The 69396-nt window shown below is 55.3% G+C and overlaps 1 protein-coding gene and 1 long non-coding RNA gene across 10 annotated transcripts; one reads left to right on the top strand and one right to left on the bottom strand.

Annotated features, from left to right (window-relative positions):
* Nucleotides 1-11697: 11697 nt before the first annotated feature.
* CMKLR1 (chemerin chemokine-like receptor 1) lies at nt 11698-58980 on the top strand. 9 transcript variants are annotated; one of them, XM_047828345.1, is made up of 4 exons: nt 11698-12005; nt 12262-12316; nt 55235-55371; nt 55847-58980. In XM_047828345.1, exons 3-4 carry the CDS (start codon nt 55336-55338, stop codon nt 56945-56947), a joined length of 1137 nt encoding a protein of 378 aa, XP_047684301.1. In that variant the 5' UTR covers nt 11698-12005; nt 12262-12316; nt 55235-55335; the 3' UTR covers nt 56948-58980. The 9 variants fall into 9 exon arrangements, with proteins under 9 accessions (XP_047684301.1, XP_047684305.1, XP_047684304.1 ...); XM_047828349.1 differs by having other exon boundaries at nt 11699-12005; nt 55235-55309; XM_047828348.1 differs by lacking the exons at nt 11698-12005; nt 12262-12316 and adding an exon at nt 12357-12544.
* On the bottom strand, nt 25729-35974 carry LOC125149421 (uncharacterized). The gene is made up of 3 exons (XR_007145910.1): nt 35771-35974; nt 26706-27052; nt 25729-25803 (listed from the first exon to the last, which is right to left on the bottom strand). It is a non-coding gene; the product is annotated as an uncharacterized LOC125149421 (long non-coding RNA).
* Nucleotides 58981-69396: the final 10416 nt, after the last annotated feature.

Below are 69396 nucleotides of genomic sequence, written 5' to 3'. Positions count from 1 at the left end.
CACACGACAAAGACCCCATCAGGCCGACCAGGAAGGGCCGACTGTCACGCCTGCCTCCCGAAGGAAGGAATGGACCAGACAGGAAGCCATCTTTCTGGGGTGAATAATTCACAGGTTTCCTTTGCTGAATTCCGGATCAGCTCTTGCCGAGTCCCCCACCCCCCACCGTGTCCCTTCTCTCGCCCCAACATCACACAAAAGGAATGTGAAGCGTACTGAACCAGGAGGCAGCCAGCTGCTTTCCAGTGGATGTTAAAGCAGCACAAAGAGAAAGCTCACCAACGAACCCTCAATATCGTGGTGGCTGCCCTGGAGTGGGACTGTCCCAGAGTGGGCAAGCCCGGGAAACGGAGTACGGCGTGGATTTGGACACGGGCCAGCTCCTCCGATGTTTACATTCCTGTGCTCATGGGTCGTGGGCACCTCTGGGAAGCCAAAGAAAGCTACAGACCCCTCTTCTGCACGCTACGTTTGCAAATCGTTTGAGGAAGGTTTTGGACCATTGGGGCTCAACTGTGGGTTGCTAGAGGTTCCTGGAAAGCAAATGTTAACTTGTGTGGTCTACTGAGGGAGCTGAAATGTCTGCGTGCCGCGATTATTGCCATTAAAGGTCATCATGATACAAATCAGGCAAACTTTTTCTTAAAAGACCAGACAGTGGATGTTTTAGGCTTTGTGAGCCATACAGTGACTCGTCAAAACGACTCAGCCCTGGGGCGCCTGGGTGGCTCAGTCGGTTAAGCGTCCGACTTCAGCCAGGTCACGATCTCGCGGTCCGGGAGTTCACGATCTCGCGAGATCTCGAGTGATCTCGCGTGAGTTCGAGCCCCCCGTCGGCTCTGGGCTGATGGCTCAGAGCCTGGAGCCCGCTTCCGATTCTGTGTCTCCCTCTCTCTCTGCCCCTCCCCTGTTCACACTCTGTCTCTCTCTGTCTCAAAAATAAATAAAAATAAACGTTAAAAAAACACAAAACGACTCAGCCCTGCCGTTGTAGCAAGAAAGCTACATAGGTATGGCCGTGTTCCAATAAAACTTTATTTACAAAAACAGACAGTGGGCCAAATTTGGCTCGTGGGCTCTAGCTTTCTGACCCCTGATGATAATAACAGCCAGTGTTTAGGAACACTTACCGTGAGCCAGGAGGCGAGCTATGTGTTTATAGTTTTATCCCCCTTTTATAGATGAGAAATCGGCATTAGGCACATTTTGTTACTGGCCCAGGGTCACTCAGCTGGTAACTGCCGAAGCTTGGATTCTGATTTCGTTGCTTTGATTGTACAGGATGGTCACGAAAAGTGTTAAAAAGGAGAGGGGATAGGAGATGATAAAGATCTCTTGAGGTTCTGCTCTGTGCCAGGTGCTATGCTAAGTGAACGATACGGGTTAACACACATCATCTCTGCCACAGCGCACTGGTACTGATATTATCTATGAGACAGAACTGAGATACAGAGAGGTTAAGGCACTTGCCTTAGGTAACACAGCTGGTGAGTGGTGGTGATGTGGTTTGAAGTGTTGGGGTTCAGAGCCAATGGCCAAGAAAGAATTCTTGAGACGTTTTTTGGTGCAAGAGGGTGTTTTTATTATAGCACAGGGACAGGACCCATGGGCAGAAAGAGCTGCACTGGGGTTGTGAGGAGTGGCTAGATTACAGAAGATTTTCTTTTTTTTTTTTTTAATTTTTTTTTTAACGTTTTATTTATTTTTGAGACAGAGAGAGACAGAGCATGAATGGGGGAGGGGCAGAGAGAGAGGGAGACACAGAATCGGAAGCAGGCTCCAGGCTCCGAGCCATCAGCCCAGAGCCCGACGCGGGGCTCGAACTCACGGACCGCGAGATCGTGACCTGGCTGAAGTCGGACGCTTAACCTACTGCGCCACCCAGGCGCCCCAAGATTTTCTATCCTATAGAGGGGAGGGTGATGTTAGGGCTGCGGGGAGTTGAGTCTATAGGTTTCCGGAGATTGCTTTTTTTCTTGTAAATCATTAAGACAGTTGCAAACTGATGGAGACGAATGTCCTGCAGGACTGTGATCTCTATCAGTCAACCATTGGTGTTTCCCTTTCCTTTGTTCTTGGGCAGCCAGGAGTGCCTGAGGAATGTCACACATGACCCACGGAGGGGGCAGGCACACTGGGGGTGGAGGGAGGTGGTGGGAAGGGGGGGCGGGTGTTAACCTTGGGCTTTACCCTCAGCTTGCCTTTTGCTCCCTGATCGGTGGGGCAGGATTCAAACCCACACTGTGCTCTCAAAACCACCGGCACCGCAGCCACCTCCGGTCGCTCTGTTGAAGCCCTCAGGCCATGGCAGTGTCCCCCTTATCATCTGATGGGACAGCCCCAGCTAGAGAGCGGTCCTGAGTCAGACTCCTGAGCGCCCTACTTGTCAGTTGGTACCCCTGTAGCCCCTGGATCATGGCGTGGTCCTAGCAGAGTCTTGTTTGGCTAGGGTTTACCAGCTGGCCGGATATTTACAGAGCTGGAGCCCTACACACGGGGCTGTTCTGAAGGGCCACGTTAGGGAGAAGGACGCGGATGCGTGCGGAGTGATGCTCCCGCGTGGTGACCAGAAATGCCAGGGCACCGGGCTGCCTCGAGGACATGTCAGTTGAGGGGAACCTGAGACCTGGGACCCTCGGGCGTCCCCCACCCGCGCCCGGGTCCACGACACCCCCGCGCCTCCTGTCTCTCCTCGGAGGCGGCTGAGTTCTGGGCTTGCGTCTGAGTCAGAGGCCCCAGCAGGAAAATAAACTTTCTGTACTAAGGGGAGGAGGGAGAAGCTCACTTTTCAAAAATAGGAGAGGCAGGCCTGTTGCTATGACGAATTCCTTGTGTTGCTTCCATGTTTTTGAGATTTTTACATTTTTTTTGTGTGTGACCCACATAAAAAGGTACATACAGCCTCCTTGTAAAAATACACGGAAAAATCTCCATCCTGTGCCCCGGTCTGAGTGCAATTCAAGGAGCTTTGGGGCCGGGAGAGCTTGTCGTAAAGGCTTTGAAGGCTCCAGGATCTCTGACATTTGGGGGACCCCACCCCACGTCATGGCAAACCTCAAAATGTCCCTACAGATCCCATTACACATCTGCATTTCTTATAAAAATATCTGACAAGGTTTGAAAAGAAGCCATACAGTAAGGGCCTTTTTGAAGCCTGAATTATTCAAAGTGTTCTTGTGACTTGGGCTTTTCTATTTCGAAAGACAGGAGCCCTGAGAAATGGCAGTTGACTCGCGAACGTACCGTAGACATTTCATCAGACATTCATTCATTCTGAGTTTTCAGCTGCCCTTCGGTGTTCTGGGGTCGGTTGGCTTGTGAGTTCAGGTTCCGAATATCTCTGGAGGCCCTCGACGAGCCTGTCGGCTTGGGGTTCAGGGCCTCAGTGTTCCCATATGCAACATGGGAGCGGTTTAGGAAGAGAGAGAAAGAGAGAAGGGGGAGGGAGGGGACAGAGCACATGGGACCTAAGAGCAATCATCAGTGACTTTGGGAGAAGGTAGAAAGGAGTTCCTGGTAGGACCGTTGCTGCCTTTCTGTGAGTTTAAAACGATATTGTGAAAAAGTCACCCCGCCGAAGGTGGTGGTGGTGAGAGGGGTCAGTGGATTAATGGGAACCTGGTGGGGGGGGAAGCAGGGGCAGCAAGGGCTCGAAGGCTGTGGCTCCATGTTCCCAGTCTCCTCTAGCCAAACAGGTGCTTTTCCATATGCTCTCATATGTTGAGGGATCCCTACAGATCCTTCTGGAAGAAAGGGGTCTTCTCAAAAGGAAGCTAAAGACTTGTGTCCCTGCAAGTGCTTGAGGGCAAAGGCAGGTCGAAGGAAGGATCTCATTCCATTGATCCCAGAGGCCTTGGGTTTTTCTAACCGCGAAGGCAGAAGAGGCCAAGTCCTCGCTTGTAGATTGGTGTGGGGGGCAGGGGTCAGAGGTGGGCGGTGGGAGGGAAACAGGCGGAGGAAGAAGGGGCCCAGATGGTGAATTCGAGTCTCATTACTACTGCCTTGCTGGCTTGCCAGCTGCCGCTCTGGGAGCTTCACGAGTGCCAACTCTAATTCTGCGATGCCCCGCCCGGCACGTACTATTACTATCCGCATGTTCCAGAGGAGGAAACCGAGACTCAGAGAGGGGGAGTCACTTTGTCAAGGTCACACAGCCAGGGAGTGGCAGAGCTGGGATGCAAGTCTGGGCACCTGGTAGCGTGGCTTTACTTCCTCCGTGTGTTAAGAACACAGCTTAGGGGCCTCCCGGGTGGTTCAGTCAGTTAAGCGACCTACTCTTGATTTCGGCTCAGGTCGCCATCTCACGGTTCCCGGGTTCAAGTCCCGCGTCTGGCCCGGCACTGACAGCCCGGAGCCTGCTTGGGATTCTGTCTCCCTCTCTCTCTTCCCCTCCCCTACTCGCTCTCTCTCTCTCTCTCAAAATAAGTAAACAAACATTCAAAGAAATATATAAAAAAAAGAACACAGCTTAGAACAGGGACTTTGGTACATGATGCCGGGGCAGAGCCAGGAGGGAGGGTGGCGGGGGAGACAGGCTTTCAGAAATGACCCACGGAGTTCCGCCAGCCCCTTTTATGAAGCGCTTACTCTCAGCCTTCTGTCATATGCGCTCCGTGCCTCATCGCAGAGAATCCTCCAGAGTAGCTCTGCGGGGTAGAAATTATCATCGCCATTTAATAGAAAGGGTAAGGGAAGCCCAGAGAGGGCAAGTACCTGACTCAAGCTCACACAGCGACAACAGTGGAAGGGGCTGGGATTCAAACCCAGGTTTTTCTGATCTCAAAAGTCTGTGTTCTTGACCGCCAGGCTGAACTGCCCTAAAATGGAGTGGCTTTGGTGCTTCTGGTCTAGTTCCAGGAGTTCACAGGAACAGCTGGCCCCCGAGAGGGAGGTGCGGGCATGGAGGCTGGCTCGACTCACCAAACATTTCCAGTGCGGGTCAGGTCCAGCGCCAGTCGCCGGGACAACGGCAATCCAGGGGTGGAGACAGATGCATACATGGCAGGCTGGAAAGGCAGTGCGATTTGAGAAAAGATGAACGCGTTGGCCAAGTACTGACCTCCCGGGCAGAAGGGGTGACCAACTTTCCCAGGTAGGTGGGAAGCGGGGGGGGGGGGGGTATTTCTGGCAGAAGGGGCAGCTGGAGCAAAGGTGGGAGATTCGAAAGTACATGATGGGGTCAGAGTAGGAGGGGAAGAGGTAGGCTATGCAGCTGGAGAGATGGGCAGGGCAAGGCCACTGAACCCATCTGTGTGTGTGTGTGTGTGTGTGTGTGTGTGTGTGTAGAAGTGGAGGCGTTCTCTGGGAACTGGGAGAGTTGGCTGCTCAGGACTTGCTGTGTGACTTTGAGCGGCTGCTAACCCTCTCTGGGCCTCTCTGTTCTACTCCCTGGGAAAGGGAAGGTTTCCCAGACCCAAGCAACAGCTGCGAGCAGTCAGGCCTCACTTGAGAACCGGGGAAAGGCCAGCTTGGGTTGGAAAAGGGGTCTCAAGCTGGCTCCGAGCCCTCCCATCCCTGTCCTGGAGACACGGGCTGCAGCACCCCTGCTGGTGCCTCCACCCCTCCCAGGCGTCCAGGGTAGTCTCTGGCTCCTGCAAATCTCTCTGTCTCAGTAGGAGCAGCTGAGCCGGCAGGGTCCAGCTCACAGGGGAGCCTCATCCACCCCCACCAGGAAGCCCCCTCCCCTGGCCTCAGAGTTAGGGCTTCCTCACTCCTTGTCCACACACCCCCCCCCCTTCCTTATCCCCTCCCCGCCCCCACAAGCCACTCCCTTTCAGTGCTGTTAACCCTTCCCAGCCTGGACAGAAGCCCAGGGGGCTGGATACTTGCCAAGCAGGCAAAGTCTCCTGGGCTGCCAGTTCCCCCCTAGCTCCTCCTCCTTCTCGGTTCCCCAAAGTCAACTTCTCACTTCTGTGTTCCTTCCTTCCACCACAGACAAACCCCAGGAGCTCGAGGAACCCTCCTTCCCCCTCCGTCCCTGAGCCTGGTCTACCGGACAGAGGGATTAACTCTTGCCGCTGTTGCTTGAACACCTACCGCACAGACACACATCACGTTTCCGGGACCATTTTTGGCTGAGGGTGTTATAAACGTCTGGTGATCCTTGCACAGTGTTCCCCTCTCCCGTCTTGCTAACCCTGCCCGGAGAAAACAGTATTTCAATCAGCATCTGAAGGGTTGGGGTCTCAAGCTGTCTTTCAGCTTTGCTATCCCTTTAATTTTCTCCTTCCTGGGAGACGAGGTTAGGTACTGGGGAGCCATGAAATGTTGTTGGGGGGGGGGGGTGGGGGGGAATGCCATGGAACAAAAGGGAACATCAGGAAGGTGGCTCCGGTAGTGCCCCAGGGATGATTAGAGGGCCTGCATTTGGGGATGTCGGCCTCTCGGTGCCCAGTAGAAGAGGAAAACGATCCAACATTCGTTGAGTGCTGTGTGCCAGACTCTGTCCTAAGCCTGTCGTGTGCATCCACTCATTTCATTTTTCCAACAGCAGTCTGAGCTAGTAGGTCTTTTATTATTCCCGTGTGCGGAGGAGAGAGCCGAGACTCAGAGAGGTTAGGAAATGGAGCAAGGTCACACAGCTATAGCCAGTGGAGCGGGGACTCAAACCCAGATCTGTCTGCCACCAGGGTCAGCGTTCTGGTCTCTGGAACAGCCCTTGGGTTCATTTCCTACTGCCTCCCTACCAATAATCACGAATTTAGTGGCCCTAAAACAATACAGATTTATACCCCCACCGTTTTGGAGGTCCGAAGTCCAAAATGAGTCTGAAGGGGCTAGGATCAAGACTGCTGGAGGCTTCAGGGAGAATCCGTTCCTTGTGTCTTCCAGGGCGGAGGCTGCTTGTTCTCCTTGGCTTGTGGCCACACACTGAGACGTCTGCTTCCTTCCTCGCCCAGCTCTGATTCCCTGCCTTCCTCCTCTGAAATGCTTGGATTACTCTAGGTCCACCTGGGTAATCCTGGATAATCTCCCCATCTCACGAGTCACAGGAGCAGCGAACCTATCAGAGACGATGAACACCTTGCCCAAGGCCACACGGCTGAAATGGAGCTCTCATTCCGGTATGGTCTGTCTACCTCTTAAAGTCCGAAGTAGGCACAGTTTGGATTTATAGGGAATCCTTTGTGTCACAGAAAGCGTCTTCCCGGGCCTCCTGTGGTCTGAGAGCCTCTCTGGTGAACCTAGTTCTGCAGCTGTTAATCGGAACAAGGAAACCATCTGCTTTAACTAGAGCGTTGAGAACCTGTGAACACTAAAAATCAACCCGAAACATACCAAGGGCTGTGGGAATTAAGATAGAAGTTTATCGAGGGCTGCCTGGGTGGCTCAGTCGGTCAAGCGTCCAACATTGGCTTGGGTCACGATCTCATGGTTCGTGGGTTCAAGCCCCGCCTTGGGCTCTGTGCTGACCGCTTGGAGCCCGGAGCCCGCTTACGATTCTTGTGTCTCTCTCTCTCTCTCTCTCTGCCCTTCTCCTGCTTGCAATCAGTCTGTGTCTCAAAAAAAAAAAGCCCCCCAAAAACCCAAAAGACATTAAAAAATAAATTTAAAAGATATGTTTATCTATACTAGGGTCAGCCAACACGTGGGATAAGATAAGGCAGAGCTGGCACCAGCCCCCCAGCCTCCGCGGCCAGTGGGATGGGCTTTCGTTGGAGGACAGAGTGGGATGAGAAAGTGGGACCCTTCCTTTAGGTCCACGGTAGGCGCTGTCAGTGGGTGACGGTGCTCTTTCCAGCCAGTCCTAGATGCGGCCTCACATTTCCTTTAACGCAGAGCTCCAGGACTCCAGGGTCAACCAACTGGGTTTGGGTAGAAGATGAAGCTTGATCCGCCATCTTGGAAACACACAGTTTCCAAGGGGATAAACAGAGGCTTCTTTGCCAACCACCTCTCTCGCAGGTCCCAGGATCCCGATGCTAGGCCTTAGATTTCAGAATCCTATTTAAAAGCAACAACAACAAACAACTCCCCCCCCCCCCCCCCACCCGCAACGCTTTTTACTCCGAGGAAGAAATGGCCAAACTCCTCAGCCATGTTCAGAATGGTGGCCACAGACCTGTGGCTTCTGATTGGCCGGGGTCAGCCGGACTCCTCCGACTTCTCACTGGGGGTCCGCGTGGGGCTGTGTGCTCTGACCTCTACCTTGGGCTTGGGGTGGGGGGCTCCGCTGGTCTGAAACCCGGAGTCCTCACTCTGTCGGATCTCCCAGCCGACAAAACCCAAACCTCATCACAGCCTGGGGTCGGCTTGGGAGGTGAGAGGCGTCCAGGGGACGTGCATTAAGGGCGTCCAACATCCAGTGAAGGAGGAAGAGGCAATTTCCATAAATCCATCCAGAGGCTGGATTCACCGGGCTCCGCTCCCCCTCCGGGATATCCTGGATATCCTGAGTGTTCCAGATCTTCCTCAGAGGTTGCCTCCCTGTCTCCTCTCCCTCCTCCCCCTCCTTCTCCTTCTCTGCCCCGCCCCCTCCATCTCTCTCTCCTCTCCCTGTCTCCTTCCCCTGTCCCCTCTCCCTTCTCCACTGCCTCCTCCTCTCCCTCCCCCCCTTCCTCCTCCCCCCTGTCTCCTCTCCCTCCTGCACTTCCTCCTCCCCTCCCCCTCCTCCCCTCCCCCCTCCCAGTCCCCCTCAGTCCCCAGCAGATGAGGAAACTATGGCTCTGAGAGGAGAGAGGACATGCCTCAGCCACACAGCTCACGGTAGGAGAGAGGGATTCGGCCCAATCCGCTCTGTCTGATTTCAGGGCCCCTGCTCTTAACCACCATTCCGGAGACTGACAAGGTGACTCGTTCCGGGATCCAGGATTTATTCCTACTGGAAATGTCCGTATCGGTGGTTTTCAAACTTGAGCAAGCATCAGTATCCCCTGGCGCCTTTCGAACACACAGCTCACGGGGCCCAGCCTGCCGAGGTTCTGCTTCCCCAGGGCTGCGGACGGGCCTGGCTTGTGAGCTTGCGTTTCTAACAAGCTCCGCGGCAAGGCAGCAGCGGCTGGTCCAGAACCCGTACTTTGAGAACCACCGGTCTCTGTTAATGACAGACCTTTAGGTGGTGACGTACGGGACACACAGCATCTGTACCGCGTTGTGGGAATATCCTCACCTTTGGACCAGGATGCTCTGGGGCTGCTGCTCTGCTGGTAACTGCTGGGTGACCTTGGAGGCATCCCTTGCCTTCTCTGGGCCCAATGTTCCCATCTGTACAGTAAAGGCGCGGATGAGACGCTCTAAGTCCTCTGGGCAAGACTGGCAGAGCGGGGAGGAGAGAGGTTTGGAGTCAGGCTGGGTCTGACTTCTGACTCTAGGATGCTGTGTGACTTTGGACAGTGACTGAACGTCTCTGTGCTTCCAGTTTGTATCTAGGGAATGAAAGAGACGGTCGTTTCCAAGTGTCAACCTCACCGAACTAACAGTCGAGGATCGTAGGGAGAGGAAGGAGAGGTTCTACGGATGGTCAGATGGTGAAAGACGTGTTCCCACACCTGCCCAAGCCTCTGCCCCTCCCTCCCTCTCTCCTTCTCTCTCTCCCCTTTCTCCTCCCCTTCTCTTTTCCTTTCTACACAAGTTATTTTTGGTAGCCTTAGCTATGGGATCACACAGATCTGGGTTCGAGCAGGCCTCCGTCGGCCCCATCTGGGTGCTCTTAGCGGAATAACTCCTCCCCGGGGCCCCGGCATTCTCACCTGTAACGTGAGATGTCACACGCGTTGCTGGAAGTTTGCGTGCCTTGCTCCAGAGAAAGCACCTGACACAGGGCCCAAAGTGGCCACTTCTGTTAGCTCTTCAGTCTGGGGCCAGGAGTCCGGGCTGTGGAGCCAGTCTGGTTGGGTTCCCAGCTCTCCCACCTATCCGCTGTGTGGCCTAGGGCAAGTGACCTAACCTTTCTGTGTCCCAGTTTCCTCATGGTTAGGAGGAGGGCAGGAACAGTACCTACTTGGCAGGGTTGTCCCGAGAATTAAGTAGCCAGAGACTAGCACGCTGCCTGGTTGTCTGCTCATCTTGTTTATTCTGCTAATGATGCAGACAAGGAGTCAGGCACTTAGCTCTGGGGACAGAGCAGGGGACAAAAATGTAGTTCCTCCCCCAAATGAGTTTCCAGTGTAAGGGAGAGAGACCCCCTAACAGGAAAGGGCAACAGACGCCACTGTGGATAGAAAGGGAGCCCAGGGGGCTGAGAGCAGTCCCCCCAGGGGCAGGGAAGGCTTCTGGGAAGCTGGTCCCCAAGCCGAGACCTGAAAAGGGACCAGGAGACCCTCTGAATAATAAGTGTGTTCGCAGGAATTCGGCTCAAGAAGACAATTGGACAAGTGTGATTGGTGTATTTATTATAGTCAACCAGTTGGAAATGACCTGACCAATCACCAAGAAAGTATTGATGAAAGGAGCCAGTGCATCAATTGATCAAAACAATGAACAGCTATTGAAACAGGGTAAGATGTCCACACACACACACACACACACACTCACACACCTATCAGGGAATGAAAAAGCAGGTTACGCTATGGTACACGGAATGTGACCGAGCCATTTGACATTTATATATAGAATGTATATGTGTGTGTTCATACCAAAATGGTAGTGATATTTATCTCTGGGGAGCAGGGTTTGGGGATGAAAGCAGGATTTACGCTTATTTATTTATTTATTAGTGTTTATTCATTTTTTTTATTTTAAATTTTTTTTTTCAATGTTTATTTATTTTTGGGACAGAGAGAGACAGAGCATGAACGGGGGAGGGGCAGAGAGAGAGGGAGACACAGAATCGGAAACAGGCTCCAGGCTCTGAGCCATCAGCCCAGAGCCTGACGCGGGGCTCGAACTCACGGACTGCGAGATCGTGACCTGGCTGAAGTCGGACGCTTAACTGACTGCGCCACCCAGGCGCCCCAGTGTTTATTCATTTTTGAGAGAGAGCGTGAGCAGGGGAGCGGCAGAGGGAGGGGGACGGAGGATCTGAAGCGGGGCCGGCGCTGACAGCAGAGAGCCCAACGTGGGGCCGTGAGATCATGACCTGAGATCACCCAGGCGCCCCCGAGCAGGATGTACATTCAAACAACGCAGGCTCGGAACTTAGTGACAAAAGTTCTGCTGCATCTCGGGCAGACGGCTCTCCAGAAACGGCCCATCGATGCCTATGCCAACCACGTGGAAGATTTTTGCTGGCCCTGTAACATTTGCTAAAACTGAACAGAAAACATTTTAACCTGTGTTCATTTGATACTTAAAAAAAAACAAAACCAAACCTCATTGCTGCTTTCATTTCCCAAAAAAAAAAAAAAAAAAAAAAAAAAGGAAAGAAAGGAAAAAGGTTGTTGAAGGTCATCAAGCCTCAGCTCAGGCCAGGAAGGGCATCCCGGTGGGCGGAGGGAGGTGGTGGCCCAGCGCGGTAGGGCATCCGGCAGGCAGCTCAGCTCCGAGGCCCTTTGTAGGGAGCAGCCGGGCTGCCTGGGGCTTCCATATGCTCCTGGTTTGTGCTCGGATGGTGGGCACCACTCCCGGCAGCGGGTCGTCCCCAGCAGGCCTCGCCACCAGCCACCACCCACAAGCCCGGTCCCCTGCTGGCAGGCAGGGGCAGCCTCCCCTGGCGGTCCCCGGTCCCCGCTCCCCGCAGCTGGCCGCCCCCGCCCTCGGCCAGCCCAGTTTCCTGCCCCTCCCTCTCCTCTCTCCTCCCTCCAGCTGTTTCTCTGGCAGAGCTCTGTCCCATTCAGGACAGCAGCCCCAGCGAGAGGGAGCCAGCCAGGAGCTGGGGACTGAATGAGGTCTCCCGGAGGGCCTCCTGAGGGATGAGGGGGTTCCAGAGGAGGCTGTGATCTGGGCGGGGGGAGGGTTCCAGGAGATCTTGAACGAACGGACGGACGGCTTTCTGGGCTGACAGCCACAGCCAGAGAACGAGGTGACTGAGAGAAAGAAGTCCGGCAACACGGGTCCCCTGCCCAGCGTTCAGTGCCCCGAAGTCCAGGGGGACCCTTGGGAGGACCTGGCCGGAGACCAGCCACAAGGTATCACGCTTGGCTTTGACATCCTCTGGAGGGCTCAGGAAAGGGGGCTCCTAGGAGAGAGAGGAGGCCCGTGGCTCGGCGTGAAATTTCACTTTTGTCAAAATGCAAACAGTCCTGTGATGATTTTCAGGTTTTCACGCGCGCTCGTTGTGAAACATAGCGGGGTCAGTGTCTCTCCTTCCTGACTCTGCTAACGCTCACGGCAAGGCCACGCTGCGGCGGGAGCTTCCATTTGACAGGTGTCTTTGTTTTCCAGGTGAAGACACCGAGGCTCAGAGAGGGCAAGCCACTGGCTCAGGGCTGCAGAGACGGTAAGCCGGCGCTGGCGGGGGGGGGGGGGGGGGGAGGGACAGAGATCGGAACCGAACGAGCGTCTGCACGGCTCTCCTCCCTCGCGCCCGGGCTGGACTCTTGGTATAGACTCAGGAGGAGGGCCTCACCCAGGGGTGGCCTTCTCGGTGGTTCTATCACTCACACCCTCGCTCGCTCACTAATTTACCTCTGCTGTTTGTCGAGCGCCTACGATGTAGCAGACGCAGGTAAGTATACACCCGACGTCTCGTGGGGTAACCTACCTCGTCCTTGACCCCGGACTGTGAGCTTCCCACCACAGTCCTTCAGTGCGCCTCCCGAGGACGGCACGGAAAACGTGTCTCGGGCTTTATGTGACCATTCCTCGCAGTGGTTGCTTCTTTCTTCTTTCTTCCTCCTCCTCTTTTTCTGTCCTCACAAACAGGGCTGCGAGGGCCACTCCTGCGCGACACCTTTGGGTGTGGGTCCTGTGGATACTTTTCTCAAAGGCAAAATCGCCGAGTCTGCCGGGTTTTGAGGTTTGTGAGGCTTCTGGTGAGAATTCTATCTGGCCGCCTTCCCCCTTACTTTGCCCTAGCGAGGCCGATTATTCCTGACAGTCTCACTGTTCACTTTTTATGATGGTGTGCTCCCACTTGTTTCCTGCTGGCACGCTTCCCTTTTGTTGGTATTTGAGAGTTCTTCGTATACGAAGGATACGGACCCTTTGGCCGTGCTGTGGAACATGCCCCACGCCCCCCTCTGCTTCCAGACTAGCCCATGGGTGGTGCTACCATTTACGTATTTATTTTCTAAGCTTCACTTATTTCTTTTGAGAGAGAGAGAGAGGGCATGAGTGGAAGAGAGGCAGAGAAAGAGACAGACAGAGAGGGAGAGAGAGAATCCCACGCAGGTTCTGCACTGTCAGCACAGAGCCTGACGTGGGGGATCGAACTCACGAACCGTGAGATCGTGACCTGGGCCGAGATCGAGAGCGGGACCCTTAACCCGACCGAGCCACCCAGGTGCCCCAGTGTGCTACCGTTCACGTGAGTTCGCTCTAAAGGCTAGCTTCGGGCGCAATGACAAACCACACGTTATAATCACGGAACTGCTGTTTGATGTAAGTCTGATCCCTCAGACCGGCCTGTGGTTCAGATAGGCCAGCGAGGAAGTGGCCAGCCGGGCGTCGGGTCTGTCTTCTTTTTTCCATCAAGAGGTCTGGCCCCCAACTTCCTACTCGGCGGCCCCTACCTCCTTTTGAAGACCGATCTTACCTGCGGTTCTTGCTGTCTCTCCCACTTCCTCCACACTCACTCAAAGGAGAGGCTCGTCCAGATGCCTCATTTGCTGAGGTGAATGTGATCGGCTAATCCAGCCCTCTGGGGTTGGGAGGAGGGCCACCTGGCACTTTCTCCATAAAAGAAGGCTTACCTGTCACCAGGGGTGCTTAGGTGGTGGGGTGCCAAGCACAAGAAGCCTGTGGGTAGAGTTCTCTCTTGGTACCTGGGAACCTTCTCTGCCACAACTTCGGGGACTAGGTGAACTCGACTTTGGCAAAGTCACTCCTCTCTCTGGCTTGACCCCTTCGGAGAGGTTCCTCTCTCAGGGCCCAGCTTCCTCTGTCTCCCCTGCTAACCTGGGGGCTCCTTGAGGCCAGACTCGGGGTACTTTTCTCTCTGTACCCTCAGTCCTCTGCACCAGCCCTAGTGCACGGTAGATGCTCAGTAAATGTTCACTGAATAAATAAAGTGACCAGGCCTCGGTTTTACCATCTATAAAATGGGATTGGGAGAGTCAAAGGCTCATCCCTTCGGTGTTTACTTAACTAACTCCTCTCGGTTTGCAAACCACTTTACTGCCATGATTTTCTTTCTTCTCCTTTTCTTTTTCTTTCTTTTTTTTTTTTAGTATTTTTTAATGTTTATTTATTTTGAGAGACAGAGATAGTGTGTGAGTGGGGGAGGGGCAGAGAGAGAGAGAGAGAGAGAGAGAGAGATTGAGAATCCCAAGCAGTCTCCTCACTGTCAGCACAGAGCCCGACACGGGGCTCAAACCCACGAAACTGTGAGATTATGACCTGAGCCGAAATCAAGAGTCCGATGCTCAACTGACTGAGCCACCCAGGCGCCCCACTCCCGTGATTTTCTTGAATCCTCACCGTGGCCGTGTGACAAAGATATTATGAACGTGCCCATTCTACAGATTAGGAAACTGAGGCCTAGAGAGGGGTTCCAGCGGGAGACCTCCATGAGAGGCACCAGCACGTCGTGGCTGTGGAGCTGGTTCTTTTGGGTGAGTTCGAGCCTGGTCTGCCCCCTGCCGGCTGAGCGACGTGGAACAAGTTCCCTGTATGCGCCTCGTTTCCTCGTCTGTGAAATGGGAATATTACAAAGATGAAACGAGATCACACACGTGGAGCACTTAGCAGACGGCTGGTTGTGTCCCAAGGTGCTCTGTAAACATCAGCTATGGTTCTGTTATCACTTCTAGGCCACCGTGACGTCTAGACCTTTGACACCCATCTGAGCCGAACAGAAATGGGTACTGGTGTCTTTACCAGCGGATTAGCGATGCTCAGGTTCCCGTCCGAGTACAAAAATACTAAAAGCCCATGTCGCTCTCTTTGAGCTACACTGCGCGAGCGTGGTTCTTACCGCCAGGAATTACCGCCGGTTTCAGGGCCGCAAAGCAGACTCGGGGCTTCTCAAAGTACCATCGTGGGAATGTTGGCATCAGAAGAATAATATTATTCCTGCAGAATAATCATGAGGATTTCCTGACGCTCCGGTTTTTCGAGTTGGAATCTCTGAGGGTGAGGTGGGGAGGGGGGTTCTTCCTTGCACCAGCCTCCACCCCCCCAGATGATTCTGACGCCTCCCAAAACTTGAGGGCCCCCGAGCTAGAGTGTGTGAACTTTTCTTTTTTGCCTTTTGTCCAGGTTTCTGGGTTGTTGATCGCAGACACTGAGGTTCATGTTTTTCCCTTTCTAAGCAAATATCTGTGTACTTTTGTGTGTTTTCATGTCCTGCGTCAGCTGTTGAGGCCAGGAGGCATGGCGCAGAAGAAGTGAAACTATTTTGTAGCGCCGAGGAAAGTCAGAGCGGGCTAGCAATCACCCAGGGTGTGGGCTTTGGAATTATTTTAAGCCACCGAACTCTCTCCCTCCAATGAAAATGCACGGAGGACTGCAATCTGAAAACAGATAACAGACGTGTTAGGCTAGCCGAAACAGAAGTGGGGGACTCGCCGAAACTCACTCTTAGAGCTTGGTGGGGCGGGTTGAAGCCGGCAAATCTCCTCCAAACTAAGAGACCAACGCTCTTGAACATTGTGGGATTTGCCACGTGGGCTTAAGACAAGGTACTCTCACCCTCTGGCCATAATCGTCTCATTTGTGATCAAGGAGGTTGAGCGTTGCACCCGTCGGGGTAGTAGCTGCTGGAATACATAGACGCAAGCACGTGTAATGGCTCAAACAGAACAGACGTTTACTATGAGGCAGGTGCTTCTGCACGGGGGCGGCCCTCTTCCGTGCACGTCCCTACGGTCCCCTTGGACATCACCACAGATGGAAGAAAGCATGGACGTAGCACGTTTACTTCTTCAGTGTCTGCTGCCACACGAGAGGACTAGTCATGTGGCCGATCTAGTTGCAAAGGAGGCTGGAATATAGAGCTCTTGGCAAGGCGACTCTTTCCCGATGTCAGCTGTATGCTGTGCGGGGGGGGGGGGGGGGGTAGTGGATTTTTGCGGACAGCTAGTTGTCTCTGCACCAAATATGGTGACCTCTGGGGTCTCTTCCACCCTCTGATTTTAAGTCTAAATTCTCACTCCCATGGCGGCAACACGGTGATGTTGCTCCACAAATACTTTCCTGCCCTCAAGATAATCCCCATCAGATATGCTGAGTAAATCCCCACATTCCGGCCCAGTAAAGGCGGGTTTCCCTGGGACTCAGGCGACAGCGATTCTCTCTCCCTTCTGGAGAAAGCAAACGAGAAGGCCAGTTGTCCTGAGCACAGCACCCTTCACTGAGCCAAAGGCTTTCAGATCCAGTATCTCCCTGCATCCCCCTCACAGCCCTACCTGGAAAGGCTTCACCATAATCGTCCCCGTTTTATAGACGAAGAACGAGAAGATCAGAGAGGTAAAGGGTCTTGCCCAAGGTCACACGCGTCGGCTGGGATTTGAACTGAGAAAACCCTACTCCCGTCCTAGGGTCGCGGCGCACGCTGGATGCATGCGCGTGCGAGCACGTATGCGTGCGTGTGCGTGCATGCGTGCGTGTCGTTCGGGCAGAGGCTTTCCTCGGGCTGTGTTCCCCCGGGTCTGGGCATCAGGAAGTGGGAGTACAGAAGTCATTGTCCGTATCCCTAGAATGGTCCGAGCTTGCTGGTCATGAGGCAGCCGGGTGGGTGTCCTGGCCTGGAAAGCCCGGCGTCACTAAATGTCACAGCCACCGACCGACCAGAGAAAAGGGAAGGGGGTAGCGTGTGAGGACACAGACTGAGGCTGTGCGGGTGACACTGAGGCCTCGATTGGGCCAGGCACATAGTGGGTGCTTGGGAACAATTTCCCGCGTGAATCAGCCTAGGGAGAGGTGGCAGCCATAGAATGGGATTAGACCCAGACTCTGTGCTTAAGGCCCTTGGGGGAGGGGAGGCAAGCTCGTAACACGTTCTTTTATTTGTTCCCCCAACAAACTTTTTTTAGCACCTGCTGTGTGTCTGGCACCGTCTTGTAGTGATGGGCACAACGTGATAGAGGAAATAGGATTTCTTGCCCTGCTGGGTAGTAATTCTACACGGTGCTGTCACAGGAAGACAGAATATCTGGTTGGCATCAGTTGATGGAGTAACATGGTCACACAGCCCGTGGCTCTAGAGTTCAGATACCATCTCTGCCCCCCAGCCTCCTGTCACCTCAGCATCCCCATCCGTAAAGCGGGCACCCTCTTCGCGCCTCCTCCACGGCCTTGGCAGGGGATAAAATGGGTTCATATACATAAGGCACAGTACGGTGCACGGTCAGCTCAGGGAAGACATTTCTACTTTTATCCTCCGGAAGGTGGGCATTGGAGTTTGCCCTCGCGTGTCTGGGTTGACGTGGGAGTCTGGTGCCGTGCGATCTTGGGTCCCCGGGCTGGAAAAGATCATGTGGGCCCGTCTCCCGGTTTCATGCCTCGCCCCGTGGAGAAGTCCCGGGCTCGGGTGGGGGGTGGGGGGGAGCTCAGGCCTCGTTCCATCCACCACGGACGCTCTGTAAACTTGGAAGTACCAGCAGCTGACTCAGCAGGGGGGTCAGCTGCAACGTAGGCAGCCTGTGGGAATCGGTTCTGCTTTCTTGAGGTTCACAACTCGGGTCCTCTGATCCCAGCCCTGGGGGAAGCTCTTGTGTAAGGAGACGGCTGGGTAGGGCTGTTGGTGCAAGACCCAATGACTCCTACGTTTTCCTTCTGAGAGTCGGGGGCCAGGAGACAAGAGAGCTCGGTCTGGCACCAGCCACCTGGGCGAGCTCAGCTAAGTCCACCCCTGTCGAGTCTCCGTGTCCCCCTGTCTCAGAGGGTGGAGAGTGTGTCTGCAGTGCTCAGAAGATGATCAGGGGTGGTGTTCAAGGGCAGGGGCCCATTCAGAATGCACCCATCCCTGGTTATCCGAATTTGCTTGAAGGGTCATCAGCATCTGTGAATTCTTGAGTCTGAGAGGAAGAGCTCAAATAACCAGCGTATGAGTCTCTCGTTGCTGCTGTAACAACCGCCACGAACCTAGTGGCCTAGTAACACACGTGTTAACCTTCCGGTTCGGAAGGTCAACAACAGGTTTCACTGTGCTAAAAGCGAGGTGTTGGCGGACCTGTGGTCCGTTCAGAGGCTCCAGGGGAGAATGCAGCCCCTTGTCTTTTTCCAGAGTCCAGAGGCTGTTCACACTGGTGGCTTCATGGTCCCTTTCTCCTTCTCCAAAGCCAGCAGCAGCGGGTCGAGTCCTTCTCACATCATATCGCTCCGATTTTCCTGTCTCCCTCTTTCAGTTTGAAGGACCTGCGCGAGGACCCTGGATAAATCTCCCCCATCTCATGACCCTTGACTCAGTCCCATGGGCAAAGCCCCTTTCTCCATGTCAGGTAACATACTCTCAGGTTCTGGGAGATCGGACATGGGCATCTTTGGTGTGGCGGGGGTAGCATTATTCTGCCCGTCACGGTGAGGGATATCTCGAACGCTGATCTGTGTCTCTGGGCTCACCATGAACCAGCAATCCTCCTGGTGGTTGGGCCTCTATGTCAGACCCTAGTGATTTCTAGACACGAGAACTCTTCTGTTTCTGCCCCATGCTGGGGAGAAGGGCCGAGCCTTGCTCGTGGGCTGTGTGTGCCCTTGAAGAAAGGCGGCTCATGGTTGGGAATGTGTGTGTGCCAACCTGCGGGGTCCTGCTCCAGATGCCCAGCCAGGCTGGTGTTCAACTAGAAGGTTCTCAGGATCTGAGGTGGCTCAAGGGAGGGGCTGTCTCGTCCCCTCAGCTGCAAGACCTTGCAACTTCCTGTTCTGCTGTTCTCCCCATGTGTCTCAGTTTCCAACAATACCGTCTCTTCCTGAGCTTCTCTTTCTGCTTCTGGCTCTGCTGAGGACTGCCCGACCCTCTCTGGGTCGCCTGTTTAAACATCTTAAGAGGGATCATCTGATTTGTTTAGTCCTAGTGGGGTTCAGGTCTGATAGATTAATCCCCTCTCAATGTGGAATGTTCATGTCCAGCAGGCCCAAGAAAAATCTTTTTTTTTTTTAAATGATTTATTGTCACGTTAGCTAACCTACAGTGTATACAGTATGCTCTTGGTTTTGGGGGTAGATTCCCGTGATTCATTATTTATATACAACACCCAGTGCTCATCCCAGCAAGTGACCTCCTCAATGCCCATCACCCATTTTCCCCTCTCCCCTGCCCTGCCCTCCCCATTCAACCCTCAGTTTGTTCTCTGTATTGAAGAGTCTCTTATGGGTTTGCCTCCCTCTCTATTTGAAACTACTTTTTCCCCTCCCCTCCCCCATGGTCTTCTGTTAAGTTTCTCAAGTCCCACATATGAGTGGAAACATGATTTGTCTTTCTCTGACTGACTTATTTCACTCAGCATAACACCCTCCAGTTCCATCCACGTTGTTGCAAATGGCAGGATTTCATTCTTCCTCATTGCCACGTAGTGTTCCATTGTGTGTGTAAACCACATCTTCTTCATCGTTCATCAGTTGATGGACATTAGTAGGCCCAGGAAAAATCTTGAATTGACATTGGATTGAATTGACATTGATCTCGACGTTGTCTAGTCCAGGGACGGAGTTCCACAGTCCTCACTCACGAGCCATGGCAGACACGAACCCAATCATGCCTTTCCCTCTAGCCAAACCCAAATGCTTCAGTTATTTAACTCTGTGGTCCAAACCTCTCCAAAATGCGGTGGCTTGAAATGACGTATTTGTTCAGTTCTGTAGCTCGGCAGAGTTCTGCAGCGATGGTCCACGTGGAAGTCACGTGGAGCAAAGTTGGGTCACTCATGGGCTACGCGCAGCTGGGAGCTTGACCCGGGTGGGGCCGCTTAAGATGGCCCCACATCCTGCTGGGACTCGGGCTGTCTCTCCCCGCTGTCTCAGCCTGTCTGGACTTCTCTACTTGGGGCCTCAGGGCTCTGGGACAGTGAAAGCCAAGGCTGCTGGGCCTCTGAAGACGTAGGCCTGGGGTTGGCGCAGCATCGCTTCTGCCGCATTCCGTCGATCGCGGTGTGTCACCGGCCCAGCCCAGACTCAAAGGGAAAAGCAGTAGAGGCCACCTCTTGATGTGTGTGTGTGTGCGTGTGTGTGTGTGTGTGTGTGTGTTGGGGGGGGGGAGGGTGATGGTAGAGCCCATCCCCGATGACAATCTGTCAACCGGATTTGACCTTAAAATTCAACGGATGACAATGGTCATCTGAGATGGTCATTTGTCATTCCTGAGGTCTTAGTTTGTTGGGGCTGCAATCGCAGAATGCCAGAGACTGGGTGGCTCCTAAACAGAGAAACTCACCGTTGGCGGTTCTGGAGTCTGGAAGTCCCGGATCGGGGTGCCAGCACGGTCACGTTCTAGTGGGGGCCCTCTTCTGGGCTGCACACTGCCGTCCTTGCTGTGTCTTTGCACCATGGAAGGGGCAAGGGAGCTCTCTGGGGTCTCTTTCATAAGAGCACTAATCCCCCGCATCATCTCCCAGAGACCCCACCTCCTAATACTATCAAACTGGGGGTTAGGACATGACGTATGTATTGGGGTGGGTGGGGTGGGTGGGGGTGGAGGGCAAACGAACGTTCAGACCGTGGCCTGAGTGAGTTAGTCCACGCTTTCACTTGGCGGCTGGGAAATAAGCTTTAGAAAGGGAGAGGGACCCCCGTGAAGGGAGCCAGAGAGCCAGGATACAGCCTCCACGCACCCCACCAGCATTTACTGAACGCCTACCGTGTGCCAGGAGCATGGGATACAGGGAGAGACAGGCCCTGCCCTCCGGGGGCTCCCTGTCAAGCGGGAAGACAGGCATGTATGCAGAGTGGTGTCCGTGTGGCCAGATTTCGGCTTTAATGGCAGGGCGCACGGTGCCAACTGCTCCCGGGTCACAATCACCCATGGCGTTTCCGTCCATCGTCCACTCAGTAAAGTAGGTGAGCCCCGGCCATTTGACTGAGAGTGCATTTTTCTTTTGTTTTGTTGAAACTTTATTTTGAGAGAGAGAGAGAGAGAGAGCAGGGGGAGGGCAGAGAGAGGGCGAGAGTATCCCAAGCAGGCTCTGTGCTGTCAGGGCAGAGATCGACATGGGGCTCGGTCTCACGAACCCTGAGATCCTGACCTGAGCCGAAATCAAGAGTCGGGCGCTTAACCGGCCGGACCGCCCGGGAGCCCCGAGAGCGTATTGGCTAAATACACTCAGATTAATGTCTGCCCGCTACACTCAGTGTGCAAAGTACCTCGGGGGGCAAAGAGCTTGGCTGGGGATGGCTTTAATAGGGGAAGTCAGGAAACGGCGCCTTGAGAAGGAAGTGCGGATTTGAGCTGGTGCCAAGGATGATTGGCTTTGGAGGAGGCCTCCAGTTGGCTGGAGCAGGAGTTGGCCGGAAATAAAAGATCCTTCAGGTGGGGAGAGCAGCACAAGCAGAGATCCGGAGGCTGGACGAGCCAGGGGTGTGTGGTGTGGTGGGTGGGAGCAGGGAGGGAGTGGCCGGAGGGAGTCTGGACGCTCTGCGGGGTCTTGAAGATCCCACGCAATTTTCTGGGTGGTCCAGCGCTGCCCCGTTGCAGCATCCTGTTGTCCTGAGGCCCATGTCTCCGAACTCCCATCGAGCTGAAGCTCAGACATTTGCACAATTGAAAATTCCGGGCAGCCCCAAACTAATTGAGTTTGAACTTCTAACTTGGCAGAGGGCGTGTCGGTTTGTGGCTCTGTCTCCTGGCCTGTCTGGTCCACGAACCAGCTCAGCGTTGCTTTGCATTGGTGGCTTTCTTAACTGGATGACGGGGTCCCGTCTCCTCCCATGCCCAGGGCCTTGCTGCCAGACGAGGACACGGAGCTTGGGAGAAACGAGATGTTTCCTCCAGGGCTAAAGAAGGCTGATTTAGGATGGCACCTGCGGTCGGCCTGGGCTCCTTTCCTGCGGGGAGACCTTGCCACTGCCCTTTGGAGCCAGACCGAGCCGGGCCTGGCACCCGAGGGCCCACTGGCTTCCCAGCGGCTGGGGACACAGAGCCGACGGGCATCAAGACAGAGCCTTCAGGGAGGGCAGGCCGTCTGCAGTCTCTTTTACGGCAGACTTGACTCGCAAGGGGCCTCTTCGACTGGCAGGGATTTGGGTCACGAAGAAAAAGGGCGTCCCTTGAGTAAGAGGAACGGCCACCCGGCGGGTAGGAGCCGAAGATCCGCCAGCTCCCAGACCTGTTTTGAAACGCTGGCTGTGAACCCCGGAAAAGTTCACTTGACCGCTCTGTGCCTCAGTTTCCTCCCCTGTAAGATGAGGCCCACAGGGGTGTTATGTGGCTTCCGTGAGATCCTGTGTGGCTCGGAGGTGGGGCTGAAAACCACCGTGGCCTCTGCGTGAGGGGGCCTGGCTCCAGCGGTGCGGAACTGTGGGGGCCGGAGGTCCTGAGCCAGGAGGGGCCAAGAAAGGCCAAGTGTGCCGTTCCCAGGGTCACGCTGCACCCCAAGCCTTTCCCTCCATTCCCTGCCTTGGCCCCAAAACATGGCAGGACGGGGTGGGGACCTTGAATCACCAGCCTCTCTTCTCCTGGGGGGCGCGGGGCCTGTTTGGCCTCAATGGGCCTTTCTTTTTCTGGCCTCTCCCTCCCCCGCCACGAAAAACCTCAGACGTGAAGGGAATCGGGACTCAGGAGCAGGCCCCAGGGCAGGGCAGGGCGGCTCCCCGGAGCCTGGCTGGGCGATGCCGCTCACCTCCCCGTCACCGATTCCTGGCGTTCTGTTCCCTCCGCATTCTCGGCCCTCTCCCTGCTCTGGCGTCTCGCATTTCGCAGGAAGCCAACATCACCCACAGTTCCTCCTCCTAAGAGCTTTGTGTGTTGTTTCCACTGCCCACAGAGGACAGGGAGCTTCCGTTTGCTGAGTCCCTGCTGGGCTTCTGCCCTGTCCTGCTTTAAGGTTGTCTTCCGGGGCCACAGGTTCGTCGTTTCTCTGGTGTGGAGCTAGGGCAAAGGGTCCCATTTTACAGCCAAGGAGACTGAGGCCCAGAGAGAGGGTGTGTGCTCGCCAGCTCCTTCCTTCTGTAATTTACCAGGTCTTTTCTAGCCGGCCTCCCTCTCTGCCTTTGAAATGCACCCTTTGCCCTTTGGGGGGGCCCTGTGATGGGGCACACAGGGAAATGATTTGGAGTCTGGGGTGAGACGGACCTGGGTTCAAATCCTGAATCCCCTGGCGACCAGCGGGGTGCTCTCTTGCACAGCGTCCCGGTTGGCTGCTCTCTCTCCGCCTCGGGTTCCCCGTTTGTCAATGAAAGTGATAACAGGATCAGCCCTGCGTTGCAGGGTGAAGATTAAATGAGATAATCCATGTAAAGGGCCTGGCCCTGGGCCCTGCACTGCGTGGGTCCCTGTCAAGGGGGCGTGCCTCAGACTTCTGGGCTTTTAAAACAAGATGGGTGCCTGGAGGTCCCTGGTAAATGCTTTTTGAAATGAGACTAAATTCTTGAATTACCCCTTCTGCTCCAGCCCCCTAGCCTGTTTACAGCCATACTTTCCTGTCCAGGATGAGGCTCAGAGAGGTTGGTCGACTGCCTAAGGTCACACAGCTGCTGACAAAGGGAGACAGGCTCCTGATACCTCCTCCCGTACCTGCCTGTACACTTGACCGTAAACCACAAGGGCTATTCCTATTTTCCTGGCCCCTTTGTCCAGAGTCTACACATCCTCCTCTTTTGTGATTTCTAGACCTTTCTGCTTTACCTCTGCCACAGACCCTCCCTATTCCAATCAGGGCTATCTCCTGTATCGTTTTTGTTTTTTTTTTTAAATCAAATGCCCCATTCGGCCAGAAGCCTGTTCTCACCCAGACGTCCCGCTGAAAACCAAAGCAATCAACTCGTTCACACTGAGGTGTTGGTAGCTGCTGACAGCTTACGGGAGTGGGGGCTTGCGAACACGATGGCCAGAGTCAGCAGAGAATGTCTGTGCCGGCGGACGTTCGGGCACCGTGGACACAAGGTCAGGGGAGACTTGGGGCCAGGGGTTTCCCCAGAGGCGAGCGAGCCGTGGCCCGGTCCTGCTATAAAGACCTGAGGGCAGGAAGTTACTGAGTCAACTCCTTAGAAATTTGTATTTCCAATTCCCTCACACCTCAACCAGCGCCTCTCTGCTCCTCTTGTTTCTTGTAGACGGAGTGGCCCGAATTGGGTTGACTTTTTTTTTTTTTTTTTTTTTTTTAATGTGACGAGGCTGCACTCCAGCAGAGCTCGGAGAAACAGGGCAGGCCCCGGAGGCCTTGGGGACGAGTGTTGCAATCTTGGCACACCCCGTGTCTACACTGCCCGCCCACCGGCCTGCCACTTTCCCACAGAGGACAGAGGTGCTTACCACGGCCATGTCCTGGGCCCTGGACGAGGACAGGTGTCCCTGTCACCCTTTGCCGAACTGGTAACGCTGTCTTCTCACTCAGGGGCCCTTCTTCCTTCCTCGCGTGGGCACTGGAGGGGGCGCTGCGAGAGGCCCGGGGCTGTGCCACTGGGCCGCTGTGGGGAGAGGCACGTCTGGTCAGGGTGTGTTTGGAGAGGCAGGATGGCATGAATGTCGCCGCTTCTGCAATCCAGCTGCGTGGTTTCCCATTCCTTGACTTCCTGGCTCCGTGGCCTTGGTTTCCTTATCTGTACGAGGGGGGGGGCCAGAATGGCATTGCCTCACGGGCTTTTGGGGGTGGAAGGAGATAAATGTAGGGGAGGACACGTTTTATTTCGTTTTATATCTTGTTTGTTTGTTTGTTTGGTATTTGCCACCATCAGCTGTTTGAAGGCAAGAAGCCGGAATTTGGGGGTCCGCGCATGGAGTGCGTGTGGCCCTGGGGCCCAGGGAGCAGTAATTGCCAAGCGTTTGCCCCTGGCAGTCCGATCCGTGTCCCTAGCGACGGGGTGGATTCGTACGACGCTCTGCCCTTTTCTGCTTTCTCGCCGTGGTGGGGGGAGGGGTCTTGGGGGCGTAGTTTCACCTTGTTTACGGTCATGTTCTTGAAAACTCGGGGTGCGCGGCGAGGGTGGTGGAGAGGGTGTAGGGGTGAGGTCGGAAGAGCTCCATGGGACACCCGGGCGGCTCAGCCGGTTGAGCATCAAGTTCTTGGTTTCGGCCCAGGTCGTGACCTCACGGGTTCGGGAGTTCGAGCCCCGCGTTGGGCTCCGCACGGACGGTCTTGAGCCTGCTTCGGATTTTCTCTCTCTCTTCTTCTCTCTGCCCTTCTCTGGCTCATTCTCTCTCTCCAAAATAAATAAATAAACTTAAAAAAACAACAACAACAACGAACTCCTGGCTTCAGGTCAGTGGTAAGTTTCTGGAACCATCCAAAAGGCCTCCCCGGGCATCGTCTGGTTCCCCCGGGGGGGTGGGTGGCCAGCTGGTTTCTCCCCTTGATGTCTTATGGAGAACCTGGGGGCATCTCTGTATGCTCAAGTTCCCAACGGGGCGCCAGCATTCGTGGGGTTCTGGGCTCCACCCCCAGATGTAGGGCGCAGAGCAAGGCCACTGTGAGAAGCTGGGTCAAAGGCTGGCTGGCCCCTGTCTTCTCAGTGTACCTCCCTGCCCTGTGACCACTTCACCCCTCCTCGCCCTCCCTCCTCCCCCTTCCTCCTCCCTCCTCCTCTCTCCATTTTTCTGCAGCCAGTGTTCTAAATACTTCCAGAAGTTGAGTGGAACATCTCTGGGCAGAAGCAAGAACTGACCTTGAGGAAAGGGAGGGTCCTCGAAGCTCCAGGGGCCGGCTGGCTTCTCCGTGGCTTCCGCTCCCCGGGAGCTGGCTGAGAGGAGATGCCATGAAAAGAAGTGAGCCTCAGTTGTCCAGCAAACGTACCCTGGGCACCCAGCCCCCCTGCACCCTGCACAGCGCGGGCACTCAGTGCATGTTCGTGAGGGGATGACCAGTAGAGGCCCACACCCCACACCCTCATACTCTGGGGACCGGGATCTGGAGCATCGCCTGAAGCCCCCCTCCTTCCCTTAGGGCAAACCGAACCCTCACTAGAGTTATTTTGAGGGTAGGTGCTTATTTTTAAAACACAAGATTATTTTGAGGGCATCCGCTTTATTTAAAAAAGAAAAAGCATGGGAATTTTGCATTCAGCACCATAATATGCCCCTGCCTTTAAAGACAAAACTTGTGGCCCTCAGAAAACCTTGGGTCAGCTCCAGGGAAAGGACCTTCATCTGTGTTCTGGTTTCCTGTCTCTGTGGCTCATTCAGCGACATTTGGGGTAGAAAACGCATGGATCGTCAGGTTTGAGGGGGATGCTCACGGACAGTTGAGTCTTCCCCTCCCCCCTGCCCCGCCCATCTCTATATTGTGTGAGAATATAGGCACAGAGAGGTTAAGTGACATGCTCAAGGTCACACAGCTGGTAAGCAGCAGAGCCAGAGTTTGAACCCAGACAGCTTTCGCCACAACGCTTGCAAAGATGCCACTTGGGTGAGCCCTGTTCCTGTCTCCCCTGTTGTATTTGTGGCTAGACAGCTGGGGCAGTTTCCCGGACAACTGAGACCCACTTCCTTCCACGGCGTCGCCTCTGATGACGGTCGCCTTCCAGAGAGAAGAACCACCAAGGGCCCGGATGGCGCCTGGGGCCTCAAGAACCCTTCTACTGGGGACAGGGAAGGTTCTGCACAAAGACACAAATTTTAGGGTTCCCCGGCTGGAGTCACGGACCTCTGGTCTGGGCTGGGTCTCTCTGGAAGGAAACAGTCTGTGTGCCTCTCGTCTGAGGCACTTGGCCAGCCTCTTGCCCCAGGTGGTTTGGCTTCTGCCGAGCGTCCAACCCTCAGCGCCTGCGCCGCTGTCTGTGAGCCAACCGTGGGCTGCCAAGGATCTGAGAACTCGTTTCCAGAAGAGGCAACTGAGGCCCAAACATGATGTCAGAGGAAGAAGGCCGGTGTCCAATCCCGTGTGTCTGGCCGCCCTGGCTCAGGAGCTCAGGTGGGGCCTCTGCCCTGCCTCTTCTCTGCAGGACCAGAGGGCGCCTTCCAAGTCCATGGTCGCCTGGAGGATCCACGCGCCTGTGGCTCAGAGAGGGAAAGAGATTGGTGTAGGTTCTCAGAAGGTTGGGAGCAGGTGTGACCGGAAGCCATGTCTCCCACTCGCCTGGCACCTCATTCATCCCTGTCGTCCTCAGGGGAACATTCGAGGACCGGGGTTTGGGCGGGAAAGACAGAGCTGCTCTTCGGGTCTCAGTTTCCCCTGACGTCGAACAGGGGGATTGACAACCCCAGCTCACTGGAACCCGTATGTGGTGAAGTTTTTACCAAACAGAGAGAGAGAGAGAGAGAGAGAATGCAGACAAGAGAATGAGTTTTTTCAGAAAGTGAGATGTTTTCAGCTGAGGAAGATCAGTCTTTGTCCCACCGATTTTTGTTGGCATTAAATACCGTCTCTTTTCCGAAACGGCGGGGGTGGTAAAGGACAATTTTAATTTTGCGGTACCCTCACTTGGCGAACACGGAAAGGTGGGTTCTCTAAGGCAGTCTCACAACTGTTCGGGAGATGTAACTGGCTCACGAAACCCCAAAGTTTGGAGTTCACTGAACTAACGCGGTCTCTTGGGCTCCTTTGAGCTCAGGGACAAGCCAGGTAGGCGTAGGAGTGGCTGAGGTCACATGATTGGAAAGAACCGAGAGCCTGGGCCCTGGGCATGGAGGTGAGGGTTCCGGCAGCTAGAGCCAGAGCCGGACCGCAGAGCCGGGAATGTACCTGGCACGGAGTAGTTGCCCATTTTGGGCAACGGGGTGAAATGGTTTCCATGTGAGTGTTCAGCACATGACTCAGAGTCAGGGCAGTGGGGAGAGAGAGAGAGAGAGAGCGAGCGAGCTGGGTTCTGAGTTGGATATCTGTCTTTGGTCGGGTTTCCCCAGAGCAGAGCCTGAGGCAAGGATTTGGGTGAATGTGAGGTTTTGAGGATGTGCTGTCGGACAGGGTTGGGATTAGGGCGAGGCGAGCGAGGTAGGGTCACGCAAGTTTAGAGCTGGATTCCATCTTCGTTTAAAATGTTGATATTTTGCTCATCTTGTATCTTATGCTTTAGTTTAATTTTTTTTTAAGTTTATCTATTTTGAGAGAGAGACAAAGAGAGAACGCACGTGCATTTGAGCAGGAGAGGGGCAGAGAGAGGGGAGGGGGACAGAGAGTCCAAAGCAGGCTCTGCGGTGTCAGCACAGAGCCCGACGCGGGGATCAGTCCCACAAACCAGGAGATCGTGACCTGAGCAGAAATCGAGAGTCAGATGCTTAGACAACTGAGCCACCCAGGCGTCCCTAATTTCGCTATGTGAAAATATGGAACTAAAGTATTATTTATCTTGATCAGTAAACTGCTTGGCACACTCTTAAATTTACGTTCAAGGACAGAGCAGGGCGGGAACCCAGCAAGGATGTGGTCTCAGGTGGAGACTTTTCTTAGCCTGATCCCATGGGGTGGAGCCTGAGTTGCACCCCCGTCAGTTGGAGGGAGGCAGCCCCTGCTGAGCCGAGGGCAATTCCCAGGAGAAGGGGCCAGCTGTGAGCCGTGGGCACCTAGTATTCTCTGCAGCGGTGGGATGGGTGCCCTCAGCTAGTAAAGGGGATCTGAGCTGGACACCCAACACCCACCACAGTACTCTTTGTTTTTCTTTGAGAGACGCCAGTAAAAAATTTGAGTCATTTTTAGGTGCTTTTGGCTGTCGGACTGTGTTTCTTTGGCTATGACTGTGCTAAAGCCTCCAGGGCCCAGCTTCTAGTCCTGTTATAGAATGGGTGAACGAGGGGCACCTGAGCGGCTCAGTGGGTTGAGTGTCGCCTTGATTTCGGCTCAGGTCATGATCCCAGGGTCATGGGATCGAGCCCCATGTTGTGTCCAGTGCTGAGTGTGGAGCCTGCTTAAGATTCTCTCTCTTCCTCTCTCTCTCTCTCTCTCTCTCTCTCTCTCTCCCCCCCCTCCCTTTTCCCACTCACACATGCTCTCTCTCTCTCAAGTAAATAATAATAATAAAGAACAGATGGATGAATGAATGCTTTGAGCAGGGAGGGTGTCCTGGGTTGGGGCAGGGGAAGGTAGATGGAGCTAGCGTGGGTAGGGGCGTGGCCTGAGGAATGAGCTCATTTCAGCTTGGAGGATGGGAGCAGGCTGGAGGAAAGCCACAGTGGGTTAAGCGTCTGTGATCCTGGCCAAGGAAGGAAAAGCAGGGGGAGGATAAAGTAGGAAGGAGAGGGCTTTGCCCTGGTTAAGCAGGCAAGTAGCGAGGGTCCCGGGAAGTAGCCTGGCACTCTGGTTTCTCCTAAACTGGGAAGCTGAAGGAGTTGTAGACCCTTGAGGCCCGGAACATTTCGTTCTGAGTCTCAGATCCTTGGAGAGGGTTGGGGTTCTTGGTGGAACTCAGGAGAAAGCACTGCAGACTAGGTGTGATGTTAAGTCCCAGGGCTCAGAGAGAGAGAGGCACAGGGTTTGTTCCCTAAAAGGGGCTCCTTCTGGGATTTTAGGGTGACACACGTTCTTGCTAAAGCTCTGCCCCTGCTGCACACAGTGCCTGCGTTTACACCGTCAAAGCTTTAAATCCGAACTTAATCCGTTGACATTCTACTCCAGCCACCTGGCCCGAACGTGCCAAGGTCTCATGCCTCTGAGCCTTGGCGTCTGCTGTGCCTGGGCTAACTCTCACTTGTAACTGGCGTGGGTACCGTGCCTGTGTGTTCTCCCGGCACACGGGGCTTGCTGTGTTGTGAGTTTACTCATTATCTGCACCCCCCCCCGCCTCCCACCCCCTGGCTTGGGGTTTCTCCGGAGTGGGAACTACATCTTTGTATTCCCAGCTCTTGGCTGGTACCTGGCGGATCGTGTGTGCTCAGTAAGGCTTATTGAATGTATGAATGAGAAATGTGTGATCTGTCGTCAGATGTTTCTACCCTAGTGTGAAAGAAGCTCCGAGAGGAGTTTTTTGTTTGTTGCGTGATCCCACTCCCTCATGACTGTCCCACATTCGTGTCTGGGGCAATATAATTCAAAATAGCCTAAGAATCGTAATCGACTTCAATAACGTACTCCTCTCATCTAACTCTAGTACCGACTGTATCTGGTATGCACTCTTACTGCTCCATTTCGCAGAGGGAAACTGAGGCACGCGATATTTAAGCGACCTAGGTAGTAGGTAGCGGAGCCGGCATCTGAGCTCAGATGTTCTGGCTCCAGAGCCTGCTCCCGTCACGCTGAGGTGCTGACCACGGGTTTGGGTTCAAGTCCTCACTCCTCCATTCGGTAGCTGTGTGGCCTTGGGCAGGTCGCTTGACCCCTCTGGGCTTCTGTTGCCGCAACTGGGAGACGGGGGTGGTAATCAGGGCTGTTGGGAGGCTGGAACAAAGTGAGCGAGGGGAAGGGTCCTGAGGGCTGACGGTGACGGTTCCCATGGCCAGCTGGTGGTTCCACACTGCGGGGGCTCTTGGAAACCTGCACCAGTGGAGACATTGCCAGGGTTCTTGTCAGAAGGGTGAGAAGGCAAGGAAGGGGGAGACAAAGGCCCCTCTGTGAGCCACCTGGGGCCCTTCCTCTGGGAGGCGAGTTAGGAAGAAATGAGAGCCCCGTAGGGGGAGACGAGGACTCCCGCCTGGGAGTGGGGCGGGTGCCATGTTGCCTGCCAGGATTTGTTCTTCACGAGCAATGGGTGGAAAATTACTTTGGATTCTTTCCTGAGGGGGCAGGAAGGCTAGGGCCAGTCCACAGAGGGGAGAGGTCTCTCCACCCGCCAGGAATGCGATCCCAGTTTTATTTTAAAACGGAACAGAAGCAGAAAACAACTTTAAGTTGATGGTGGCTTGGGGCCGCTCATGGCTGCCCAGCCAGTTCTAGAACACGACTCTTCACAAGCTCAGGCTCCAGCCTCTGAGATTGGGGATAGCAGCAGAAACGTGCCAGCTGGCCCATCACTACCCTGTTCTCTGAGGAGCCTGCCTCCTCCAGCTTGACTGGCTTCTTTTCTGGGAAACCAGATCTATCCTTTGGGGTTGGCAGGGGGGCCTCGGGCACAAATCTGTCTCCCTCACGCTGCAGATAGTTTCATACATCTGCAAAATATATTCCTGATCCCTGATCCCCACAGCGGCCCTGTGGATGGTTTCTCCCTCCCTCTGATAAACATGGAAATGAAGGACCAGAAGTTGGAACAGCTGGACAGTTAGGAGAAAAACCAAGAGTTCTCATACCACAGACATGGCTTGGGCTCTCTGGGGACTAACAGTCCAAGTAGCTCTGAAGCATTTTCGTGATGAACTAAAACACAGCATAGCCAGTGCAAAGGGATGGCTGAAAAGTTGTTTGCTCTCCTTGTGACACTGAGGAAGGGCTTGAGAGCCCCAGACAGTTTTGGGAATAAGTAGCAAATGATACACACACGATTGATTGCAATACTCTGTAACACATATACAATAATGAATCGTAGTAGTAAAGAGACTGGAAACAAGTCAAGTGCTCAAATCCAGGAGACTGGTTCGGTAAATGATGGCAAGACCAACAATGGAGTACTATGCAGCCATCAAAAAGGATAGACACTATACTGATGTGAAATGATCTCCAAGGCGTATCGCTAGGATAGACAACTTGCAAAAATAGTGTGTGGAATATACTGCCTTTCGTGCAAAATGGGAGAGAAATTAGAATACACATGCATATTTGCTTAAAGGAACTGGAAGGGGATAGGAGAAACAAATAAAAGCCGTTGATAGGTCCAGGGGGGACTGGGTGGATGGTGACAGGGTAGGAATGAGGATTTGCCTTCTTTTTTTTTTCCCAAGATTTTCTTTTTAAGTAATCTCTGTACCCAACAGGGGGCTCAAACTCATGACCCCGAGATCAGGAGTCACATGCTCCACTGACTGAGCCAGCCAGGTGCCCTGGATTCGCATTCTAACTTTTAAATAATTTTAGATGGTTTTGAATATCACCAATTGGATGGAGTTGTGTTGCGCAGTCAAAAATTTAAGTTACAAAAGCCAAGTGACAATCACGCACAGTTGCCCATTAGGCTAGTGGTTATTATAAAGTATTATTTAAACTGTAATCCTTGTGACTTTTACCATCATGATCCCTTTGACCATCACATGAACACACTTAGGGTTTTAAACCGAGCTTTGCCTGACTCCAGCTTCCTCAGTGTCACAAGGAGAGGGTTCCTTCTGGCCTACTTTGAACCTAGCCTGAGAGGGTCCTAATTGTGTCTGATGCAGGGCCCGCCCTTCCCTGCAGTGTCCATTTCATTCTGGATGCTGGGATGTGTTCCTGGTGCCCTTGGCCCCCTGTGGACACGGGTGGTCAAGCCAGTTGACTTGTTTGTCTCTTTCCAAGAGAACAAACTTGGTGAAATGTTTGTAGGAAAAAAATGTGTCCTTGTGGGCTCTCCTTGACCCTCATAGCCAATGAGCAGAGAGACCTTCTAGAGGATATAACTGAACAGCCATATGCTCGGTCAAGAAAACAATCTTATAGGGCTTTTAGCCGGTGCTTTCTCTGCCAGGACCTCCCCAGACACGGCTTCCTGTTGAGATTATATATATATATATACACATACATATATATATATGACAATAAATTATATATATAGTCATATATATTATCATATATATGTCAATATGTATATTTGACAATAAATTATACATATATAATTGTCAAATTGGTTTCCATACAACACCCAGTGCTCATCCCAACCTGTTAAAATTAACCAGACATTGATGAGCTGTCACTGCATATTTTGATCAGCGTGTTGCTATGTGGCTCCAGCCTTCCATCCCAAAGCCGAGGCCCCTCACATTTCCATCCCAGAGCCAAGGCTCACACCTTGCCCTGTGGCTCTCTGGTCTTTGGAGAGTTTGGAAATACCCCAAGGCTGCCTTATTAACGCTCCTAAACATGTACCCAAATACGCCAGAAAACACCCACGTGCCCTCTACTTCCCAGGCTGCTGTGGACCACCCCCCGGAAGGATGGCCATTCGTGGGGTCCCCTCCTTGGCCCACTCTGGGGTGGGCCCGTCAGGACTTCATGGACTTTCTCAGGAGTCAGGCAGAAAGGTTGCTTTCAACCTTTTCCCCTTCTGTGTGTCTGACTCTGAATCTCTGTATTTGCTCTGCCTTACAGTCCTTCTTCCCCCGCCCTCACAGTTTAGAGGCTTCTGTTACCTTCTCGGTCATTCTCTGTCTCCCCCTCCTCCCCTCCTCTCTGTTCCTCCATGTCCTTTTCCCTCTATGTCCTCTTCCCTTGGGGTTTGCTTGGCCGCCCTTCCCTCCGTGCAACTCCTTGGGTGTCTGCTGCGTCCCCTGCTCCCTCCTCCCCACTGAGATTACCCCCACCCCCACCCCACCAAACCCCTGCCCTGCTGGGCCTGCAGTGGAGAAGACTCTTCTCCCAAATCTCCCCGAGAGTGGAGGGGCGGGTCAGCCACATGGGGCTCAGTAGGGCCTGAGCTTGGCTTAACGCTCTGCCGTTAGTGGTCTTGAAATTCTTAGTACTTCCTTTTTTTTTCTTTCTTTTTTTTTTAATGTTTATTTTTGAGAAAGAGAGAGAGAGAGAGAGAGAGCATGAACAGGGGAGGGGCAGAGAGAGGGAGGGAGACACAGACCCCGAAGCAGGCTCCAGGCTCCGAGCCATCAGCACAGAGCCCGACGTGGGGCTCGAACCCACGAACCTGAGCCGTGGTCAGTTGCTTAACCGACCGAGCCACCCAGGCGCCCCTGGCATGGACCTTTTCAAAGAGTAGCCACAGCCTCTCTGGACCTCAGTTTCTTCGTCTGCCAAATGGGGATCATGGGAATGTAATGACCCAGACGAGTGCTCAGCACGGGCCCCAGCATACGTGGGCGGGCAAGGCCAGCACTCAGGAGCTTCTGGCTTCCCTCCCTCTGGGGCGGAGGAGGGGGTGATTTGTCAATAGGAAAACCGTATGATTTATTGTCCAAACTGAAAGGGGCGTGTTGAGATCCGAGGCACAGGCCGAGGTGTAGGGTCACCATGCAGGGGTCGTGAGTGTCTTTATCAGCATCCTGAACGTGGTAACAGGCGAGCGAGCATCGGGGAGCCGGCGTAACCACACCCTGGGCTGGCCTCCAGCTGGGAGACCGCACGACTGGGTTCTAGCATTTGCCGCAGAGCATGGCGTCCCCCCTTGCCCTAGCTAACAACGTCGGGACGTCAGGGAAACACGATCAGCGAGAAGGCCTTGAAGGCCGCGCAGTCCAGACTCCCAAACATCCTAGAAACGTCTTCCGATTAAGCCAGCAATACGTCGGCCTGAACGTCTAGCCACTCCTTCCCGGGCACGGCGGGGCAAAGTGGCTCTTGCCAAACAGCACCCTGGCGCGGGGGCCGCCGGCTTTAGGGAGGGCGCCCGTCCCGAGGCAGCGAGCCTTTGACGGATGCCCGTCCAAAAACACGCAGACCTCGAGGCTGCGGGTCCACGAGGACACCGATCTCCCCATCACACCTCGTCCTTTCTGCCCAGACCGCTGGAGAGAGTCCTTCTTGCTCCCCGGCCCCAGGAGGGCTCACCGTTCCCCGCCGGCTGGGTTTGTTTTTCGCCAGGGGCACGCGACGGCCGGAGCCGGCTTCCCTTTCCGAGATTAGGAGTCTGGGCGTCCCCTGGGTGGCCGACCCAAGCTCCGTATTTAGGACATTCCTTATCGTCTGCATTTTTCTCCTCAGCCCTGGCTCCGCTTTCTGTCTCCACCCACGTTCCCTTCCTCCTTTCGCTCTCATTTTTAATTTATGTTCCCCTGTACACGTGAGCCTCTTGGGAGACTTTTCTCCCCCACCCACCCCCCACCCCACCCCATCCCTTCTGGACCACGCCAAAGTGTGAGCAAACAAACAGACAAACCCGCAAGCCAAAGCATCCTGTAGCCCTCCTCCTTCTGCTTGGAGACACAAGGGTCCCAGCGGGTGGGGGGGGGGGGGGCTGGAAGGCGCGAGGTTAAGAACGATGCAGAGGAAGGGCTGACCAACGTGAGAGTGAGGAAGTCGGCGGCCCTCGTCCGGGGCAGGAGGTGGCCGGCTGACCCTGTGTGACTCCGGGGGGCTGAACCGGGCTCCAGGTGACCGTGTCAGGTCGCTCGGAGTCCAGTTGAGTCCAGAAAGGAAGAGCTTTCTAACGGCCCCGTGGGTCTTTCTCGAAGTTCCGCCGGTGGAGGTGGGGAGGAGAAAGAGGAGTGACCTGTTCTGGAACATGGCAGAACCCAGGGAGAGTTTATTTCTGGTTCTTTTTCCGGAGCGTTGACTGGAGGGTCCGGGCGTGGGCTCCCCCTGTTTCAAGGCCAGGCGATCTGGCTGGCGAAGGGCACCCCTTGATGGTGCCCGTGTGATGCTGTCTTCTGCCTGTCTCCCCCCCACCCCCCGCCCCCGCCACCCGCCCACGAGGTAAGCGCCACCAGACATGAGTCTTTGCACGCTTCGCTGTCTGTGGCATCCCCACACCTAGCCGGGCGCCTGGCACACCACCGAGCTTTGTCACATTCATCGAATGAAGGCCACAGCTTCCGGTGGCCGAGCCGGAATGCAACCTCAATATTGTCGCCCTCCAGAAATAGCTGTCTGTAAACATAACAGCCCAGGGGCACGTCTGTCGGAGTCAGGATCTTCACCTACAGAGGCTGACCAGCCCATCCTGCTTTGCCTGGAACGTTCTGGAAGCCCCGCCTCACGGGATACCCCCAAGCTGGATGACTGGTCTCCCTGCATTGGGGATCCCGAGGTGGGTCTTTACACCGACCCACCTTGCGGATGAGGACGTTGCTCCCTGGCCCTGGGATCTGGCTCCGCGTCTGCCGGGTGAGGCTTAAGCTCTCGGGGCGCTGAGTTACTTTCTTTTTCCTGTAACGTGAGGGCGGCAGTCCCCTCGAGCCTGAAGCCTCTCCAGCAACGGCTTTTAAGATTCTGGAATTTCCTCTGGGCTTCAACCAGCTGTTTTTTCCGTCGAGGGTGGAGGGGTAGTTTTCCCAGCAGGACCCTTCCGTAGGGCAAGGCTGGAGCTCTGCCTTGGGAAAGGTGACCGCGCAGTGACAGGGTTGAGGGGGAGGGCAGCCCGTTCTTCCTCCCCCCGCGCCTGGGAACAGGGTGGGGTCTCCTACTCCACCATCCTGGTTGCTAACAGCAGTGGCCAGCCCTTTTGTCAGCCGCCTGGGCTGGGGCCAGGAGGTTCCAAGGGGCCCCCAAGGCCCCCGTGCCCCGGGCTGGCAGCCTGGCAGGGTGCAGCTGTGCGGCTCAGGGCTCCCGGATCTCTCCGGGGTCCACCTGCCTGCCCAGGAGCCCAGCGAGTGGCAACTGTGCCATCTGAGGTGGGTGAGTCAGGTCACTGAGGGCTCTCGGAGGTGGGGCGGTGGATATGTGGGACGCTGTGACCCTGCCAGCCCCGGGCACAGTTGGGGTCAGCGGGCAGAAGAACACAGTGCTCTGTGCCCAGAGGGACCTCCAGCAGGCAAGTCACAGGACGCCAGGGACAGTCACCGAGACTGAAGATGCGGCTCCTGTGTCAGAGCAGCCCAAGCTCGAATCCCATGTCTGCCCCTTCCTAGCTGTGGGGCTCTGGGGCTAGTGGTCTTGCTTCTTTGAGCCTCAGTTTCCACTTCTGCAAAATGGGAATGAAAAGCCTGCCTTGTTGATGGCTTGTTCTAAGTAGAGGTTGGCACCTGAGAAGTGGGGGTTAATGTCGTCACCCCAGCCTCTCACTTTCTGTCCCTCTCTGCCGAGGGCAGAACCCAGAGACCCAGAGACAGGTGAGGGCTTCTGAGTCACCCTGGAGAAGCTTGCTAGTGAGACACGAGGCAAGTCTGAGGCTCGAAGGCTCATCACAGCCCTGCAGTGGAAGGGCCATCAGTCCCTCGGGGGCTTGGACGCACCGTGATGGGACAGAGGGACATTCTCACCAACCTTGTGGATTGCCGCTGGGGTCCGTTAGAACAGAACCAAGCTCCAGGCGTGGCTGCTCATCCCGACCCTGTTCCTTTCAGAGTCTAGTTTCGACATCTGTTGCGTGGGGAGAGTAATTCCCTCTCCTCTGGGGGCTTTGTCCGGCTACGGGGAGAAGAGGAAGGCCAAGCCCAGCCAGACGCCTGGCCGTCCCAGCACGAGTGTCCTTTCTTCTCGTTGTCAACGCCGGGGACAGGGCAGCCTGGATCCGCATCGAGTGCTCAGTGAGGCTGGGAGGAGCTGAGGGAACAAGACAGGGGCACTGCAGGCAGAGGGGATCGGCCAGAGTCAGAGCCTAGAGGTCTCGAACACCATGCTAGGGGGGCACTGGGCTCCTGGAGCACGAGGGAGCAGATTGGTTTGGAAGGACTTGGGCTCTGAAGTCCCCCCGCTCCACCCCTTCCCCCCCAGTAGCCCTGGGCCCTGCACCCCTGTCCTGGGTCAGTGCCCCTAGGTTGCTGACGTCACCCAGGCTGGCCAAGGGGAACAGATACTATTGCTTACACGCCGGGGCCCTCTTTTCCTCTCTCTGTGGCTGTTCTCCACCGGGTCTCCTGTTTTGTGCTGCCTTTCCCCCTCTCGCTCTGTCCCACCTCCGCGCCTTCATTCCGGCTGTCCCCCAACCCCTCCAGGATATCCCCTTCCGCTGAGACTGCTTCCCCCCTCTTCCCCTGCTCCTGCCACAGCCCCATAAGGGGCGAACACCCCATTCAAACCCACGTCTGCAGCTTCCTGGCCGGGCAGCCTGCGGCAAGTTACTTAACCTCACCGAGCTTCTCTTTCTTCATCCGTAAATGGCGCCAAGAATAGTTCTAACTTCAGGACTGATGTGGAGACCGAGTCGGTTGATGTGTAAGCGCCACACACATGACAAGCCCTGGAATGGACGTCACGAATTTTATGGTGTGTGCGCCGTGGTGTCGTATACGCTGTTGAAGGGGTCGGGGATACAGCCGTGGACAAACAGACCGAAGCCTCTGCCCTCAGTAAATGCCAGCTCCGATTTATGCGTCTGTTTCCGTGACTGTTCTTTCCACCTGCCCGCAAGGTGGGATGGCGTCCGGTTCCTCCGAGCCTCAGATACCCGGCTCGGGGGCTGGCGTTGTTTGCAAAGTGAAGGCAAGTTCTCTGATTTGGGGATTCCCTTGGCATTCCTGATTTCCCTGGAGAGGTTATGGCACCTGAGGGAGCCCCTCAAGGGCAAGGGACATTGTAGGGTCAGGCAAACAAGTCTGCGAGGCCCTCAGTCTCTCTCTCAAGCTGCCGCCCCTTTAGGGGCTGCGCACTCTCGCAGGGAGGTCCCTCCTCAACTGGGGGATCCCGGAGCTGGAACAGCTGCGTGTGAGGCAGGCGTGTCGCCGGTGACAGAATCCCAACCCAACTGGCTAAAGCAGTAAAGGAAATCCATTGGTTGAGGGAACCCCTGTGTGTAGCAAGGGTTTGGGTGTGGTTGGTGTTTCCGCATCTTTGAGGTCGGCCTTCTTCTGTGTTGGTCTCGTTCTCTGTTAGAATCTGCCCAGGTGGTGGCAAGAGTCCCAGGGAAGACTCTCATTGGCCCACTCTAAGCCCTGTGCCCCATTCCTGAAGCAGTCATTGGTGGCCCGCGGAGTGGGATATTCTCATTGGCCGGGCTCAGAGCAGGGGGTGGGGTCATCTCCTTCCAAGCCCTGCAGCCTGACGAGACGGGTGGGGTGGCTTCTGACAAAGAAGCAATGGACAGGCCCCTCCCCAAATGGATGCACGAATGGGCCCTGTCTGGGAGCACGTGGAAGGGCAGAAGGTGTCTTTGGATTCCAGGGGCTGCTAACCAAAAGCTTGGGGTTTGCTCACGGCTACCAGGAAGGGGTGCTTCTGGAGAGAAGGCCAGCATTTCTGCTGTTGTGGGGGTGGGTGCACAATTTTGACTTATATTTGGATTCCTTTCTGGGACCATACGCCTGGAAGGAGAAGGGAAGGGACATCGCCAGGCCCCTGCTCGGTGCCCCGCACCGGGCTAAGCTCTGCATGCTTTGGGACGCCAGAAGCAAGCGTGGGCTTTGGAGAGAAACTCCAGAGAGGTAAGCGAGGAGGAACAGACTGGATGCCTACATCCAAATCCTGGTTCTGCCGCTTCCTCACTGTGTGGCCTTAGGCAGATTGCTTGACCTCTCTGTGCTTCAACTTCTTCACCTTAACAATACCCATATTCAAATGGGATCGATAATACCCAATGTTGCTCCTGTCTAGATTAGTTAGCTAGATCATGCTCTATTAGCAAATTAGCTAAAGTATTCAGAACAGTGCCTGGTGCACTGTAAACTTCCAATAAGTGTTAGTCATGGTTTTGGCCCGTCTTGGCGGCTATAACCAAAACGGCGATTGATTTCTCACAGTTCTGGAAGCCGGGACGTCCAAGATCAGGGTGCCGGCAGATGTGGTGGCTGGAGAGGGCCTGCTTCCTGGTTCCCATCTTCTCTCCGTGTCCTCAGATGGTGTGGGGTCTCTCATAAAGGCACTCACCCCGTTCGTGGGACTCCACCCTCGTGACCTAATTGCTTCCCAAAGGCCCCGCTTTCTGACACCCTCACGTTAGGGATGGGCTTTCCACATACGAACTTGGGCGGGGGCGGGCAGGGGGGATGACACAGACCTTCAGTTCGTAACAGGGTCATTATCATCATTACTTCCTTTACTGCAATTCATTGGAGGAGGGGAGTCGAAAGTGGATTTAACGGTGGAATTCAAGGCATGGCAGCAGGGTTTACCAGGCACCGGTTCTGGGGGCGCGGAGGATGCCCTTCTGGAATCCAAAGTTCAGACCCCCAGAGGCCACTCCTTCATTTGCATCCGTGCTTATCTCCTGGCGGGGGGAGGGTCGTCTTCAGACTTACCTGCTTCACACACCTGTCCCAGGATGCGCATCTTTTGGAAGCGGCTGGTTCCGGCTGCCTGTTGGCATTGCCTTTCTCTCTCCCCCGCCCCCCCCACACCCCCCGTGTTGAAAGGCCCCAGGCCAGTGAGACCCAGAGACGAGGAGTCAGCATTGTCATGGCAACCAGTTTTCATCTGTGGCTTCAGGGCCTCTGGGGGCAGAAGATGAGTCTCGACCCCTAGGACTGGCCAGCGTGGGCCTTTCTCCGTGACCCGGCTTCTCCCGTGCAGCCTCCTCTGGGTGTCTGTGGTCCCCACTCGTCTGTTCATCTAAGACCTTAGAGCCTTGGCAGTTACCATGGAAACAGCTCTTGAGGCAACACTGCCCACGTGGGCTGAGGAAATATTCCTCAAGAAAATGGGGGGATTGCCAGACTCCTTGGCGCCCTGAGGGGGCCCCGACTCCCGGAACCTCCGAGGACTGCCCCTTCTGGGTGGACCCAGAGCTGGCCGAAGGGTCCTCGCTCAGCTCGCGGGGCCCCTTGCTGGCCTCCTGTCTCCAGTCTTCCCTCTTCCAGCATGGCCCCCATATCAGCGGTGTGGGTTAGAGCTGGGCTCATTTCAGAATGATGGACATCCCTCTGCTCAAAGGCCATCCGTGGCTCCCTATTGCCTCCACGATAAAGTCAGTGCCTTGCAAGGGTCTTTCTCCCAGCCCGGTCTCGTGCCGTCCCGCCCTCCACACACGCACTTACCATGCCCGATGAAGCCTCTGTGCCTTCGCGCGCGGATCTGTCTTCGGGGATGCCTCCTGCCTCCCTGGCGCCCCATAGCAAAGGCTTTGCACTCTCCGAGGCTCGGCCCCAGTGCCACCTCCACCAAGAAGTCTCCCCTGATTTCCCCAACCAACTTCCCTTTGCTTTGTACAGAACCAGGGTCACAGTCTCAGCGGCCAACGGGGCCGGGAGGGAGACACAATGACTAGTGTGGAGATCAAGAGACTATAAAAGGGAGGGATGGAGACTGCGGAGAAGCCCATCCTGCCTGTGATGCAGTGTGACCAGATTGCTGCAAGCCTGGACTTTCGGTGACATCTCAGAGCATCAACCATGCCCCTGTACCCACCTCCCCTACATGACGCCAGAGACTGGGCCATCTGACGCCCACAGGTTCTAGCAGGGAGCGTGGCCCACTAGCAGCCATCTGAATAGATGCTTGAATGCACAGGTCTGTGCTGTTTCCTGAACCCATCGAAGGTGCTCCTACCTCAGGGCCTTTGCACTTGCCGTTCCTCCTGCCTTTAATCAGATAGGCACACGTCTCCCTCTTCCTATGTTCTGGTTTCCCCCGCGCCCCATGCCCTGTTCCCCTATATTTTCCCTGTAGCACCTACTACCGTCTGCCACTGCAATCATTTGATTTTTTTTCCAGCACTTACACGATGCTTCCAATGCACCAGGCATGCTTCTAAAACGTTACCAGTGTAAACTCATTTAATCCTTAGGGTCGCCCCGTGAGGGAGGTGCTACTCACCAGGGCTGTTCCTCGGCTGAGGACACTGAAGCACAGAGAGGTGTAATGACTCCCCCAAGGTCACACAGCGGGTGGGTGGCAGAGCAGGGACTCAAACCCAGGCAAGTCTGGCTCCAGAGGCATTTGCCTTCTTTGGCACCTCTGTTTGCTCCCATTCCTCTTCCGAGGATGCCAGCCTCTTGAGGCAAGTGCCGTGTCTCGGTTCCCTGCTATATCCCCAGGACCGAGACCCAGGCCTGGAGCCTAATGGATGTTTGATAAATATTTCTTGGAAGGATGGAGAAAAGGAGACCCAAGGATCAGAGACGTGGAGGGAAGAATCCCTGGCCTCTGGAGCTTTCCATGAGCCCGATGTCAAGGCCATCTTGCCGGAAGTGTCTCAGCCTCCCGGAGGGTTTGACTCAGCTTGTCTGGGCGAGGCCCCGGCCCACCCTCCCTCGTCCTCCAATAGGGCCTCTGTTCTCTGACCTCTCCCAGGCAAAGGTGCCAAACCACACTCCTGGAGCCCCAGGCCCATGCTGAGCACACTTCCTCCCGTGACGGGGCCACGGAGGAGAACGTTCCAGGCCAGAGGCAGGAAGTCTCGGAAACAAGGTGGCCTGGGGTGAACGGGGCCGGGGCAGGGCTGTCCTTGGCCAGATGTTCCAGAGCCTCAGCGCGACGGAGGACGTCAGAAGGCTGGAAAGGGGCCTGGGACCCGAGGCTGCAGCCTGCCGGTGCCTCTGATGTATCCAACGTGCCCCGACTTCTGACCCTAATCCGAGAGGTTCCACAGAAGGCCGGTGCCCTGCCAGCTTCTCCTTGGACCCTCCAACAGTAGCTCTGCTGAGGGAGCCGTGGGGACGCATTTCCCAGGTCCTTTCCTATGACATTCCCCGGTAATCGTGATTGCGACAGGCACTCCGCCGAGGGTTCCACCGAATGGTCGCGGCCCCCGGATGTAGACGCTAGGGAGGAGAAGCCCGAGGCCCAGAGAGGTGAGGTAACCCATCCCAGGTCACACAGCCTGCAAGTGCTGGAGATGGGGTTCCCGAACCTGATTCCAGGAAGAACCAGAAGAGAAGCCGCATTCTACGCGTTGCTCCCTTGGGGTTGGGGGTGGGGCGACCTGGGGAAGGATCATGAAACTTGTTTGAATTTGAGTTTTCTCTGCCAAATGGGAACAAGGGGGAATTGGCATCGGGGGAGACCCCACGAGGGGCTGCCTCTTTGGCTAGGCGCATCCCGTGGGCCCTTTTCCTTCCATTTCACAGCCCGTCGGGCGAGCTCCGCGTTCCGGGAGCAGAAACGGGGGCGGGGGTCAGAGATGCGGAGAAAACGGGGTAGAGCCCGCACAGCCGGGGCCAGCTCCTGGTTACACCGGGATCCTCTGTGAGGACAGAGCGGGCACAAGAGCTCGGTTTCAGCCGAGGGTTTCAACCAAGTTGAAAAATGCTTCGCGGAGGCCCTCGCAGAGGATGTGGGGAGGGAGAGGGGGCCGAGCTGAGGGCAGGGATGTCAGTGGCCACACTTCGTCATCCGGCCAGGGCGGCGTCTGGTCTGGGAGGGGGAGGCTCAGAGGAACCACTGGCTGCGGCCTGGCTCCCATCCCCTCCGCTGCCTCCAGACACATTCCAGGCTCATCTTCGAGTTCCGTCGGTTTCTGGAAGCCCGGCCCTCTGCTTTGGTTCAGAATCTGCTAAGTGGATTCAGCCCAGCTTTCTCCTCAGCGGGGGACGGGGCTGCTGCTGGTTCTCCCAAGTAAATCTCCATCCGATTTTTCTCTACAAACGTTTGCTGAGCACCCGCTGTGCGTGGGGCACTCTGTGGACCCACACCATTGCTTCTTGACAGGCTCATGGTAACTCTAGGAGGGAGGTCATAATATCAGCCCCATTTTACAGATGGGAACACTGAGTCTGGGAAAGGAGAGAGTTTGTTCATGGTTGCTTAGCTAAGAAGGGCATTTGAACCTGGTGGCTTAGCCACTGGGCAGCTTGGAGCAGGGGAATGAGCCCGAGACAACCTTGTCATAGTTAGTAAGGACCCCAGACCTGCTGACCAGGTGAGGAAGGGGAGGTTTATAAATCAGCCTTCAGCCACTGGGCCAGAAATCTTAAAACTGCAAGGGGTCCCAAGAAAGCACTTTATCCAGATTCCATGATTTTCTCAAAGGAGGATTTTATTATCGCCATTCCATAGGCAACTCAACAACGGCTCAGAGAGGTAAAGCAATTTGCTCAGGGTCACACAGCGTGGAGCTGGGCTACACTGTCTTTTTTAGTGCCACAAGGCTGGCAATCGACGGACGCTTGGCCCATTCAACCGTGGCATTTTTTTAAAAAATCTTTCTTAATGCTTATTTATTTTTGAGAGAGACAGAGACAGAATGCGAGTGGGTTAGGGGCAGAGAGAGAGGGAGACACAGAAGTGGAAGCAGGCTCCAGGCTCTGAGCCGTCAGCACAGAGCCCGATGCGGGGCTCGAACTCACAAACCGTGAGATCACAACCCGAGCCGAAGTCGGATGCTCCACCGACTGAGCCACCCAGGTGCCCCTCAACCGTAGCATTTTTTAAAGCTGGAAGGGAGCCTTCGACACCGTCAACTCCAACCTCCTTGTTTTATAGACGGGGAAACCCAGGCCCCCAGAGGGTCAGGGATTTACCTAAGGGCGTTTGTCAAGTAGACCCTGTATAGTATAAAGACCTCTGCCTCTCAGTGGCCATGTGACCTTGGGTGAGACTCCACCCCCCCGGGGCTCTGCTTCTTCAACTCTAAATTGCCCGTAATAATGACCCCACCGTCGCATGGGGTTCGTGTGAAGGATGTACACGAAGAGCTTCTCGGCGTCCTGACACACATCGTGCTCAGTAAAATACCGTTATTTGGATGATGATATTTAATAACATTTAACCTTGAGAGCCTCGGAGTCTAGGCTCCGAGCCCCTGCTGTGAGCAGGACCCTGAGCACATGCCCTGGGCGGCACCTGGCCCGGGGGGGTGGGGGGGTGGGGGGGACGGCGACCCCCGTTGGCAGCCGGCTCAGACCACATCCTGAGCAGCTCATGTCATCGCGCCCAGTGCCTTCCGGATAAGCTCGGGGATTGCTTGCGTGAGCGGACACAAGGCTGGCTTTAGGGGATTAGGCGAGTCGGGTGCTGGGCCTCGTAGTCTAGGGGGATATAAGCATGGGGGAATTTGTTTACAGGTCACCTCCAGGGGCTGGGGCCGTGTTTATGGGAAGAGGCGCAAGCTATCTGCCTGGCGGCTTTGGATGCAAGCTGAGTAGTTGCAAAGACACGCGGTGTTTGTGCGTCAGACCCACTGTTGGGGCCAGAGTGGCTTCTCAGCCTGGAAGGAGAGACGTCCACCCAAACACTCTTGCTAGGGGCCTAGGTGGGTGGGAATGCCTGCTGGGTCTGCAATCAGATAGGGGGGCCGGGTTTGCAAGGAAGTGTCCACACTCTACCTGGGCCCCGGAGCCTGCGGCCAAGGCAGGGTCTCCTTTGGGGCCGGGATCCATCCTGGGCTCCGTCGTAGCGGGGGCAGGGGCCTTAGGGACTTCGGTAAGGAGCTGGTGCTGCTTCTAAGGAGGGCTCGTAAGCAGAGAGCGTTGCAATGTGGTTTGCGCTTTGGAGAGATCTCTCCGGCTATCAGGTGGGAAATGAAATCCGAATGGAAACGAGCGGGTGGTTGGGGGCCTGTCACCACCATCCGGTGGGCAGAAGCGGCGGACAGGTCTGGGAGCTGTTGATGGACAAAACGGGCAGGATCTGACAGATGTGGGGGTAGAGGGTAGGGAGTGTGGTTAGGGTCGTAGCCAGAAACAGGGAGACAGGACAGCCTAGGCTCAGAGGGCTCAGAAAGGGGTGGACAGTATAGGGGATGTTCTCTCTCTCTCTCTCTGTCTCTCTGTCTCTCTGTCCAGCAGCCCAGGAGACCCTGCATGGAGACCTTGGTGCCCCAGGCTGGGGGCCAGAGGAGGGGTCTGTACTTCGATCCAGGTGGCACGGCTGTGACCGACTCAGGAGACTCTGCCGGGACGGAGCCTGACCTCCCTCTCGTCCTGCCCTGTCCCCCCGGTCGGGCTCTCAAAGAGCCTTGTGATGTCATTCCTGTGGGTCCGCCTGTAGGACACAGAGCTGTGGGGAATGGCTCTGGGGACAGACAGAGCACACCCGGGAGGAAGGAGTGGTGTTCTAATGCGGGGGAGGAGAGACCAGGCAGTAGAATGGACATTTGGGGGGGGGGGGGAGTCTCCTGCTTCTGTGCACTCGTCTGCTGTTGGAGGTTTCCTGGGGCCTCTGGTCTCTGAGCAAGTGGGTTGTCCGGGTCCAGGGTTACAGGCTCCTGGCTCTTGCCCACGCCTACGGAGCTCTAAGCTCAAACATGGCCCCATCCAAACCACAAGAAAATGGGACAGGCTGTTAGGCGGCCAGCACTTTCTAGCTTCACTGCAGTGACTCAGTGTGAGCTTCCAAGTGTGGGCGTGGGACCAGGGAGGAAATTCTCTCCCAACACCGAGCTAATTCTGTCCGGGGGCTGGCTGCCAGCCCGTGGCTGGAGTATCTGCGGTGGTGGTGGTTTCGAGGTTCCTGAGTCCTCGGAGCTGGGGATCCAGCAATTGAAACCCCTAATGTGTCTCTCACAGCCATCTGCCCAGTCTCTCTGCCCGGAAGGGTGGGGGACTGGTAGGTGGAAGCAACCGGGAACTCTGGCAGCAAAGACCTCAGAACCTGCAGAGGCCGTTTGGGCCAGCAGGAGGTGAGGATAAGGCTGGGGAGGGACATGTGTGGAGGAAGAGTGGCCGAGGCTATGATCTGGGGCAACCAGAAATAGCAGCTTTGGGGGGCAGAGCGTCCTTGGTTCAAATCCTAGGCTAACGCTTAAGGTCTGTGTGAGCCTGGCCTGGCCACTTCACCTCTCTGAGTGAGCCTTCACTGGCAAATCTGTGCAGGGAAGATACAGAGGGGGGAGCCCTAAGGTGGGTGACGTGCCAGGCAGAGTTCTAGGCCCTGGGGATACGCCACACACGAGACAGACGGAGCCCCTCTCCTCTGTGGCTTCGGGAGGGTCACTTGCTCTGTCTGGAGCTCAGTTTCCCCAGCCACAAAACGGGATGCCCTCTGGGGGAGAGCTTGGAGAGGGCCAGAGGAGAGGCATCTGCGGCTGCCCATCTGGACCTTGGGAGCAGGCCGTGGGGAGGGCAAGATCCAGGCCGAACACAAAGGAAGGAGCTTCCTGTTTCCCTGATGGGCTCCCCCACCCATGGGCCCTGCTACACACACGGACAGGGAGAAAGAGAGGCCGAGGAAGAAGCCAGCAGAGAGAGTCCCCGACAGACAGACGACAGACAGAAAGGGAGCCGAGTCCTTCGCAGACTTGGGGCCCTCGTTTAGCAAAGGGGCCCGCAACAGAGACCCAGACAGGAAGCGAAAGGCACACAGCTGCCGCCCAGATGCCCCTCAGCCCTGCCGTCCCCTGAGCCCACGGGGACACGGGCCAGCGGAGAGCAGCTGGAGAAGGTGGGGCCTCGGACTCATACGGACCAGATTCAAATCCCTGCACTGCCACTAACCAGCCGTGTGGCTTCAGGCAAGCAAGCCCGCCCCCGCCCCCTCTGGCCTCAGATGTCCCCTTGATAAAGCAGGATGGAGGACAGCCACCCTTGCAGAGCAGGACAGGGGGAGGTCCAGGTGGTGCACCCCAGCCTCCCAGCCAGGGCCAGGGAGCGGCAGGCCCTGCACTCCCTCACAGGACGGATGGATGAGCTCCCATCTCCGGGAGACTTTCCCCATGGCACTGGGGTCGTGACACAGTCCCAATTGGGCCATTGACTGGACACAGAGGGGCCCCACAGAAAAGTCACAGGGAACCTGGAAACTCGTCTGGCCCCATCTGCAAAATGCACGCCGTGAACCCCGCCAGATAAATCTCATGGGGGCTCTTGGGAGGTTCCCGGGGAGCAAAGACCAGAGAATTCCAGAATGTTCCGAGGAGGCCAGGTGGTAGACAAGGAAAGAGAGTGGGTTGGGCAGTTCAGCAGACTCTGAGTTTGAAGCCCCGCATGGCACCTGCCTGCTTGGAGCTTCCTCCTCCGTCCAGAATGACTCATTTGACCTGCCTGGCTGACCTACCTGTGGGCACATTACTTACCTTCTCTGGGCCTCAGTTTCCTCATCTGTAATAGTGCTTAGAACAGTGCCTAGCCTGTAGTGAGGGCCATCTGTTTGCTTAATAAAAATTAAGCAAATGACATCCACCTGGGGGTTTTGCTCTCGACGGCAGGAGAAACCCTTTGTGAACTTGAGCCCCGACCTGTCCTGGGCCAGGGCTGGGCTTGCCAAGGAGGTCGGAGGCCTTGGGTGCCACAGAGCCAGCTTAACTGGGCCAGTGCTTCCACTGGCTCAGCCAAGTTCATTCCCAGTCTGAAAAGAGGCTTCGTTGGGGGTGGGGGTGGGGGACACCGAAGTCCCCTGGGCAGGGCCAAGGCTGGTAGGCCGAGTGTGGCTTCATCAGGGATCCAGGCGTGGGCTGAACACCGTCGGAGCATGAGCACCAGGCAGGGATTTGGAGTGTCTGTTTGTTTGCTCTTGGTTTTTCTGGACCTCAGGAGAGGAAAGAGGGCTCACATAATGACACCCCTCTGTCCATTCTCATTTGCACCACTGGCCGCTCGAAGCCCCCCCCCCCCCCCCCCCGCACTTGACCTCCCTTTCTTCCTGGCATTCATTTCCGTTTAGCCCCGTTCTCTATACTTCTCCCTCCCACCCCTGCTCCCACGGGGCTATCGTAATCCGTTCAGTGTGTAGCTTGTTATCTGGTGGTGTTCTTGCCAGATGTTTGTTCCCGTTTTGTGTGCGTGCATGTTTTCGATGCCCTTAAGTGCTACTATGGTTAGGTGGTTTTAAGATGCTCCGAATGCCAATGCCGTGTGTACCCTGCATGATCTGTCACTTCTAGCAGCTTATGGCATTCCCTGGTCCCCTCTCCCACAGTGGACCTTCAGGGGTCTCCAGCTTCCAGCCGTCAGCAGACGCATGCGTGTGCCTCCTTAGACCCCAGATCCTCGGTTTTAGCGCACACAATCTCCCCGAGTTCTCCTGCCCCTGTGGGCCGGCACCTTTGGCTTTTGTTAGAAGATTGACCTCCGGACCTCCGGGGCTGGGAGTGCCTGGGAATGCACGTGGGCAGGGTGGAGGGATACAAATGCTCGGCCTCCTGGATCACGACCTCCATTGTTCCCAGAGCACAAGCAAGGGCCAAGGGCACCTTCTGCACCCTTGACTAGCCTCCTCCCCTTCCTGATCCGATTTCTCCACTCCCGTATGGATTTTTTCCCGGAACACTTCCTTAATAAATCACTTTTGCAGGGATCTGCATTGGAGGTTTGCTTCTGGAGAGCCCAAGCTGAGGCATGTCCCCGCAAACGGTACACACGAGTGCCCTGGTGCTTGGTGCCTTCCGGGGCTGGAGGGTGCCCAGGGGTTCACGGGTACCCGCAGGGTGGCCTGAGAGCCCGTGCCCCCATCCTGCCAGCCTGAGGGGTAGCCGTGCCAGCGCTGTATTCTTGCCACAGCCCGGTAGGCACCAAGTCTCATCCAGCCGCGGTTGTCATTTGCAAGTCTTGGAGCATGAATTTGTCACATGCCCATGTTTGGAGGTTTCCCTCCTGTAAATTACCTGTTCGTATGGTTTGACCCTTGTCCTGTTGGGGTTGCTGTCTGTTTGGATTTGAAGGTATTTCTTGTACATTGTACATTTCTTGTACATTTCTCGTACATTGCAGATGGCACTCCCTTGATGGGTGTGGAGATGGTAAATATCTTCCTCCACTGGAGGCGGGGCGTGTGTGCGTGTGTGTGCCCGAGTAACCCATCGTAAGGATAGGGCCTGGGTCCCAGCACGGGTGAGGCCATGGGGTAGAGAGCTGGGGGTAAGACTCCCCCAAGCCCAGAGGGAGCCATCTGGAGGAACCGTAAATAGCCGTGTTGGGTCATACCAGTGATGGCAGCATGTGGGTGTTAGAGATTGAATCGCATCCCCCCAGATTCATACGTTGAATGAATCTAACCCCAAGCCCCCGACACCTCCGAATATGACTGTATTTTCAGGGATATGGCCTGAAAAGAGGCGGTTAGGGTAAAATGAAGCCATCTGGGTGGGCCCTGATCCATCATGACGGGGCTCCTTGTGAGAAGAGATCAGGACACAGGCACACACGGAGGCAAGACCACGTAGGACATGGGGAGAAGACGGCTGTGTAGGAGCCAAGGAGAGCGACCCTCAGAGGAAGCCTGCCAGCATCTTGATCCTGGGCTTACAACCTCCAGCGCCATGAGGAAATCAATGTCTGTTGTTTAAACTGCCCGGCCTGTGGTCCCCGGTGACAGCGACGCGGGCTGACTGATACAGTAGGCGTCAGCCTCCATGTTTCCAAAGCCTCGGGGGAGGACGACACCTCCCCCCTTGCAAGTCGTCTGTGACAACACTTCTAATGGGCTTGGCACCCACCACATAGAAGTGTCCAGTAAATCACGATGTCAGCAGTTAATGCCACACGTGCTTACTGAGCACTTACTGTGCACCGGGCACTGAGCCGGGGACTGGTGAAGGAGGAGTGTGTGTTATCCAGCAGGCTTTTGGGGGGTGCTGGGGGCCGCAGGTGGGACACGGTCAGCATCAGAGGGAGAGGCCTGGGAGCTGGCCAGAGCGCAGATGAAGGGAGCAGTGGGGTCAGAACCAGATACTGATAGAAAACTGGTGGACACGGATTACATCCACCCCTCCCTCCCCAAACAATAACAGCAACGGCAAGGACAAGAGTGGCCTTATGCGCTACAGGGATGTAAAATGCGTCACGCACATTGCTTCGCCTCCCTGTGCCTCGGCGTCCCCATCTGAAAATGGGTGCAATCGTGTCCCGGCCCCGGAAGGCTGTCGTGTAAGAGGTGGGTAAGATGTGTGTGGCCCGCTGTCCAGTCACAGGAAGTGCTTAATGATCCGTGGTGAACTTTCCACTGCCCCAGGCAGTGCCCCCAGAGCCCCTGGAACAAACACCGCCTCCTCAAGCCTCACGAGAGCCTGGGGGTAGGTCCTCGGAGCAGCGCCATCGCCCTGGGATTGCAATGGCGCCCGGAGGCCTTGCTCCCCGTTCCGGCTGCTGTAACAGAATGTCGGAGACTCCGGGGCTTAAGCCACAGACATCTGTCCTCACAGTTCTGGAGGCTGAGACGTCCAAGGTCACACCTGAACAACTTGCTTCTCCTCTCTGAGCCTCAATTTCGGGACCTACAAAATGGGGATGATAATACCTGCCCTGCCCACTTCTCAGGACTGCTGGGAAGGTGCGCTAAGGCCATAAAGAGAAAGAAAGGCGTCCTTTGCTTCATACGTGTCCCGTAGATGTCCAGGCAGGGATGCTAGGGAGGAGGGGGCCTGGAGGCGGGACACTGTCTCGATGACCTGGGGAGTCTATCCCAGGGGCCTCAGAACAGCTCAACTCCAGGCCTTATTCTAAATGGGTGTAAGTTCAGGGTCACAGGCTGAATCTGGGAGCCAGCCAGGGGAGTTTGTTTGCTCCCTGGGCTTCCTGGGCTCTCTGGGGGAGCTGAGGGCAGAAAGGGGGACAGACTGGCCACAGGCTCACCTGCCTGCCTGGGCTGTGATGAACCACGTGCCCCAGACCTCAACCAGATGTCCTGAAAAGAAGGGCAGGGAGGTAGATCCCTGGAGGGGCTAGGACAAGGGGAGCAATGCGTAGGTGTCCTGGGGGGGCAGGAGGAGGGGTGGTGCAGACACGGAGAGATGAGCTCCACCTTCTGGAAAGCAAAGCGGTTAAGAGCAGGGCTCAAAGTCTGAGCAATGTGAGCTGGCCACCCGCGGACTGTGGGACAATAGCCTCACTTCCTCACCCTTACATTGGGAGTGACAGCAGCACCACTTCTGGGGACCTGGGGGGTTGTGTGAGCTGCTACAATGAAAGTATTTATACAGCGTTCCAGGCTGTTGCAGGTACCCAGTCAACTATTACTTATCACCGCGGACTAAAACCAATAGAAAGTATAACTAGATGTAGGCATGAAGAGTGACCAAACCAACGTAGGAGCCAGACCAGCTGGGTTAATACGGTTGCTGCCTCTGACCTGCGAATGTGACTCTGAGCTTCCTTGTGGCCACATCGAAAAGGGAAACATGATCAGTTGTAGAACCTGGATGACCTTGAATGAGGAAACAGCCCAGTTCCCCAGGGGAAACAATGTTGTTCTTTACCTTGAATTCTCCTGGGCATTTCTCACCAAGCAGGGGGCTTCATAAGGGGCACCCGAGGGAGGCAGTGGGCAGTGTCATGGACCAGGATATACACAGCATTGCAGATGTGATTTTCATGTGGAGCCCCTTCTAGGGGCCTTGAAGGAAAGGAGAAGGGAAGCCTGGGAAGGTGGCTCCGGGAAGGCAGCTCCATAGGAGGGTCAAGAACATGGGGCACCTGGGTGGCTCGGTCGGTTGAGTGTCCAACTTCAGCTCAGGTCATGATCTCGCCGTCTGTGAGTTCGAGCCCCACGTCGGGCTTTGTGCTGACAGCTCGGAGCCAGGAGCCTGCTTCGGATCCTGTGTCTCCCTCTCTCTGCCCCTCACCCACTCATGCTCTGTCTCCCTCTCTCAAAAAATAAATAAACATAAAAAAAAAGAATGTAATGAAGGTCTGAACTCTTAGGATTCAGAGCTAAGGCTTAGAGAGCTGGGAGTCGTAAGTGGCAGGACTGGGGACTGCTAATCCCCCGGGGAAACAGGGGGAGCCCAAGACACTTCTCACTTGGGATCCTTGGAGGTCCAACTTCCCAGCTGTGTGGCCTTGGGCAGGTTGCTTCACCTCTCTGAACGTCAGTTTTTGCACCTGTAAGTCAGAGCTACCCTTTCAGGGAGCATGCCTCGCCAAGCACGTTTCACACATGCTGAGCGTTCAAATAAATGTTGGTTATGCGTATACGCCTATCGTGGATATGTAGTTACACACACTTTTTCTCAGAAGCTTCCTGATTGTCTAAGGACTACAAATAGCTACAATTTCATGGCTCTTTAGAATTTACAGTTGGCCAAGGGTTCATTGTCACTACATGTGACCCTCCCAACAACATGAGGGGGGCTTTCTTACCCCTATTTGAGAGACGAAGAGAAACAAAACCTTCGCCTGTGTCTCCCTTGACCCGCCCTTGAACCCAGGACTGGGGAGGCCAGTGGGGGGGTCCTATGGGTCCTGTGGCCTTCCCAGCCCCCTTCTACCTTTCCAGGCAAAGGCCATTTTAGGAGAGAGTGGAAGCCTGGGACAGAATAACAACAACAACAACAACAACAACAACAACGTGTTTACCCTGTTCTAAGAACTTTACATGCGACGTTGAAACTTCACCACCATCGCACGATCCGGCCCATTTTACAGATGAGACAACTGAGGCGCAGAGCCGATAGCTGACTTGCCGGTGGTCACAGGAAGTTCGTGCAGACCCAGGATCGGGGAGCTGGCGGCCTGGCCAGGCCCCAGAGTCTGTGTCCTTGGCTCCTCTGCTCTACGGCCTGGGCTGGCACAGAAACGGGCTCAGGGCAGGAAGGGTGTGTGTCCGGATGGGCCGAGGGCTGACCTGTGATGAAACACACCCCCAGGAGGACTCAGGGGGAGGGCACACGTCAACGGGGGACATTGATGAACTCAATTCCTAGTAGACTGAGGGGGCGGATGGACAGACAGGCCCAGAGGTTGTCAGCACCACTCTGTGCTGCTTTGGGCCCGGCCAACCCCCATCCCTGCCCGGAGACGGTGAGACATGGCCTGTGACCCCGAGCCGCTCCAGCCCGGCCGGAGAGCCAGACATGACGTTATCTGTGTCCAGTGCCTTTCTGGAGACGCGATGCAAAGTGCGGGGTCCCTGCTCCTCTCCACCCTCCTCTTGGGGCTCAGACGCCTCCCCCGTTGGCAGCGGGGGAGGGGGTGCAGAGACGGCCTGGCACGTTCCCTCGTTCTCTGAACTCCTGGCCGTCCTTGAAAACTCAGCTCAGATCCCGCCTGCCCTGAGCAGCACAGGACTGATGCCCAGGCTGGGGAGCACCCCCTCCAGGCTTCTTCGGGCTTCCTGGCCTTGCCCCAGCTCACCTCTGTCTTGTGCCCTGTGATTGGCCGTGAGCTCCTGTGGGACGGGACCCTGGGGAAGCCGTTTCCTTGTCCCCGGGGCCTGCACAGCCCGGCACAGGGAATGTGGACCTGGTCATTTCTTCCTCGAGGACACGCTTGGTGGCTGTCATCAGACCGTGATTTCCGGGGCGGCGTATAGAGATGGCGACCGCCCTGGTTCTGCAGACCTCGTTCAAATTCTGATTCCCTCACCCCCTGCCTGGATGGACGTCTTGGGCGAGCGTTCTCATCTCCCTCAGCCTTGTCGGTGCCCGTCACGGGGCCAAAGCAAGGGCATCCATAGTAAATGCTCAGCACGGTCCCTGGCCTCCATTGTTATCACGAGCACCAGTCACATTCCCCCCAGTTACAGGGGGGCAGGGGGAGCCGTATTCGGCCCACCTTCTGTTTGCATTCCAGGGTCACAGGAAGCCCCCCGGGACCCCTCACTGGGCACCTCTGGAATATTCTCCCAGCCTGCAGTATGGCATGATACCCAAGCAGGATGGTGCTTTAATTCTGAATCCCTTGAGCCCAGGGCCCTCAACGGGATTTTCCAAGTGGCTTTTATTTAATGAAAGCAAAAGATGACTTTTCTGCAATAAAATACCACCTCAAACCCATTAAGGACCAGTAATGCGTTTATATGGTGGAAGGTCGGCGTTATTTATAACAAAGCATCGATTGGCAGTCTCACCGGCTGAGCTTCTGGTTTGGTTCCCATTCGTCAGGATGGGAAGAGCCTGGGTGGTGGAAAGTGCATGGGCTCTGGGCTGTCGGAGCCCTGGGTTCCAATCCCGCGGTTTACCCTGGGCCCTAACTGAATCACTAATATTTTTTGGTCATGTGCCAGCACTGAAGCAACGTGCCGTATTTCTGATGCCTGCAATTTTTACACCCATTCTGTTTAGTAGTGAGTATTCCCATTCTATTGATGACGAAACTGAGGCTCCAAGAGGAGACGTCGTGTATCCAAAGCCACATGGCTGGTAGGTGGCCAAAGCTGGGTTTGAACCATGCCCGTGAGACCACCTCCAAGACCTCCCAAACTTGCAAACTCCCCAGACTCTCAGTCTGTTCTTCCTTAGGTTGGGAAAATACCCAACAACATTGTTATGGGAAGTGGGGAAAATACCCAACAGCGTTGTTATGGGAAGTATGGTAGGTGCTTAGTGAATGCATTTGTGTCTGTCTCCTCACCGGGCTGTTGTGACAGCAGGTCTGTGTGTGATCCGCGACACCCACAGGGCCCAGGGAATGCCAAGTGAGCAGGACGCTTCTCTCTCTGGGCCTCAGTTTCCCAGATCCCAAACAAGAATCACAACACCTGCCTCAAGAGCCCCTGCAAAGAGAAACTAAGGGAATCATAGTTCTTGGCACATCGTGGGTGCTCAGGACCGTTCCTTTTCTGTCTTCTGGGTGCCTCGAGTGTTCTGGGTCTGCCCTGGCAGAAGATTTGCATCGAACCATCCACATGCTCTCCCCTGTGCCTTCCCTGCACCCACCCCTGACTCAGAGTCTCATCTGTGGATGTGCTTGGGTGGGGAGGAGGTGGGGGTTGGGATGAAGGGTCCAGCCGTTAATCTGGGCTCACGGGGCTCTGTCACCTTCCAGCCTCCAACCTCTGCTTTCTCCTCTGTAAACTGGGAGTAATGACAATAGATTGTATCTGTGGCTCTGAGTGCACCCAACCCCTGGCTCTTGGACCTGGGTCCAACCACTGCCTCCTCATCTTTCCTGCAGGTGTTCCTAGCTGTGCCCTGGGACCGATTGGCCAAGGACCCCACTGGAGAGCTTTGGACACCCTAACAGTGAACGGTGAGGGACTTTTGCGGTCTGAACAAATGTCCAGAGGGCACCCGTGGGGGACCCGTGACGAGGTAGGGGCACTGGAGGATGCCAGCACAGCTGTCTCTTGGGTTTTGGAAACATGGCTGGGGCCACGTCCACAGCGTTTTTCACCCCTCCTTCATGGCCCTTAGCATCATTGCAGTTCTGCCATGATTTGAGGAGCTTGATGAATGTTCTCTCCCTCAGTGGACTGTAAGGGGAAGGGGAGGGTCCCCGAGAGGCAGCGACCATGGTTGTCAGGAGGACAGACCCTGAAGCTGGGGTCTGACTCGTGGCCCCGCCTCTTCTCAGCTGTATGACCTTGGGTAAGTGACTTCAGCTCCCTAGACCTCCGTTTTCCCATCTGTACCATGGGCTTTGTGGTGAAGCAAGTAGTTAAGCAGTCAAGATACTACGCCAGCCCGGCTCAGAGTCAGGCAGGACACTGTCGGTCTTGCTGGTGTTGGTCAACCTGGTCAACCTCTTAGAGCCAGTTCCCCTAACAACTCCTGTCTCTGCTCACAGAGAATGGGGGACAAGGATTACAACACCTCCTTCTCCTACGACGAGGAGTACCCGGATGATTTTGAACCCATCGTGGTTTTGGAGGAGTCTTCTCCCCTGGAAGGCAAGGTGACCAGGATCTTCCTGGTGGCGGTCTACAGCATTGTCTGCTTCCTCGGGATCCTGGGCAACGGGCTGGTGATCGTCATCGCCACCTTCAAGATGAAGAAGACGGTGAACACCGTCTGGTTCCTCAACCTGGCCGTGGCGGACTTCCTGTTCAACGTCTTCCTCCCGATCCACATTGCCTACACCGCCATGGACTACCACTGGGTCTTCGGGACGGCCATGTGCAAGATCAGCAACTTCCTGCTCATCCACAACATGTACACCAGCGTCTTCCTGCTGACCGTCATCAGCTTCGACCGCTGCATCTCCGTGCTCCTTCCCGTCTGGTCCCAGAACCACCGCGGCGTGAGGCTGGCCTGCGTGGCCTGCGTGGTTATCTGGGTCCTGGCTTTCTTCCTGAGCTCTCCGTCCCTCGTCTTCCGGGACACGGCCCACGTGCATGGGAAAACGTCCTGCTTTAACAACTTCAGCCTGTCCGCGGCCGGCTCCGCCCCGTGGCTCGCTCGCTCCGGGTTGGACCCCACGGGCCTCAGCCGCCACACGGTGGTGACGGTCACCCGCTTCCTCTGTGGCTTCCTGGTCCCCGTGCTCATCATCACGGCCTGTTACTTCACCATCGTCTGCAAGCTTCGACGCAACCGCCTGGCCAAGACCAAGAAACCCTTCAAGATCATCGTGACCATCATCACCACCTTCTTCCTCTGCTGGTGCCCCTACCACACCCTCTACCTGCTGGAGCTCCGCCACGCCACCGTGCCGGGCTCCGTCTTCAGCCTGGGTTTGCCCCTGGCCACCGCCATTGCCATTGCCAACAGCTGCATGAACCCCATCCTGTACGTCTTCGTGGGCCAGGACTTCAAGAAGTTCAAGGTGGCCCTCTTCTCCCGCCTGGTTAACGCGCTGAGCGAGGACACGGGCCACTCCTCCTACCCCAGCCACAGGAGCTTTACCAAGATGTCATCCATCAACGAGAAGGAGACCAGCATGCTCTGAGCCTCATCCGCGAACCCCCGGTGGACAGGCACTCCGGCCTCGGAGGCCCAGAGCTATGCCTTCCAAAGACCACCGCAGAAACCCCCTTCAGCACCCACCAACGCCTGCTAGAGTTTACACGGGGCTGACCAGTGCTTTGAGCTGGGAGTCCAGGGCTCGGAACTCCGTCCTTCGAGGGGCGTGGCTGACCGGGCAGGCCAGGGACCGGCATCCCATGCTTCTTGGGAGACCTGCCTTGGCCGGCCCAAAGCAAAAAAGGGAGCATTCTTAAAAGTGCTGCCATGAACCGGGATCAGCATAAGACAGAGGGGTTAAGCTACCTATTCCGTGCTCCCCTGGAATCACAAACACGCCACGGGGCGTATTCCTGGCCTGAGCAGCAGAGGTCAGGGCCAACCCAGTGTGATGCAAATCGCCGCCTCGCCCCACATGCCTGTGTCACTGGCCAGCCAGAAATCCTGCCGCCCGCCCGCATCATTCCTCCGGGTGAGGGCAAGTGGAGACGCACAGGTTACCTGGGAGAGGAAGGTGACACAGGCACTCGCGAACTGCCAGGACCACGCACTTGGCTTTCAGATCAGGTGGGAAGACAGAGAACAGGTCCTGAGGAGCCCTGTGGGCTCTGTGAGGGCAGGACATGTGGGGCCTGGGGGAAGGGGTGGAGAGAGTGGTGACCGTGCTCTGAAGATGCGGGCTGTGGGGACGGCAGGCGCGGAGCCCCTCCTGGCGCGGCCATGCTGTCTTTTCTCACCTGGGACTGACGCCTCCCTGTGCCACAGCGTCCTTGTCCCATTTACAGATGGCAAAGCTGAGGCTCAGGGAGGGTGGGGAGTAACTCGCCCACTGACACACAGCCGGCAAGAGGCAGAGGTGAGATGTGAAGCCAGCTCTGTCTGGCTCCGGAAGCTCTGTCTTGTTGTTTGTTTTCAATGGCTAATGTATCTATTGAGAATATTCTAGACTATAACGGTAGCCTACATTTATTTAGTGCTCCCTATGCTAAACTTATTCCTCCCAGCAGCCTTGACTTCCCAGTTATTACTTCCCTTTTGCATATGAGGTATCTGAAGCTCAGAGAGGTTAAGTAACTTCCCTGAGGGCGTCCAGCTGGTCCCTGCCAGAGCCAGCATTGGAAACTAGGTCTCTCTGACTCAAGGCCGCAGGATCAGGGTTTTGAGAGAGGCTTGGGGTTTTGACCACAAATATTGATTCTTCAGCAGATTAATCTAAACATTTCCTTGGCCTATACACCAGCTTTGCAAATAGTTTTTGAAAATGACCCAACATGGCAGAGAAAATACTCTTGGCCTCCAGTTCCCTCGACATCCATCCACACGCGCCCGCCGTGGTTCCCAGCTCCTGCGCCCCCTGAGACCTCCGGGAAGGCAGTGGGGAGAGAGAGGATGGGCAGGAGGTAGTCGTCGGTGGGCCGGGGGCCCTTGGCCTCCCAGTGTCCACGCTCTCTTCCAAACGCCATCATCGTGAAGCCAATCCTCCGACAAGATGCAATGAACAGATGTAATGTCTACACGGCGTTGGGCAAGTTCCCGAGGCCCCGGGCTGTTTGGAAATCACACCTCATTAAGAGACAGACTGTTCCTTCCCTTCTTGGGTCATTGTGCTTATGATGAGGCAGCTCTGACGTGACCCTAAGCCAGGGCGCCCAATGGCTTCAAGAAATCTGAACTTGGACCGCCTGGGAGCAAACACAGGGAACTTTAAATATCGCCCCGTGCCCCTCGTCATCCCCCAGCCCCCCGCCCCAACTTCACAAGTGAAGCAACGAGATGGCATGGGACGTCTTCCAGACCCCAGAGACGGTCACCAGCCACGCAGGCTCTGACCCCCAGGTGATACTTGTTCAGGCGGGTCCCTCACTCCTCCTGGGCCGCGCGACAAGCCAGGAAACCAGCTGGATGAGCTGGAAAAGCTGATGAGCGGGAGTAGAATTCAAACCAGCTGTTTTCCTCCTTAGGGTTAGGCCTCTTTCTGGCTGCCCCACCAGTTGTTCCCCATTAAACACTTAAATGCAACCGTGGCATCCTCCTTAATCGTGTCCCTACAGCTCTTCAAAGGATCTCACAGATGCAAAGGTCCTGCGGCTCACATAGCTTGTGTGCCTGCGTCACTCCGCAGGCAGCCAACATGCTCTGGGTCTGACTAGGCCTCCCCTCGGGGCCGGGACTCGGGCCGATGGGGGGGGGGGGGTCAGCGCTGCTTCCTGGGTGGGGTTGGTGGGCCAAGGGGGTCCGGGGAAGCGGGCACAGGGGCAAGAGCCGAAGGTGGTGTTTGAGAGGGAGGGCCGAGGGAAGCACGGAGGAAATGCAGAACAAAGATAAAGGAAGGGGTCTGGCGTTTATTAAGCACCTACTAGGTGTGGGGCTCACAATCTCATCAGACCCTCAAAATGGTCCAATGTGAAGAAGACCATCAGAGCCGCCTGGGTGAGCAGGGCGGGAGGCTGGGCTTGCAGACCCCACCTGTCCGGGCCCACGCGGCCGGTAAACGGTGGAAGCTGGGCTTTGAACCAGGTCTGCGCCCTGAAATCCCAGCGTCTTGGGCCTACGGGAGGATGGAGAGAAAGGGAGGGGAAAGGGGACGGAGGAGGGGGGTAAGCCAAGGGATGAGGGGGAGGGGCTCAGGAGGGGACAGTGACCCCGATGTTGTGCTGGCTGAGGAAGGAGTCTGCCTTAAGCCCGCCCGCAGAGTCAGCTCCGGAGGACTTAGGCTGGATGGGAGAGGATAGGACCAAACAGTGAGGGGCGCCTGGGTGGCTGTCGATTTCGGCCCAGGTCATGCCCACATTTCGTGAAATGGAGCTTCACGTTGTGCTCAGCTCTGACAGTGCAGAGCCTGCTTGGGATTCTCTGTCTCCCCCCTCTCTCTGCCTCTCTCTCTCTCTCTCTCTCTCTGTCTCTCAAAATAAATAAATAATAAATAAATTTAAAAAAAAAAAAAAAGAAACCCAACAGTGAGAGCCATCAGGGTCTCTCCCATTTTACAGATGAGGGAACTGAGGTTTCGAGAGCCGCCCTTTGCTGCAAACCGAGCTGGCATTTGCTCGCTTGGAAGTGGTCTACAATTCCCCAGCTCTTCCCCCTCCCGTTCTGCCCTAGCGTGCTGTGCCCTGGCCGGAGCTGGGGCGCCCCGGGCCCGTGGTTGCCAAACCCTGGATTTGGAAAATTGCTGCTGGGGATGCCTTCCAGGACCAGGAGGAACCAGGAAGCCACTTGTCCAACCGTGAAAGAATTGCTTTCTCCCTTTGAGGACAAAGTTGCTTTTGATTAGAGACTGAAGCAAGAGTGGGCTCCGTGCTGGATGTTCCTGGCCCCCAAGACCCCCGTGCCTTCCCCGTCCACCTCCCAGAGGAGCAGGCGAGGCTCAGAGAAGTGGAGAACGCTGCCCAAAGTCACACAGCAGTGTTGCGCGGCGGCTGGAGGAACCCCCAAATTCCCTATCATTCCTCAAATTTAGGACTTCAAAGAAACTGCATTTTGAAAAGCATTCCCTCCTCTTCTCTCAGTTCCTTAGCAACCAAGGACGGGAGATTTTCAGGGACTTACTCAAGATAACACTCACCCATCCCCCCCAACATCCACCCACCCATCCATTTACATAACCATTTCTATAGCCACCCGTTCATCCATTCAGTGAAAATCTATTTCATAGCTTCTCCTTGCCAGGCCCTGTGTCAGGCACCAGGAATGCAAGAGTGATCAGGACATAGACAGTCTCCGTCCTCATGAGCCCATTCATTGGTCAGTGGGAGAGACAGCCAAGGAGTTTTTAAAAACCACACCCTCAACGGAAAACAGCCACACTAAGTGCTACACACGCATTACAGGGAGATCCGACCGACCCTGTCCGAAGACCGGGGAAACCTCCTCGGGGAAGAGATGCTGGCGTTGAGACGGGAAGGATGGGTGGGCGCTGACTGGGGGTGGGGTGCGGGAGAGGGTGCTTCAGCGGGAGGGAACAGTGTGGGAGGAGAGAGTGGTTGCCGGGGACTGAAGGAGGCTGGGGGCTGCAGCAGAGAGCACAGAGCAGACAGGATGGCGAGCAGGGCAGAGGGGGCCAGGCGCAGGGCAGGGCCACGCTCAGCCCTGCATATTTGCAATGATGCCCGATGCCCGGGGCCCAGCTGGGGAGGACAGGTTGGAGGAGGGCTGAAGGAAGGGAAAGCCAGGAGGCGGCTACAGCGTCCACATGCGTGCAGTGGGAGCAGAGGTAGAGCTTGAGACAAGTGGACTATTCTAGAGACGCTTAACAGCTACCCGAGCTTTCTCAGGGGAGCGGTTAGCGGAAAGCCAACCCAGGGCCCGTTTCAGCTGCACAGAGGCCTCGGTGCGTTGCTTTATTGATGGAAATTAATTGTAAATATTATTCAAATTTACCTCCCAGTGCACAATTACATTTCTCAGGGGAGCCCTCTGAGCACATAATAAAACCCTATAAATAATACATATATTAACCTACGAGGAACAGAGGCCCATTAGCGCCGCAATTGCGGGTGGCGGCCGGGGGGGATTTATGCAGACAAGACGCTAGGAGCTTGGACTGGGGTTCAACTTTGGAGGTCATCCGTCCTCTGTCCCCGGGATCTTCCAGAAGTCGCTCCCCCTGGGAGTCGGCCAGCTATCGCTCTGGAATCCTGGTCATCGGGCAGGGGGTGAGGGTGTGTGGGGCCAGGAGAGCCGTGGTGAACGAAGGAAGAAACGCAGGCATCCGAGACGCTTCCCTTGTGCTCAAAGCTTAAAGACAGCAATACCAACAACATCAATAGTGGGTAATATCGGTTGAGCATGCCCCGGGTTTGGGTCTCCTCCAAGCACTTTGGTTTCATTTTCTCATTGAATCCTTTTTTTTTTTTTTTTTTAATTTTTTTTTTTCAACGTTTATTTATTTTTGGGACAGAGAGAGACAGAGCATGAACGGGGGAGGGGCAGAGAGAGAGGGAGACACAGGATCGGAAACAGGCTCCAGGCTCTGAGCCATCAGCCCAGAGCCCGACGCGGGGCTCGAACTCCCAGACCGCGAGATCGTGACCTGGCTGAAGTCGGACGCTTAACCGACTGCGCCACCCAGGCGCCCCTCTCATTGAATCCTTAACAACAGCCTTTGCGGTAGGAGCCATTACTATCCCCACGTCCAGACGAGGAAACGGAGGCTCAGAGAGGCGAAGTGTCTTGCCCGGCGTTGCACAGCGACAGAGCTTAGTAGCAAACCCCAGTGCGTCCGATTCTAAAGCAACTTGCAAGTGCCAAGTGTCCTCTCAAGAGACTCCTCCCGGGGGAGGGGAAGGTACACTCCCTGTCCGGTGTCAGATTTTAAGGAGGTGGGAGTGGGGGGCGGGGGGGGGGTCTGGCTTTTTCCTTTCAGAGGAAGGAGACGGTGTCTGGGTGGGCTGGTCGTTCCCTCACAGCCCTGGGAATCTTAAAAACCACATCCCTTCCCATCCTCCTCACTTACAGATGGTAAAACTGAGGCCTCTTTGCAAATGAGATGGGGACCCCCCCCCCACGCTCTCCCCCCGACCTCACTGGCCGCTGTGAGTGAGGTGTGTGGGGAAATGCCCGCATGAGCCACTTTCCTGAACACCAGCATTCCGGAGACCCGGGCACTCACGGGCTGCGGTCTTCATGGCTTGTCGATAGGGGCTTTGGTGTCCATCTGCCCTGAAGGACCCGTCTCCAGGATCCAGGGGTCACTGGGGCATTTCCAGCGGAATCCTGGCTAACGGGGAGGCAGGAGGCCTTGGAAAACCCTTGTCCAGGGCAGAGGCAGACTGCGTTTGGGACATAAACGTCATCCCTCACAGCTGTCCTGGATGTGGGTGACAACGCTGTCTGTCCGGATCCAGGTAGCAGTTACGCGTCCGTCCTTAGACATAAAACCTCATTGGTCTACGCATAGATGATTACTGCCCTTCACTGTAGGAAGTTAGGCCTCCATAGAAGTATTTGGAAGAATACGTCTTAAAATACAATTTGAAAATGAACTAATCTATGGCGTCTGCAGGAGTGACTCCCCACCTCCTCTGGCACTCTGGACAGAACCGGGTCTGGGAGCCTCTCTCTGATTCAAGAGAGCAACTCAGAGGGAGGCGGTCCCGGCAGGGTCCCTCCAGGGTGGCAGCATCTCAGGAAGGACTGAGCCCTCCCAGGGGCCGCCCCAGCCCTTTCCCCTGACTCAAAGGGCCCTTGATGGCTAGGACACAGGGTCACGGGGGCTCGGGCGTCAGAATGCCTGGGCTTGAATCCCAGCTCCACCATTTACAGCGTCTAGGGTTAGGGGTAGGGTGAAGGCTCTGTGACTTGGACAAGCCACTCAACATCTCCAAAGCCTCAGTTGTGTCATCTGTAAAATGGGCCTCATAAGAACCTGCATCCCAGGGTCGCTGGGAGGATTAAATGAGATGTCGCACACAAGCACTTAGCAGCTGCCGGGCTCGCGTGGAGCACTCACTCTCATCAGCCTCCCCACTGGTCTCCCCGCTTCCGGCCTTGCCCCCCACAACCCACCCTCCTCGAAACAGCCTGAGTGAGCTCCTCTCACAGAGCGCAGCAATCCCAGCCCCTAACGGTGGCGTCCAAAGCCCTAGAGGAGCAGCATACCCCCCCCCACACACCTTCACCTCCCGCTGCTCCCCAGCTCAGGGCTCCTCCCTGCCTTTGCGCTGGCTGTTCCCAGACCGCTGTCCCCTCTTCTGTCAAGTTTCAGCCTCTCCCTTACAGACCCCTCCCTGCAGGTAAAGCAGCCCCGTGTCCATTCGCTGTCTATCAGATCCCCTGTTTTCTACTCATCACACTACTTCCTTTCCATCTGGAAGAAGTTTATGCTGAGTCTGTCCCCCTCCTGGGTGGGGAGCTCCATCAGCGCCCCGGGGAGAGGGGGGAGACGGGGCCGCGTCTGCCTGGCCCACCTCTGTAGCCTCAGCACCCAGAGCAGGGCTTAGCCCAGGAAGTATGCTCACGATCCTTTGTGGGACAAATGGGGAAATAACCACAGGCTGACGTTATTTTTATCATCATCGCCATCGTCGAGTTTCAAGACGATCACTGTCACAATGCTCCAGTTCCAAAGTGTTTTCACGTTTTTTCCTGTCCCGGGGAAGCTTGCAGGGGGGAGCTAGCTCCCACTTCCCAGATGTGGCGACCCCAGGTCACTTGGATCAGAAATGGAGAGGCCGCCACAGGGTTCTTGCCCTGGCACCAGCAGGAGGGCTCCCAAATGAAGGTGATTTCCATTCAGTGCTTTTACCTCCCTTGGCCTTTTCCTTTCCCCTTTGTCTGATTAATTGCAGCCGGAAAATAAAGGAACCAGATGCCTCCCCTCCCACCCTCCACCCACCCCACCCCCGGCATTGTTTTGTAGTTCTTTCCGGACCCGGACCCTGTTAAGGATTTGGCTGGTACAACCATGACCACAAACTTCCTGTGTTTATCCTTCCACTTAGAAATCGTGGATGGAGCAACCAACTGGGCGCCAGGTCTGGGTTGGGCACCGGGCGATGCTCTGGCAGGAAGTACAGCTAGATGCCTGATGCCCCAGTATCCCTGGAGCCCAGATGCCTAGCTCTGGGAGAGGTGGACTCCAGGATTATCTTTCCCTTGGTTTCCACCGTGCAGATGTTTGGTGCCCATACAGCAAATATCTGGATGACTGAATGAGTTTCTGGTTGGCTCCCAGATGTTGGCGCTGTGGAGCAAGGACACACACGGGGATGTGGGAAAGGGGGCTCTCAGCCACGGCTGGTGGGTAAGTAGCTGGCGAGCTCCTGGTTCAGACAGTTTACTATGCCCAGGCCACGGCCCAGACCCCAGTGCTTGGCTGGGAAGCAGGGACTCATGATGGCACGAGAGGCATGGTGACAAGCAGCCAGAGGCCATGTCCATCCATCACCTCATTTCATCCTCATTAAAAACCTGCAGGGTATGGGGTGCCTGGGTGGCTCAGTCGGTTAAGCATCTGCCTCTTGATTTCGGCTCAGGCCATGATCTCACAGCTCGCGAGTTCGAGCCCCGCATTGGGCTCTGTGCTGACAGCCCCGGAGCGCGCTTGGGATTCTCTCTCCCTCTCTCTCTCTGCCTCTCCCCAACTCGGACATGCGCACGCGCCTTCTCTCTCTCTCTCAAAATTAAAGAAACTTAAAAAAAAACACACACACACACAAAATCCCTTCTCTTTAGAGAAAATCCCTTCTCTTTAGAGATGAAGACGTTGACATTCAAAGGGGGGAAGCATGTTTCCCGGGACCACACCGACGTCCTCCCATTGACTTTTACTGAGCACCTACTATGTGCCAGGGACTGTGCTGGGTTCTGGGGCTACATCAGCCAGCTCCCACACTGACTTTCATGAATCTTATGACACGTTAATACATAAAAGAGATAGGATTTGAACCCATATCCATAAAGCTTTCTGGCTTTTTTTTTTTTTTTAAGTTTATTTATTTAGAGAGAGAGAGCATGGGGGGAAGGGGACAGAGATGGAAAGAGAGAATTCCAAATGGAGCCCAACGCAGGGCTCCATCTCACAAACCATGAGATCACGACCTGACCCAAAATCAAGAGTCGTGCGCTTAATGGACTGAGCCACCCAGGGGCCCCTAGCTTTGTGACTTCTTATACTCTCCCACTAGCTATGCTGCTTCTTGAGTTAAACAACTTAGGTCCAGAGGGATTAGTACAGAATGGGGAGAAGAGCTTTCTGTTATAACGCCTCACACCTCCCGGGAGTCAGAGAGAGAAAACTCCCATCTTGGCTGGGAGTTGGGATGGATTCTGGGACCCATGATGCAGCCGTCAGCAACTGCTTTCCCTCCCTGACGCCTCAAAATAGGACAGTGGCTGAGGCCACTCTTCCTCTCCTTTGAAAGTCCGGCACGGAGGTGGTACCACTTAACCCAAAAGAGCGAGCTTTTCAAGGTGAAATCGCAGGTGTTGGGGCAGATGGACGGAACAAGAAATGGGGAATGGAGTGGGTTCCATGGTCCCCTTCCAGACTCACTCTAGGATCAGTAGGTCTTTCCGCTTACTGGGCTCTGAAATGTCACCTTTTCCAGACCAAAATGAAAGGAAAATCACTTATAATTCCAGAGATCACCCAGGTATAATCACTATTAGTATTTCAGCTTATGATCTACAGCCTAGTCTGTGTGTCTTTATATTTCAATATCTATCAGTCTAGCGAAAAGATTTGTATGTATACATATTCTGTTCCATAACATTTGTATCCATTTACAAAATAAAAAAATCTTTTATTTATTTTTTATTTTAGAGAGAGAGCACGTGAGAGAGGGAGAGGGGCAGAGGGAGAGAAAGAGATTTTTTTTTAAGTTTATTTATTTATTTTGAGAGAGAGAGAGAGAGAACAGGGGAGGGGCAGAGAGAGGGAGAGACAGAATCCCAAGCAGCTTCATGCTTTCAGCGACTTTTTTTTAAACCTTTTAAACAAGTCTGTTTATTGAGAGAATCTGAAAATAGTAATAAGGCTTTCGACAGCATCGAACAAATTTGCAAGATATTAACAGTAGGAAATGTTAAGGATTTATTTCAAAAAAAAAAAAATCCAAAGTTTTCTAGATCATTCCAAAACATGCTGCTTTCAGACTTGGTTTGTTTTTGTTTTTGTTTTTGTTTTTGTTTTTTGTCTCAATGAATGACCTGAATTCTGAATGTCGCTCTCTTTTGGACCTAAAGCGGGGAGCTTGGGTTCGGCTTCCCTCTGCCCCAGGGAGGCGGGGCGGCGGGCCTCTAATCGTGCTCAGTGCCCGTGGGTAGGTGGCGGTGAGGGCCCACCTCCCTTTCTGGCCCCACGCGACTGCTGAGCCCCACAGATGCTGAAGCACGGACACGGGAGACAGACACAGCCCGCCGTGCGGAGACCCCTGGCCGAGGGTGGGGCACGTGTGGCCCTGGAGCCTTGCCAGCGGCTCCAGAAGCACAAAGCACAGCCCCGTCCCTTCTGTCCCTGAGCCCAGATCAAGAGTTGGATGCTTTCCCCCACTGAGCTACCCAGGCGCCCTTAGAGAGAGAGAGAATCTTAAGCAGACTCCACGCCCCTTGTGGAGCCCAACTCGGGGCTCCACCCTATGACCTTGGGATCATGACCTGAGCCGAGATCAAGAGTCCGGCGTTCAGCGGACTGAGCCACCCAGGCGCTTCTATCCATCTTTTAAAAATCAGGCATTGACTGGGGAGCCTGGGTGGCTCAGTCGGTTGAGCGTCCGACTTCAGCTCAGGTCACGATCTCACGTTCCCTGAGTTCGAGCCCCGTGTCGGGCTCTGGGCTGATGGCTCAGAGCCTGGAGCCTCCTTCCGGTTCTGTGCCTCCCTCTCTCTCTCTGCCCCTCCCTCATTCATGCTCTGTCTCTCTCTGTCTCAAAATAAATAAACGTTAAAAAAAAATTAATAAAAAAAAAATCAGTCATTGATTACTCAAGCGATTGCCAGGCTGACCTGGAAGAAGCACCACAGTTAATTTAGCCAACCCCCTATTGACGGCCACTTATGCTGTTTCCTTTTTAGAAGCATTATTTCCCTTGTTCTTGTGGCTCCCTGATGGGTTCGCCCAGGAGAAGCTACCGTAGAGCTGAGATTCTGACGCCAGGCACGCAAGCCCTGCGTGGCCCACAGAGCTAACGGGAGCTTTCTGCCCACTAGCCCAGCCTCTGGATACCTTCTATCCCTTCTCCCTTCTTCTATCCCTAGCAGCAGAGGGAAGAGGCTTTAAGAAGAGGTCCGCCAGCTCAGGAAGGAGGGGCTGGCCAGGTGGGCAGCGATCACACACGCAGGCTCTGGAATCCGGCCAGTTTGGGCAAATGACTGTTGCTGTCTGAGCCCTGGTTTACCCATCTGTAAGATCCAGGGTGTAATAGAAACGCCTCGTAGGGTTGCAGGAGGATTCAATAAAATAATCCGTGTAAAGAGCTTATCACGGCACCTGGAAAATATTATGCGCTTAAATAGTTGCTGGTGCTCGCCGTTGTCATGTTCGATTCAAGTTTTTCCCTTTTACTGGAGCTACGAGACTGCATTTGCTTTGTTATCTCTGGGGGCCATGCCTAATCCAGGCCAGTGATTCAGGAGGCTGCACAAATCTGCCTAAATTATATATTGGGGTTGCGCAGCGAATGCTTGCTACAATTTGACTATGGGAAGAAAATGTGATCTATTTGTAGCCCACGTGGTCTTGCTGATGCCGTGGCTCCAAACCCCTCCCCTCCGTCACCCCGCACTGGCAGAGAACAAAACAGAAAACAAAAAAAGTTAAGCTTTACTAACGTTATGGGTTGAATTGGGGATTCCCCCCACCCACTAAAATTCACATGGTGACATCCTAACCTCTCCAGACTTCAGAATGTGACCTGCTTTGGAGACAGACCCTTTACAGACATAATCCTGTTAGAATCAGGTCATCAGGGTGGGACCTAGTCCAGTATGAGTGGTGTCCTTCCAAAAAGGGGATATTTGAGTGCAGACACGTAGAGAGAGAGGGTATGAAGAGAAACTGGGAGAAAGCCATCGACAAGCCAAGGAGAGAGGTCTTAGAATGAGCCAACCCAGCCGGCACCTTGATCTTGGCCTTCCAGACGCCATTATCTGTGAGACAGTACATGTCTGTCCTTTAAGCCACCCAGTCTGTGGTGCTTTGCTACTAATATAACCAGTTTTAACATTTCTGTTCGAATGTTGTTTTTACAGGTTCCTGAGCTAAGTCTCCCTTGGATAAACATTCTCACCCTCTCCCAGATGCCACCCTCCCCTGCCTTTCTCCTGGGGTGGCTTGGAGCACATGGCGGGTGGGGGCGGGTAGGGCTTGCTCTGACGTCTCAGGAGACCGTGGTGAAGTGTAGAACTCGCCGGGACCCTGTGCCTCCTAGTGCAGAGAGATAGATGTCTCCTTTCTCCCTGATCCTGCACGTACAAGTGGAAACCCATGGAAAGAGAACCCAGCTCTGGGCGTGGCTGACTAGTGTCTCCTCGGCTAAACCCACCCACGCCCCCCCAGCCTGGGTACCCCGGCTCTGCTGTCCTCCCAGCTTGGATAGGGATGAGGCATCCCAGCTTGTCTGAAGGTCACCCGTCCTGCCCCGTGGCTGCCTGCTGGCTTTCACCCACACCCATGCCACACGAGACCTGAGAGTGCCCAGCAAGGCCCGCGAGGTGGGGCTGTGGTCTGGAAAAACCCCTGCCCTCGGTGTGTCAGGAGCAAATCTGCAAGAGGGGAGACCAAGCAAACACCTGGCCAGTCCTCTCTCCAGAATCCCTCTTCCCTTCCTCTACAAATGCTGGTTCTGGAAAAGAAGCAGCTTTTCTTCTCCTCTGTCTTCTCTACTTTTCCATCATCCAGTGGTAAGCCTCGGGGTGGTACAGGAAAGGGGATCTGCTGCTCACCCCGGGCAGAATCCAGGAGCTGGGCTTCCAGGCACAGCTTTTGTGTGCTAA

This window comes from Prionailurus viverrinus, chromosome D3 (assembly GCF_022837055.1).
Source record: "Prionailurus viverrinus isolate Anna chromosome D3, UM_Priviv_1.0, whole genome shotgun sequence".
Classification (NCBI taxonomy): Eukaryota; Metazoa; Chordata; class Mammalia; order Carnivora; family Felidae; genus Prionailurus; species Prionailurus viverrinus.
The sequence above is the reverse complement of the archived record's forward strand: the minus strand, read 5'-3'. Positions and strand labels throughout refer to the sequence as shown.

Excerpts from the sequence above, each read along its gene's own strand:
- CMKLR1 (XM_047828344.1), top strand. The coding sequence starts at position 42,211 with ATGACATTCCCCGGTAATCGTGATTGCGACAGGCACTCCGCCGAGGGT. Across the intron at positions 42,323-55,234 it reads GAAGCCCGAGGCCCAGAGAG|GTGTTCCTAGCTGTGCCCTG; the intron begins GTGAGGTAACCC and ends TCTTTCCTGCAG. Across the intron at positions 55,372-55,846 it reads CGTGGGGGACCCGTGACGAG|AGAATGGGGGACAAGGATTA; the intron begins GTAGGGGCACTG and ends CTCTGCTCACAG.